The sequence below is a fragment of the Ursus maritimus genome (genome assembly GCF_017311325.1).
Source record: "Ursus maritimus isolate PB19 chromosome X unlocalized genomic scaffold, ASM1731132v1 scaffold_X1, whole genome shotgun sequence".
Classification (NCBI taxonomy): Eukaryota; Metazoa; Chordata; class Mammalia; order Carnivora; family Ursidae; genus Ursus; species Ursus maritimus.
This window is the reverse complement of record NW_024423319.1, coordinates 46,220,169-46,283,399: the sequence shown is the minus strand read 5'-3', so window position 1 is coordinate 46,283,399 and position 63,231 is coordinate 46,220,169. Positions and strand designations below refer to the sequence as shown.

At 40.7% G+C, this 63,231-nt stretch overlaps 1 protein-coding gene and 1 non-coding gene across 4 annotated transcripts; one reads left to right on the top strand and one right to left on the bottom strand.

Annotated features, from left to right (window-relative positions):
- Positions 1-5,027: 5,027 nt before the first annotated feature.
- TRMT2B (tRNA methyltransferase 2 homolog B) lies at positions 5,028-43,361 on the bottom strand. 3 transcript variants are annotated; one of them, XM_040630063.1, is made up of 13 exons: positions 42,971-43,361; positions 42,215-42,269; positions 39,604-39,738; positions 38,664-38,763; positions 37,585-37,655; positions 19,039-19,185; positions 16,540-16,634; positions 15,835-16,049; positions 15,589-15,690; positions 14,899-15,037; positions 14,671-14,790; positions 14,140-14,239; positions 5,028-5,522 (listed from the first exon to the last, which is right to left on the bottom strand). In XM_040630063.1, exons 1-10 carry the CDS (start codon positions 43,300-43,302, stop codon positions 14,979-14,981), a joined length of 1,311 nt encoding a protein of 436 aa, XP_040485997.1. In that variant the 5' UTR covers positions 43,303-43,361; the 3' UTR covers positions 5,028-5,522; positions 14,140-14,239; positions 14,671-14,790; positions 14,899-14,978. The 3 variants fall into 3 exon arrangements, with proteins under 3 accessions (XP_040485997.1, XP_008699940.2, XP_040486002.1); XM_008701718.2 differs by lacking the exon at positions 14,899-15,037 and having other exon boundaries at positions 42,971-43,270; XM_040630068.1 differs by lacking the exons at positions 14,899-15,037; positions 19,039-19,185 and having other exon boundaries at positions 42,971-43,271.
- LOC121103822 lies at positions 24,377-24,480 on the top strand. The gene has a single exon (XR_005836113.1). It is a non-coding gene; the product is annotated as a U6 spliceosomal RNA (small nuclear RNA).
- Positions 43,362-63,231: the final 19,870 nt, after the last annotated feature.

The window sequence follows — 63,231 nt, the reverse complement described above, 5'->3', positions numbered from 1 at the left end:
TATATATATATATATATATATATACACACACACAATGGAATATTATTCAGCCATAAAAGGAATGAAATCCTGCCATCTGCAAAGACATGGATGGAGCTAGAGAGTATTATGCTAAGCAAAATAGGTCAGTCAGAGAAAGACTTCACTCATATGTGGAATTTAAGAAACAAAACAAATGAGCAGAGGGAAAAAGAGAGAGCAAACCAAGAAACAGGCTTTTAACTACAAAGAACAAACTGATCATTACAGGGGTGGGGGGGGATGGGTTGTATAGGTGATTAAGGAGTGCATTTATTATGATGCGTGCCGGGTGTTGTAAGGAAGTGTTGAATCACTAAATCGTATACCTGAAACTAATATTATACTATATGTTAAGTAACTAGAATTTAAATAAATTAAACTTTTAAAATGTACAAAAAAAGGACATGGAAGCCAGCCTGAAGAGACTGTCACTGTCCAAATGTGAAAATTTGAGCTAATATTACAAAGAAAATGTCTGAACTGAGTGTAAAATACTGAATTTAAATAAAAACAGAGTCAAGTGATATAAAAATAAATCAATGAAACTGCTACTATTGAAAGTAACTATTATATCAACTTCTTGCTCTGAAAATTGATGTTCAAGGGGAAAGAAAGCAGCTTTTACTTCACCTTTCTGATTCATAGTCCACAGATGAGGAAAAGCTCATCAAAACACAAGCATGCCGGCTAAGAAATATAGACTGGATGACAGAGTCAGGAAATTAACATTCGCCAACTCCAATTAAATCACCAAGTCAGGGAATACAGTTTAAAAATCAGAAAACCAAATCACTGAGTCAGGAAACAATCATCAAAGGATGCTAAAATCTTTAGGTGAGATGTTACTGGGGAACAGGACAATCACATGGTACCAAAGTAACACCCCACAGATTCCTTGTTAATTATAAAGAGAAAATCACACGGAGAGTTCTAAGGGCCACCACCTAAGTCATCACCCTTACTAAGAGTGGACAGCTGACGTTACATGCCTCCTGATAAGATGTGACATAAAGCACACGGCATTGCTTATGAAGCATTCTTGTCAAAAAAATGGTTTAATCAAATCAAATCAAGCCTCTAATCCCAAGCACTTCTCATTTACAGGAAATTCAGGGGCTGGAAGAAAGAGCTAAACACCACCATAAGGAAACAAAGCATCCTATCCTGGGATACAGGATCAGTGCTTAAAGGACAGTTACAGCAAACCAGGATGGCTGGTGACACTACAATCTGACAGATTCCTAATGTGGGGCAGAGCCGGTGTCTAAAAGTCAGTGCCATCTAAAAAAAAAAAGTGGAGAGACTGTTCTAAATTAAAAGAAACACCACATCCAAATGCAACGTATGAACTGGCTATACAAGACATTTAGGAGGGCACCTGGGTGGTTCAGTTGGTTAAGCATCTGCCTTCGGTTCAGGTCACGATCCCAGGCTCCTGGGATGGAGCCCTGCATCAGGCTCCCTCTCTGTGGGGAGACTGCTTCTCCCTCTTTCTCTGCCTGCTGCTCCCCCTGCTGTGAGTGCGCTCTCTGTGTCAAATAAATAAATAAAATCTTAAAAAAAAAAAGACATTTAGGGGGGGCCTGGGTGGCTCAGTCAGTTAAACATCTGCCTTCAGCTCAGGTCACAGTCTCAGGGTCCTAGGATCAAGCCCCGTGTCCGGCTCCCTGCTCAGTGGGGAGTCTGCTCCTCCCTCTCCCTCTACTGCTCCCTCTGCTTGTGCTCTCTCTCTCTCAAATAAATAATCTTTTTTTAAAAAAAGGCATTTAGGAGACAGCTGGGGAAATGTGAATACAGAGCTGTCTACTCATCCAGCCCATAGATGTAAATGAACTATGTCACGAAGTACACTGTTTTATTCAGCTGATTTTTTTGTGACAAAACTTTCTCAGTGAAGTATGTAGTGCACTGATAGACTACGGTACAAGCTCCTTATCTCCCTGTGAACCATCGAGCAGCCTGCAAATCACATTTCAAGAAGCAGTGGGTTAGATAGTAGACAATATTTGTGAAGATCTGTGAGGTACTGTTAATTCTTGCTGTGCTTATGGTATGATGTACCACAGAGTTACACGGAAAAAGGTCCTGCTCAGAAGATGTATGCGGAGGAATTAAAGGTGAAATGTCATATCTACAACTTACTTTCCAATAGTTTGCCAAAGAACAGATACACAGATAAAGCAAATATGGCAAAATGTTAACATTTGTTGAATCTTGGTGAATATATTGGTATTCATTGCACTATTCAACTTTCTTGATATTTGGAAGTTTTCATAATAAAGATGACAGAAGCATGATTCTAAATTCATCTTATAATAACACTCACAAAATTAGCAGGAAGCTGATTATCCACAGCCAATTCTACATTCCTTGGGGAATATCTAAATTAAAAACAGAAAGATAAGTAAAATTAGCCAGAAGAGGTAATGGAAAGTGCACTCCAAGCTGAGGAACAGAGTATGAAAAGGACCAGAATGGAAGAAATTTATCTTTTCCAGGGAAAGGCATTTAATGCATAGAGAAAAATTAGGCTGTCCAGATTATGAAGGGGCGTTGAGGGTACATCGAGAATTTTGGACTTTTTAGGGCACCTGAGTGGTTCAGTTGGTTGGGTGTCTGCATTTGGCTCAAGTCGTGGTCTTGGGGTCCTGGGATCAAGCCCTGTGTCAGGCTCCCTGCTCAGCAGGGAGTCTGCTTCTCCCTCCCCCTCTGCCCTTACCCCTCACTCATGCTCTCTCTCACTCTCTCTCAAATAAATAAATTAAACCTTTTTTAAAAAGAATTTTGGACTTTTTAAAAGCAGTAAGAAGCCAATGACAGATTTTAAGCACTGGAGAAACACAATGACATTGACATTTTAGAAAACTCACTATGGCTATAGAGAATGGAATGGATGGGGGCGAGAGTGGATACAGCAGCATCAGTTAAGAAGACGGCCTTTTGAGAGGCACCTGGGTGGCTCAATGGGTTAAGCATCTGCCTTCAGCTCAGGTCATGATGCCGGAGCCCAGGGATTGAGTCCTGCATCAGACTCCCTGCTCAGCGGGGAGTCTACTTCTCCCTCTGCCATTCACCTTGATTGTGCTCTCTCTCAAACAAATAAATAAAATCCTAAAAAAAAAAAAGAAGAAGAAGAAGAAGATAGCCTTTTGAGGGGCGCCTGGGTGGCTCAGTTGGTTAAGCGTTTGCCTTTGGCTCAGGTCATATTCCAGAGTCCTGGGATGGAGCCCCATGTCGGGCTCCCTGCTCATCGGGGAGTCTGCTTCTCCCTCTCCCTCTGCCTGCCACACCCCCTGCTTGTGCTCTCTCTCTCTCTCTCTCTCTCTCTCTCGCAAATAAATAATAAATAAAATCTTAAAAAAAAAGATGGCCTTTTGAGCAATGATGTGGTAAGAAACGATGGTAACCTATAGGGATGGAGACTTGGCGATGTGTTGGATGGGGGAAGGACAGAGAGGAGAGAAGGACTCAGATATAATTCCCAAGCTTTTGGCTTGAGTGACCGAGTAGATTAGTATATTCATCAAGACTGGGAATACAGGAGCAAGAACAAGTTTGGGGGGCAGATGTGAAGCATGCAACATTAGATATGTTGAGTTTGGAGCACCTAGAAGATATCTAGATGGAACCCCTTTTGTAGGCAGTTGGGTATGAGACTGAGAGAGCTAACTCTGGTTTCTGGCTTAGGTAACTAATAGATAGTTTTGCCATTTACAGATATGGGGAACAAAAGAGGAGAAGATAAAAAGTCGCTTCCCTATTACATAAAACAAAAAATAGGGAAATGAAAACTGCCATAAGTCAACACTTTTTTTTATCACTTTACATTATTTCCTTCTAGCATTTTTTTAAATGGATATGTATATGGTAGCTTTAACAGCCACATTTTTCTGAGAAGGAGGCTTCTCCAGAAGTATTTAGGATTGAGAAAAATACTAGTTGACCCAATATCATTTTGTAAATCAGATTTTTGTTCATGTCCTTAGGCTGTTAAAAGATTCAAAACACAATCTAAATTGTTGCACAAGTAACCAAGGACAACTCCAGAGTTGAAGAAATCATGGACTAGAGGGTGTCAGTTTCCATATCCAGTTTATTATAGTATATACTGGATCATTAGGGGATTCTGGAGCTTTCTGCGTCCATACTACATAGCACAATTATAGGTATTCAGTCTCTTCTTTGAAGATCTTCTTTGCCACAGTGTTTCTACTATAGCCAATTCTCCTCCCTTAGGTGAGAACTGATTGGTGCTATTGTTCCTACCATTTTTTTTTAAAGATTTTATTTATTTATTTGACAGAGATAGAGACAGCCAGCAAGAGAGGGAACACAAGCAGGGGGAGTGTGAGAGGAAGAAGCAGGCTCATAGCGGAGGAGCCTGATGTGGGGCTCGATCCCACAACGCCGGGATCACGCCCTGAGCCGAAGGCAGACGCCCAACCGCTGCGCCACCCAGGTGCCCCCTGTTCCTACCATTTTTAAAGGGTATTCTAGAACTTCAAAGCCTAGAAAACTCAAAGGAATAAAGCTCTGAGATCACTCAGTCACCCTGCAATCACATTATAGCTTACTCTGCTTTTTAAAAAAAACTAGATTTGCTTCTATTTCTAATCCTTGGCCACTTAATGAATGCAGAACATAGCTACCCAAATCAGCAAATACAGAGACCCAAGTCAATGTGTTGTTATGACCAGCTGCAGAGAAAAGCTCAGTTATGTTCTCTCCACACCACAGAGTCAGAGAGAGGAGATAAGACTGAACTAGGACCAAGGGAGGCATGACAGGCTGACAGCAAAAGGAAAGAACAGTCTAGATCCAGCGCCAAGGAGTGGCCACAACCAGGCCAACATTCGTGAAAGCAAAGGAACCTAAAAACTAAGGTTATAAATATGCATCAGATAGAAGGCCTGCTGTAGCTGACCCTTTAACAACACACATTTGAACTATGCAGATGGACTTAATAATGGATTTTTTTTTTCAATAAATACCATACAGTAAGTGTATTTTCTCAATAACATTTTATTTCCTCTAGCTTACTTTATTGTAAGAATACAACATATAATACATAGAACGTACAAAATATGTGTTAATTCACTGGTTCTGTTATCAGTAAGGCTTCCAATCAACAGCAGGCTAAGAGTAGTTAACTTTTTGAGGAGTCAAAAGGTATAGGTAGATTGTCGACTGTGTAGGGGGTCAGCAGCCCTAACCCACGTTGTTCAAGGGTCACCTATATATTCTTCCTGCTCGTGATCCAAATACTGGTTTCTCCAATAACGCTCTCAGGATCTGCAATGGAGCAAGATGCCAAACCTGGAAGGTACTAAAACTCCAGCCTTAATAAACAGCCTGCAGTCCCGTAGGAGGCTGCTTATCGGGTGAGGAGGAGCACCAGCTCACAGTGCAGGGTATGGGGGAACAGATCCACAGGCACGGCTTTTCTCAGGACAAAAGGCTCACCAAGAAGCTTCTTAGCAGAGTCTGGAGGACAGCACAGCCTGTAGACACAGATCATAGTATCAGTTCCTCGAAACCAAGGAGAACCTATAGGATCACCCCGTCTTAAAAATTAAGCCCTTCCCTGTGTTCCGACAGCCCCATATGTCACTCTCTGTAACAACATTAGTTAATTTAACTACCTGGGTTTTTTTTTTAACCATCTTTCACAGTGAAGTATAATCTTTTCAAGGGTGGAAATGAAGCTAAAACTACTTATTATTCATCTCTGTGTTCCCAGTTTGTGATACAGAGTTCAATAGTGCATAGAGCAAGCGGCCTAAGTCATATATTTTCTGTATGATTTGCACATGAAAATTAATAAATATTACTGAATTATTCTATTGAAATTTTTCAAAGTAGATTACTCTTTTTCCTTATTTCAAAGGCAGTCAAGCAAAAGTAAGCACAAAAATTCCCCTATAAACTCACCAAGGAGAACCACTGCTGACTTTCCAGGATATACCTTTCTAAATATGTATATTTAAATTGGTTTCTTAAAATGGAGTCCCACTGTACATATCGTACATACTGCTTTACAACCAGTTTCTTCAGTTCATCACAGAGCACATCCATCTCTCCACTACATGCCAGGCTACCTCACATTTATTGACTATATGGTATTTCATTAAATGTGCATACCATATTTATCTAATCCCTTACTATTGGAAATTTAAGCTGTTCCTAACACTTTGCTATTTGAAAAAGTCCTCCACGAATATCCTTAATAGTTATATCTTTGCACACATTTTTAGTTGTTTAGTAGAACTGCTGAGTTGAAGGGCCTATATGTTTGTAAGGCCCTAAGATATATACCACTAAACTGTTCTGAAAAAGATTGTGCCAATTTACTCTCAAACCAACAAAGCAAAAGAGTTGTTTCCCTGGCTGACTCTCAACAGTTTAAATAGCACTGTCCCACTGAAATCAGAACAAGACAAGATATTCACTAGTGCTTCTACAATGGAACATTTTCTAAAAATTTTTTGAAGATTTTATTTATTTCTTTGAGAGAGAGAGAGACAGAGAGACAGAGACAGAGGAAGAAAGAGAGAGTATACACAGAGGGAGAGGGAGAGGGAGAAGCAGACTCCCTGCTGAGTAGAAGAACCTGATGTGGGGCTTGATCCCAGGACCCTGAGATCATAATCTGAGCCAAAGGCAGATGCTTAACTGACTGGCTTTAGAGAATTATATAAGACTAGAGTAACTAAAGAGACATACCACATACTTGGACAGAAAAAATATTGTAAAGATTTCAATTCTCCCTAAATTAGTAAGTTCAATGTACTTCTAATCACAATCCCAAAAGGATATTTTTGATAAGTTAATTCTAGAGCTTTGTTAGAAAATAGCTGAAAATGTTAAAAGTATATATCCTTTAACTCAGCAACTCCACAACAGGAATTTATCTACTATATATACTATCACATACACTTATTCATCACATATACCTATACACTGCACATATGTACAAAGGTATATGTGCAAGGATATTCATTGCAACACTGTCATCCCAACAGAGTAGAAACAACCTTAAAATTCATGAGCAAGGGACTAGTTAAATGACATATTTATGTAAGTTAAAACTACATAGCCTATTTAAAAAATTAAGTAGACCTGTAAGTACTGATGCAGATTCTACATCATCGTAGAACAATCTCCAAAATCTAATGTTAAGTGAAAAGCATGGGGCAGAACAGTGTTTTAGTTCTATTTGTTAAAAAAAAAGAGAGAGAGAGAGAGGGATGGTATGTATACATACATGCATGTGTACACACATGCACACACACGAACTTGTATAGTCACAGAATATCTCTGATAGGCTACACAAGAAGCTGGTAAGAGTGGTGACATCTGAAGGATTAGGGGCCAGGAGTAAGAAATAGACTCATTTTATTCACTGCATACTCTTTTGTATTGTTTGAGTTTTTCTACCATATGCACGTACCGTCTTTTCAAAATAAATTTTCCTTACCTTTTTAAGGCCCTATTTATTGTTTTACTCACTGTGTTAGCAGAATCCTAGGTTTACTCTTAATCATTGTATTTTTAAATTTATTGACTTGCATAATAAATATTTTCATTATATTCAAAAGTGAGATAATATAAAAAGCTATTTGGTGAAGTCTCCTTCCCGGCTAGGACACCCACCTCCACAGTTCTTCCCGACCATAGATAGCTACTATTATCAGTTTCTTATATAAATTACCAGTTTCTCGATGCCTGCACAAATATAAATCCATATTCTCCTAATCTTTTGTCCTTTTTTACAAAGACAGTTTACTATTATATAAACAATTCTGCACACCTTACTATTTCCACTTAGTAACAGACCTTAGAACCAAAATCACAAGCCACAAAAGGAAATAGTCTGGACAGGGGCGCCTGGATGACTCAGTCATTAAGTGTCTGCCTTCAGCTTGGGTCAGGGTCCCAGGGTCCTGGGATCAAGCCCCACATCGGGCTCCCTGCTTGGTGGGGAGCCTGCTTCTCCCTCTCCTGCTTCCCCTGCTTGTGTTCCCTCTCTCACTGTTTCTCTCTCTGTCAAATAAATAAATAAAATCTTAAAAAAAAAAAAAAGAAAGAAGGAAAGAAAACAGTCTGGACAAATTGAAAACTAATACTCCTGGGGCGCCTGGGTGGATTAGTCAGTAAAGCATCTGCCTTCAGCTCAGGTCATGGTCTCAGGGTCCTGGGATCTCCCTGCTCAGCTGGGACTCTGCATCTCCCTCTTCCTCTCCCTCTGTGCGTACTCTCCCTCTCTCTCTCAAATAAATAAAATCTTTAAAAAAAAAGAAAATTAATACTCTTATGCTTCAAAGGACACCATCGAGAAAGTGAACAGAGAACCCACAGGAGACAATTTTGGCAAATCATGTATCCGATAAGGGACTTGTATCTAGAATATATTAAGAAATCTTAAAACAATAATAAAAAGACAATCCAATTAAAAAATGGGCAAAGGATCTGAATAGACATTTCTCCAAAGAAGATATACAAATGGACAATAAGCACATGAAAAAATGCCATCATCATTAGCCACTGAGGAAATAGAAATCAAAACCACAAGAACATACCACTTTTCACCCATTCGAATGAATATAATAAAACAGACAGTAACAAGAGTTGGTGAGGATGTCGGCAAATTGGAACCCTCACAGGCTGCTGGTGGAAATGTAAAATGGAACAGCTCTTTGGAAAACAGGCTGGCAGTTCCTCAAAAGGTTAACACAGAGTTACTACATGACCCGGCAATTCCACTCCTAGGTATCTACCCAAGAGAAATGAAAGCCTGTGTCCACACAAAAATTTGCACATGTTCATAGCAGCATTATTCACAAGAGGCAAAAAGTGGAAACAACCCAAATGTCTATCAGCTGACAGATGAATATATAAAATGTGATATATTGGGGCACCTGGGTGGCTCAGTTGGTTAAGTGGCTGCCTTCGGCTCGGGTCATGATCCCAGGGTCTTGGGATCGAGTCCCGCATCGGGCTTCCTGCTCAGTGAGGAGCCTGCTTCTCCCTCTCCTCTGCCCCCCCCCCCCGCTCGTGCTCTCTCGCTTTCTCTCTCTCAAATAAATTAAAAAATCTTTAAAAAAATAAAAAGAAAATGTGATATATCCATGAAGTGAAGTATTATTCAGCCGTAAAGGAATGAAACACTGATACATGCTACCACCATGCAAGGATGAACCTTGCATAAGTGAAAGAAGCCAGATGCAAAGAACTACATATTGTATGACTTCATTTGTATGAAGAGTGCAGAATAAGCAAATCCATAAAGACAGGAAAGTATATCAGTGGTTGCCTAAAGCCAGGGGATTAGGGAAAAATGGGGAGTAACAGGTAAGAGGTGCAGGGTTTCTTTTTGAAGTGATGAAAATGTTCTGGAAATAGTGGTGATGGCCACACAAGTCTGAGAACATACTAAAAAACACAGAATTATGCACTTTTAAAGAGACGAATTTTATATATGAATTATATCTCAATAACGCTGCTGTTCAAAAATAACACACCTTAGAGATCTTTCTAGATCTGTACAGAGACCATCTGCATTCCTCTTTATAGCAGCACAGTATTCCATTGTATGGACAGAGCATTGATGGTTTAACCAGTTCCCCACTGATGGACTTTTAAGATATTTCATTGCTTGCTGTTATAATATTATAATAAAGAACTTTGTATCTAGGTCATTTTACGTGTGTCACGTAAGATAAAGCCTCAGGAATGGAATTACTGATTTAAGGGGTATATATACATTTATAATCTATATTGCTAAATTTCCCTCCATAGGAATGGAACCAATTTACACTCTGACTAGTAATTTTTAGAATTCATGTTTCCTCTTAGTATTGCCAACAGTGTATTATCAAACTTTTGAACTTCTTTCTGCCCATCTGAGATGTAAAAAGTGGTATCTCGGTGTACATTTAATTTGCATTTCCATTATAATGGAAGAGACTGAGCATCCTTTCATGGTTCATAAACACACTTATATTTTCTTTCTTCTGTTCCTTTTTCCTTTTTCTTTTATTTCAAGCTTTTATTTAAATTCCAGTTAGCTAACTTACAGTGTAATATTAATTTTAGGAGTACAATTTAGTGATGCATCACTTACATTCAACACTCAGTGCTCATCACAAGTGCCCTCCTTAATCCCCATCATTCATTTAACCCATCTCCCTGCCCACCTCCCCTCCAGCAACGCTCCGTTTGTTCTCCATAGTTAAGAGTCTCTTTTATGGTTTGCCTCTCTCTTTTTCCCCCATGCTCATCTGTTTCATTTCTTAAATTCCACATATGAGTGAAATCATATGGTATTTGTCTTTTTCTAACTGACTTATTTCACTTAGCATAATACACTCTAGCTCCATCCATGTCATTGCAAATGGCAAGATTTCATTCTTTTGATGGCTGAATAATATTCCCGTGTGTGTATGTCTGCATGTGTGTGTATATACATCTATGCATGTATATATATATACATATGTATATATATACACACACACACACACACACACACACACATATACACATATACATATACGCTTCACAACTTCTTTATCCATTCATCAGTCAATGGACATTTGGGCTCTTTCCATAATTTGGCTATTAGTGATAATGCTGAAATAAACATCAGGGTGCATGTGTCCCTTCAAATCGCTACTTTTGTATCCTTTGGGTAAATACCTAGTAGTGCAATTCCTGGATCACAGGATAGTTCTATTTTTAACTTTCTGAGAAACCTCCATACTGTTTTCCACAGTGGCTTCACCTCTGTTTGTATTCCCACCAACAGTGTAAGAGGGTTCCCCTTTCTCCATATCTTTACCAACACCTGCCCTTTCCTGTGTTGTTAATTTTAGCCATTCTGACAGGACTGAGGTAATATCTCATTGCAGTTTTGATTTGCATTTCCCTGCTGAGGAGTGATGTTAAGCATCTTTCCATGTGTCTGTTGGCCATCTGCATGTCTTCTTTGGAAAAATGTCTATTCATGTCTTCTGCTCATTTCTTAACTGGATTATTTGTTTTTTGGGAGTTTGATAAGTTCTTTTTTTTAAAAGATTTTATTTATCCATTTCTCAGAGAGAGACAGACAGACAGAGAGAGAGACAGAGCAGAGGCAGGCGGGGAGCAGCAGACAAAATGGGAGAAGCAGGCTCCCCACTGAGCAAGGAGCCCGACATCGGACTCTATCCCAGGACCCCAGGATCATGACCTGAGCCGAAGGCAGCCGCCCAACTGACTGAGCCACCCAGGCATCCCAGATAAGTTCTTTATACATTTCAGATACTAACCCTTTGTCAGATGTCACTTTTTTTTTAAATCAATCTCTAGGAGTTTGTTATAAATTAAGGAAAAAAATCTTTATGATTTAAACTACAAATATTTTTCCAGTTTGTATATTGTCTCCCATCTTTGATTTTGGTGCTTTTTATCATGTAAGTTACTGATTTTTTAATGGTTTCATTGAGATATAATTCACATACCATACAGCTCACTCATTTATACTGTTCAGTGGTTTTCAGTATACTCAAAGAGTTGTGTGTCTATCAGAGCAATCAATTTTGGAATATTTTCATTAGCCCAAGAAGGTATCACACACTCCTTAGCCCTCACTCCCCATTTCTCTGCAACCCTCCAACCCTCAGCCTTAGGCAACCATAAAACTACTTTCTGTCTCTTGAGATCTGCCTAGTCTGGACATTTCCTACAAATGGAATCATAGAAGATGTGGCCCTTTGTGTCTGGCTTTTGGATACCTGTCCCTTATTAGATAAATGATTTGCAAATATTTTTTCCCATTCTATGAGTTGTCTTTTCACTTTCTTGATAAAGTTTTTTTAACAAAAAAAGAACATTTTTTAAACAAAAAAACAAAGTTTAAAAAAAAAACGAAAGTTTTTTTTAACTTTGATGATGTCCAATTATACACACACACATATTTGATACCTGTATTTTTTGTTGTTATTGTTGTTGCTTGGGTTTTTGATGTCATATCTAAGAAAGCTTTGCCTAACTCAGGGTTACAAAAATTTATTCCTATGTTTCAAATCTTACATTTAGTTCTATAATCATTTTGAATTCATGTCTGTGTATGGTGTAACAAAGGGAGAAGTTATTTTTTATGTCAGCAAACTTAACTACCTTTTAGTATATGGCTATTGAATTGTCATAGTTAGAAAGGGCTTCTGCACTCAAGGATTATAAAGAAATTGAGTGATTTTGTGGGGTACATTTATGGTTTCCCCTTTTTACATTTCAATCTGACTCCTTTGTAATTTATCCTGGTATATACAGTGTGAGATACAGATCCAACGTTTTTTTTCACCGTGGCTACCCAGTTGTCCATCACCATTTATTGAATAGTCCATCTTCTTCCTATTGGTGTGAGGTGCCACCTTTATCATATACTCAAAAACATTTTTAAACAGTATAACAAAACTTAAAGGACAACTGGAAAAGGTAAATGTGCAAGCATAGACAAGGAAATAAGACTGTGAAAACACATGGGCTTCATGCTTTTATTTTGGGTAGAAGCTCTTTGACAACTTTCTCAATTGTTTTCCATGGTTACTGGTCTGTGTAGGTTTACCTACCTCCTCTGCAATTAATATTATCCATTTTCATTTCCCCACAAAATTGCCCATCTAGGTTTTCAAATGTATTGTGAGGGAGTTGTACGAAGTACTTTCTTATAATTTTTAAAAATTTCCTCATAGTTGTAGTTATGCTTTTTCTTATTTAGGACTTTATATTTTTATGTTTTATTCCTTTATATTCTTTTTTTTTTAAAGATTTTATTTATTGATTTGACAGAGATAGAGACAGCCAGCGAGAGAGGGAACACGAGCAGGGGTAGTGGGAGAGGAAGAAGCAGGCTCATAGCAGAGGAGCCTGATGTGGGGCTCGATCCCATAATGCCGGGATCACGCCCTGAGCCGAAGGCAGACGCTTAACCGCTGTGCCACCCAGGCGCCCCTCCTTTATATTCTTGATTAGATTTATCTATTTTATTTTCTCCTAATAACATCTTCTAGCTTATTTGTCAAGTCTACAGGGGTTTTTTGTTGGCAGTTCATTCATTTCTGGATTTTGTCTAACACTACTAATTTTTCCCTTCAGTTTCCTTTAGGCTTAGTATTTTTTTCTAGATCACTGACTTGAGAGCTCAATTCATTTACTTTTAATTCTCACTTATTTCATCCAGGTATATCACCTGTACTTCATACCCACTTATGTTGTTCAAATATTACAAATTGTATTGCTTATATAAAAGGGAGAGGGAGGGAGGAAGAGAGAGACAGAGAGAAGGAAGAAAACTTTTCAAAATTCAGAAGAATTGATCAGGACCAGAACTGGAGTGAAGAAAGAGGCATTCACCTTGGGTACAAAATTTAAGAGGTTGACAAAAAAAACTCAGTAATCAAGACAAATAATATTTTAATGTAATATTTTGGAAAATCAAATTGGAAATAACCTGCAGACTGGTTCCCTGCTTTTTGAAATAAAGTTTTATTGGAATCAGGACCAGAATTATAGTAAGGTGAGTGAGACAGGGTTTAGCAAGCACAGGAGTGGATCTTGCTTTTTTAAAAAAGATCTTAAAGTGTTTTTCATCATGGATTTCTTGGGACTAATTTTGATTTTTGAAAATGATGCAGAATAATGTATCTTAATTACTGAGATTTTCTGCACTCTCTTACTAAATTTTGCACCCAAATTGAGTTGTTTTACTTGCCTTACTCGAGACCTGGCCCTATAACTAACTGTTGATGTAGTATAATGACTTTTTTCTGTCTCTTTGTATTACTCTGTTTTCTAAATTTATACAGTAAGGATTCCTTTGATAATGAAGAAAAATAATTTTAAAAAGAAGTCAGTCGGGGCACCTGGGTGGCTCAGTTGGTTAAGCGGCTGCCTTTGGCTCAGGTTGTGATCCCAGGGTCCTGGGATTGAGCCCCATGTAAGAGTCCCTGCTCAGTGGGGTGTCTGCTTCTCCCTCTTCTCTGTCTGTCCCCCCTTCTCATGCTTTCTCTCTCTCTCTCTCAATAAACAAAATCTTTAAAAACAATAAAAAATACATAAAAAAAAGAAGTCAAGACTCACTCAATGATGTTCCTTGTGGTTTCACCATGGGGCTTGCAGGAAACAAAAATCAGTGTGCGGATAGCCCTGCAGTTTCGAATGGCTTGAACCACCTGATAGTCTGTAGGAAGAAACACATTGCTATTAATAATATTATTTTTGTTTTTTTGCTTTAAAGATTTTATTTATTTGAGAAAGAGAGAGCACATGAGTGGGGGGGAGGGGCAGAGGGAGAAGCAGGTTCCCTGCTGAACAGGGAGCCCTATGTGGGGCTCCATCCCAGGACCCTGGGATCATGACCTGAGCTGAAGGCAGACGCTTAACTGCTTGAGTCACCCAGGCACCCCGCTATTAATATAATTAAATTGTCATGGTCTGGGTTATCAGACACTACCAACTGGCTAGCACGCAGGATTGGTTAGGAATAAAGAAGTAGGTTCAGAACCAGCCCACTGGGAGCCCCCTTAGCACTGTATGGGAGTAAGGAACTAAAGATGGTGGACATCAGAACATCCAACTAGCTCTGTTAACAGAAAAGCTGTCCATTCTTACGCAATCCCGCCCGGGCTGGGTTCACCACAGCAACAATGAACTATCCATCTTCCTTTGACTTTAGCAGCTGTGATAATATCTTCTCTGCTCGACCACTGTGGAATTCACAGTTGGTGATGCCTGCAGAAGAGAGGCCCACAGGACAGAATTCAAAACTCAAGCCCAGTAGTGAGGGAAGGGTGGGGGTGCTGGGGGGTGGCGGAGACCTTCAACTTTACAGAAACGTACAGGAGCCGGGGCTCTGCCATCCTTCCTGTGGATCTGGCATACCTCTGAGTAACAAGGAAAGGAATGCTTTTGGAGCAGCCTCATTGGTGCCAACACACTTTCCTTTGCAATATCTCAGTAGGCCTTTCAGCTTGAGATACTAGAACATATTATTTTAAAACTTAGTGACACATAGCACATAAAGTACCTATACCAGGAAGAAAACCTTGACTTTTACTCGAGTGCTCTTTCTGCTATATTAGAGATTTTCAGAGCCTCAAGAGTCTTCTAGAGGTAGGGTAGAGGGAACAAGGAGATCTGTTCTGTACCATCGTTTGGTGAACAATTTTGTTCAAAGAAAAGGTTCTGTTGTTAACAATTGTTTGAAATCTACTGTATTATGTTAGAATGCCTCATGAGTCCAATGTCTATATTATCCAAAGTTTTGCCAAGTTCTCTTCCTATCATCTAGGCCTGTTCATTGCCTCAGGCTCTTCTCCCGGATTAAAAAAAAAAAAAAAGGCGAGGGGGAGATTAGCTATTGGGACCCCTTTCAGAAAACCATCAGGACCCAACTCTAGTCACTCCGAGACACCCTCCCCCCCTCTCCATGGATCATGGATATGGTCGATGGCCCTTCCCACACAACCCTTTTCACAGCACAGAAACAACTGCAGCTCTGCATTCTGTCTCCAGAATGTGAGCAGTTACCATTGAAGGCTGCAGTCCACCTGGCGTCCTGCACTGCCTGCTCCACCAACTCAATCCCAAGGACCTGGGAGGCATACTGAGCCAGAGACAGACCAATCACACCTGAGGAAGTAACAGGACAAGAGGAGGATTTTCAACCAATGATGGTATGCCCGCACCACCACCATCGCCTCCCCACCCGGGCCCTGGCTGCTGGGTAGATGGAAGCCAAGCAGCATGCAGAGTCTGCCCTGGGCTGCCACTTGCCAGTTCCACAGCAGATATCAAGGAGGATGGTGTTAGAGTTCACTCCGCTCAGCTCCCCCACTGTCCGGTACAGCACCTCTGCACCAGCAGTGTTAATCTGGAAAAAGGCATCTGGAGAGATGCGGATCTTCAAGCCCAGGAGATCTTCATAGAGGTGGGGTTCCCCAAATAGGAGCTGATAGGGGGACTGCTGGTGGCTGCAACGCACCATAGTGCTGGAAAAGAACTTTTTTAAAGATGTTATTTATTCATTTGAGAGAGACAGCACAAGCAGGGGGCAGAGGGAGAGGGACAAGAAGACTCCCCACTGAGCAGAGAACTGGATGTGTGGCTGGATCCCAGGACCCTGGGATCATGAGCCGAAGGCAGACGCTTAACCGACTGAGCCACCCAGGCGCCCCTGGAAAAGAATTTTTAAAAAAGCATTTTGTAATAGCAGACCACTCTATCTCTAGTGGTTTGGGGGTGGGCAGCATCTCAGCTAGGAGACACAGCCTCCATGGCATGGCCCTCCGTCTCAGGGGATGGAGGTATATGCAGACACCCTCTAAATCCGGCCTGGGTTCCCAGACCTGGCTGGTGTACAAGGGCTGGTATCACTTAGCCCAGTTCCTCCGTAGCCAGCGGCCCGGCCTCAGCAAGCCACAACTCAGAATATGGCAAGCCATCAGCCTCCTCCTCGCTGTCCGGCTACCCCAGGTTTACCTCTCCTGGAAGTAAAGTGATGTCAAGTCACAGACTGCTCCTGGCCCACTGGTGAAAAACTTCTTTACAGCCTCCTTCTGAACACTGAGCTCCTCCTGCCCAGATCACAAAATCAGAAGTCAAGCGAAGACTCATCTCTGACAAATTTTCTCTCCAAGCTCTACAATAATCAGCCCTGCGGTAGTCAGACAAGAAGGCACATTTCTCAAATCCTATTATAAATAATACTGAACATAAAGCAATATTCTATATGACAAAAAATACACTATTTTCACATCTCAGTAGAAGTACTGCTTTGCTTATCAGCTTTTGGCAAATCCTATACAATAGACATGGTGCTTTCTCTAGTTTGAGCCTCCATAATAGTTTTCTAAAGAAAGTGTGAAAGTTATTCCTATTGTAAACAAGGAGCTAAACTAAGCTTTTGCCTCATTATGAAGAAGCAATAACTTTTCAATTCCCTTTATACTTCTCCACTTCAAATATCCCAACCACCCACCCAAACACCACCTCAACGACGTGTCCTCAAAGAAAAGAAAGAGGGCATGGAAGGGAATGATCAGAACATTTTAAAATTCTCACATCACTGCAGAGAGCCTAAACATTAGCTTGACACAGGTTATATCAGAATAAACTATGCTGGAGCTCTAGAGTTAAAAGGCCAAGAATTGTATTTTGGGGATAAATACCCAGTAGTGCGATTACTGGATCATAGGGCAGTTCTATTTTTAACTTTTTGAGGAACCGCCATACTGTTTTCCACACTGGCCATACCAGTTTGCATTCCTACCAACAGTGCAGAAGCGTTACCTTTTCTCCACATTCTTGCCAACACTTGTTGTTTCTTATATTTTTGATTTTAGCCATTCTGGAAGGTATGAGGTGATATCTCCTAGTGGTTTTCACTTGCATTTCCCTGATGATGAGTAATGTTGAGCATTTTTTCATGTGTTTGCTAGCCATCTGTATGTCTTCTTTGGAGATATATCTGTTCATGTCTTCCGCCCATTTTTTAATTCAAGAACACTAATTCAAAGGGATATGTGCACCCTGATGTTTACAGCAGCATTATTTACAATAGCCAAATTATGGAAGCAGCCCAAGTGTCCATCAATAGATGAATGGATAAAGAAGAAGTTGTGTATATATATACAATGGCATACTATTCAGCCATAAGAAAAGAATGAAATCTTGCCATGCAACAACATGGATGGAGCTAGACAGTATAAATGCTAAGTGAAATAAATCAGTCGGAGAAAGACAAATACCATACGATTTGACTCATATGTGGCATTTAAGAAAAAAAAACAAATAAGCAAAGGGAAAAAAGAGGGAGAGAGAGACACAAACCAAGAAAACACTCTTAACTATAGAGAACAATCCGATGGTTACCAGACAGGAGGTGGGTGGGGGGATGGGTGAAATAGGTGATGGGGATTAAGGAGTGCACTTGTCGTGATGAGCACTGGGTGATGTATGGAATTGCTGAATCACTATATTGTACACCTGAGCTTAATATAACACTGTATGTTAACTACACTGGAATTAAAATGAATGAATGAATAAATGAATGAATGAATAAAAGGTTTTTTTGCCATATGTAGATTAAACTTACTAATGTATGTTATCATTGTCTAGGCTCACCATTATTTATTGCATCTCCCACTAAAGTAGCATTGTGTATTTTCCTGTAGTTCTATCAGTTATTAGGTGTATGTAGTTTTAACTTGTTGTATTTTCCTTTTAAAGTGAACCTTCTACCTTTATTAAGTCTTCTTTTTTTATCTCTAGTAATACCTGCTGCCTTAGAATCTGCTTTGGTATTAATAGTTTTATCTCTTTAAATACATACATACATACATAAAAATAAAAGGCCACAGGAATTGTGTGTCAACTATACTCAATTTTTTTAATTACCAAAAAAAGGTCAGGAATCAATGACATGGGTTCAAGACCTAGCTTGGCTATTTACTGGCTCTTCAACCTGGGGTACTTCTATGTCTCCATTTGCTCATCTGAAATGAGGATGACAATTCTTTCCTTTCTCTCACCTACTTTACAGGTGGGTTGAGACAATCACATTAAGTATAGGAATATTTTAACATGTTTCAAAGCCCTAAGTGAATTATAAATGTAAAGTATTATTTGAGTTATGAAATTCTGACTACATTCTCCTCTCTACTGAATTGGCTTTTAGAGTCAGTAGAGTTACCTACCAACTTCCATGGGCAAAGTTCTTGTGAAAATACTTGGGAGTCCTCACATGATAATTAACTTGGTAAGCTCACCTCAGTCTCTGTGGTTGGATTATGCCAGCAGCGTGGTTAGAGTATCCTCACTATCGCCTCCTCCTCACCCCTGGCCCCTCTTCCCCACCCACACAAATATTCCGTGGATGCGTAGTTTCTGCTATCTCCCTGAAACTTCCAAAATCAACTGCAGGATACTGAAAATAAGGGCTGCTACAGAAGCTGCCCCTTATCATTCTGTGAGTCTCACCTGTCTTAATTCCTGGGGATGGAAAGTGATGATGGCCATTGTGTGCCCTCGGCTATTGGTGCGGACTATGAGCTCACGCCAGTACCCACCTTCATGAAACAGAAGGCAGGGCTCCATTGGGGACTGTCGAAGGAATACTTCATAGTACTAGGAAGAAAGCAATATTGTTATGCAAATAAATCTAACAAGTTCCGCAGCTGATTATTCATGCCGAGTGATTATTATGGGCTAAACTGCATCCAGCCCCATGCATATGTTGAAGCCCTACCCTCAAGTACCTCAGAATGTGACCATATTTGGAGATAAAGTCTTTAAAGAGGTGATTAAACTAAAACGAGGCCCTTGTAAAACTGACTGCTGTTCTTATAAGAAAGAGAAAATTGGGACACACACAGAGACATCGGGGATGCCCATACAGAGGAAAGATCACGTGAAGACACAGAGGATGGCCACCTACAAGCCAAGGAGGCAGGTCTCGGAAGAAAGCAAACTTGCCAACATCTATCTAGGACTTCTAGCCTTCAGAACTGTAAGAAAATACATTTCTGTCATTTAAGCCACACAGTCTGTGGTACTTTCTTATGTACCTAGCAGACTGAAACAGATTTTGGTACCAAAAAGTGGCATGCTGCTATAACAAATACCTAAAAATACGGAAGTGGCTTTAAAACTGGGAATGGGCAAAGACTGGAAGCGTTTTGAGGTGCATGCTAGAAAAAGCCTAGATTGCCTTGAAGAGACAAGGTAGGAATATGGGTATTAGAGATGATTCTGGTGAGATCTCAGAAAGAAATGAGGAGCATGCTATTGGAAATCGGTCAAAAGTTGATTTTTATAAAGTAAAACAGAACTAGGATGAATGGTATCCTAGTGTTCAGTGGAAGGTAAAAATTCTAAGTGCTGAACCTGGATATTTAGCTAAGGAGATTTCTGAGCAGTGTTGAAGGTGTGGCCTGGTTTCTGCTTGCTGCTCATTGTAAAAATGTATGGAGAGGAGAAAGATCCATTGAAGAAGGAATTGTTAAGCAACAAGGAGCCAGAACTTGAAGATTTAGAAAAATCTCAGCTTATCCATGTAATATGAAAGCATGTTCAGGAGGCAAACCAAGGTTATGGCTGGACAATCCTTTGATAAAGAGGTGACAGGTGTGTCTCACCGATCAATCAGGCATCTCAGCAGAAGCCAGGAATAGAGATGAAGTTTTATCAACAGAAACACTGCCAGCTTTGACTAAAGGGAACAGAGACAAGATATAATGAACGCAGGCTATCAGACTTCTGGGATTCCACAGGACAGGACAATAGACTTATCTGACTGCCAACAGATTAACAAAAAGAGAAGAATGACCCCAAGGCAATCAGGGCTGCAGCTGCCACTATAGGCCCAGAGGAGACAGGCCCCAGGAAGGCAAGGCTGTAGCCTCAGTTTCAGTGGGCCAAACTGCCCATGTCCAGGGTCTGAAGCATGAGCCTGCCACACCAGTGGGCCAAAGGACAGAGCATCAAGCCAAAGACGGTAATTCCTGAGCCTTAAAATCGAATGGAATTTGCCCTGCTAGGTTTCAAACTTGCTCTCTTCTTTCCAATTTCTCCCTTTTGGAAGGGAATGTCCACACTATTTTCTGTCCCACATACTTTGGAAGCAGGTAACTTGTATGGTTTCACAGGTTCACAGCTGAAGATTTTTTAAAGATTTTATTTCAGAGAGAGAAAGAGCATGAGCAGGGGTGGAGGGGGCAGAGGGAGGAGGAGAAGCCGGCTCCCCACTGAGCAGGCAGCCCAACGAGGGGCTCGATCCCAGGACCCTGAGATCATGACCTGAGCCAAAGGCAGACACTTAACTGACTGAGCCACCCAGGCACCCCTGAAGATTTTTGCCTTAAGATGAATTATACCTTGAGTCTCATCCACACTTGATTTAGATGATATTCAGATAAGGCCTGGGATTTAGGGTTGATGTTGGAATGGGTTAAAAATTTGGGGCTGCTAGGGGAGCCTGGCTCGCATATGACTCTTGATCTTGGGGTCATGAGTTCAAGCCCCATGATGGGTATAGAGTTTAAAAAATTGGGGGCTGCTAGGAAGGGGTGAATGTATTTTGCATGAAAGAAGAACATGAATTTTGGGGGTCCAAAGAGTAGAGGGTTATGGCTGAAATGTGTCCCCCCTAAAATTCACATGTTGAAGTCCTAACCTCGAACACCTCACGATGCGACTATATTTGGAAACAGGGCCTTTAAAGAGGTGATTAAGGGGCGCCTGGGTGGCTCAGTCGTTGAAGCGTCTGCTTTTGGCTCAAGTCATGATCCCAGGGTCCTGGGATGGAACCCCACATCAGGCTTTCTGCTCAGCGGGGAGTCTGCTTCTCCTTCTCCCCTTGCCTGCTGCTCCCCCTGCATGTGCTCTCTCACTCTCTCTCAAGTAAACAAATAAATAAAATCTTTTAAAAAAATAAAGAGGTGATTAAGTTAAAATGAGGTAGTTAGAATGGACCCTAATCTAATCTGTTGTCCTTACATGAAGAGGAAATTTGGACACACAGAAAGACACCAGGGATGCAGGTGTGTACAGAGAAAAGGCTATGTAAAGACATAGTAAGAAAGTGGCCATCTGCAAGGCAAGGTGAGAAGCCCAGAAGAAACCAAACCTGCTGACACCCTAATCTTAGACTTCTAGCCTCCAGACTTTGAGGAAATAAATTTCTGTTGTTTAAGCTGCCCAGTCTCTGGCATTTTGTTATGGCAGCTCTTGCAAACTAACGCAGTGATAAAAGAAACATGAAGCCTGACCTGCAACCTCACAGAGGAATATTATCCATTGTATTTCAAACACTGAGCTCCATGAAGGCTTACAGTTGTATCCTTAGTCTGGCACATAATAGGTGCTCAATAATTATTATTGAAAGAAAGTATGAATGACTGAACAGGAAAGGTGTTTCTATGTAGAGTCTCAATTTATTCTATACACAGTATGAAGTACAATACACAGTATGAAATTCAATAATCGTCTATTTCTGTGAATTCCTCCTGGAAGCAATTCCTAACATAGCACTAGGTTGCTATGATTCCACTCTTATTTATAACTTCCTGATATAAACCCATCATTTCTATATTTCTTCATATAGCCAGGTACCAACTACACCATGGCTTAGCTGAATGCTTCATTTCCTCCCTGTAAGTACAAGTCAGATGCAATCCTGATTTAGTTGTTGGGATAGCAAAAATCCTTAAAGCTAAACTTTTCAAACATAAGCCAGTGGCTACCACAACAGGACACACTGTTGATTTACTAGGTCTTTTCATTTTTATAATACATGTGTTCTAGTTCCACTGTATTTTCAAACAAACCCCGAATTATGCATGGAAGGGGAAGTTATACCAAAAAACAGTGCTGCCTGAGAGGGTAAAATCAACTAAGGCTGCACTTAATCACTTTTGCTATACTGTCACATACATGCAATATAAGATATGCTTAACTACACTGGACATATTTTTCAAATTTTGAGGTTGGTGATTTTTAAAAAGACCGGTTCAATTGTTGGCTACTGGCTGGTTGGAAAGCAATGTTTTCTGGAAGCAAGATTCAAAGGTCACTGGGGTCCTGCAAGGATGGGAAATTGAAAAACTGATTCTGACCTGAAAGATAATGGTAAATAGATATGAAATACAGCTCCTCCACTGTATGAACTGAGACTTGGTTTCTTCAATTATAAAATGGAGGCTGAAACACCTATTCCCATATGGCAATGCCTAAGTATGAAGAGTGAAAGGACCTTCTGGTTAAAATAACAGAATATTCATCATAAAAATCCTACTAAAATGGGGGTGCCTGCATGGCCCAGTCAGTTAAGCATCCAACTTTTGATTTTGGCTCAGGTCATGATCTCAGGGTCGTGTGATTGAGACACTCATTGGGCTCTGCGTTGGGCATGGAGCCTGCTTAAGATTCTCTCTCTCCCTCTCCCTCGGCCCCTCCCTGCCCCTGCATGCACACATGTGCTCTCGCGTTCTCTCTCTCTCTGAAAGAAATCCTCCTAAAATGAAATAAAGGGAAAAAAAGACACAAACTTATTTAAGCTCATTACTCCACCAATTCTCCCTTCTCTTTCTCCTGCACCAACATTTTCCTGCCTTGCTAATGGAACATTCCCATAAACATATAAGCATGCTCTTACTCTCCCACCTTTAAGAAAGAAAGGGAACTTCCTGACCCCACTTTCTCTACCAGCCACTGTTACATTTCGTCGTTCCTCTTTGTAGAAAAACTCAAAAGAACTGTATATATTCACTGCCTCCCACTCCTCTCCTTCTATTCGCCCGCTAGAATCAGGTCCCCACCACTCCACCAAAATGGTTCACGTTAAGGTCACCGATGACCTCCTTGTTATGCTATTCAACATATATCCATCTCCACCGCTACTATCACTGCTCTATATCATCTCTCGCTTGGATTACTGCAACAGCCTCCCCACTGGTCTCTCCTTGCTTCTATCCTTCCCTCCAACAATCCATACACAATACAACAGCCGGAGTGATTCTGTGAAACCCAAATCATATCATGACACTCCCCCCATCAAAACCTCCAGTGGCTCAGAATAAAAGCCAAAGTCCCTACAATGACCTCCAAGGCACTACATAACCTTGCCCCCATTCACCATCTTACCCCATGTCCTACACTTCTGGGCCTACTTTCAGTTCCTCTAAAAAGCCTACCACATTCCCATCTTCGGATGGGTTTTCTCTTTTCCTAGAAAGCTCCTCCCTCAGACCTCTACATAGCCGACACCCTCACTGCCTCTAAGTTTTAAATGCAAGGTTTCTCAGGGGCACCTGGGTGGCACAGCGGTTAAGCGTCTGCCTTCGGCTCCGGGCACGATCCCGGTGTTATGAGATCGAGCCCCACATCGGGCTCCTCCGCTATGAGCCTGCTTCTTCCTCTCCCACTCCCCCTGCTTGTGTTCCCTCTCTCGCTGGCTGTCTCTATCTCTGTCGAATAAATAAATAAAATCTTAAAATAAATAAATAAATAAATAAATAAATAAATAAATAAATGCAAGGTTTCTCAACCGCAGCACTACTGATGTTTTGGGCTATCTAATTCGTTGTTGTGGGGACCTGCCCCATGTGCTGGAGGATGTTTAACAGCATCTCTGGCCTCTATCCACTAGACCCCACTAGCACTGCCCAATGATCCCCCACTGATAACAACCAAAAATGTCTCCAGACGTTGCCAAATGTCCGATGCAAGGCAAAACTTCCCCCCAGCTGAGAGTCAGTGCTTTATTCAAATACTATCTTCTTCATTAACCTTACCTTAACCCCATTTAAAATTACAACCCATGCTCACTTCGGGAGCACACATACCAAGATTGGAATGATACTGAGATTAGCGTGGCCCCTGGGCAAGAAGGACATACAAATTCATGAAACATTCCATATTTTTATCACCTCAAAGGATAAACACTGACAAAATTTGTTACTTGTAGAATCATGATTTAACTCCCTACCTCTTCTCTAAATAAACTTAATATTTTTAAGTTCTAGAACAACAACAACAAAATTACAACCCATGCTTCCCCCAATCCTAGAATTTCTTATCCTCCTGATTCTGCTGTACTTTTCCCATGGCATTTGTCTTAATCTGGTTGGGCCCCTATAACAAAAATACTGCAAACTGGGTGGCTTATAAACAGAAATTTATGTCTCACAGTTCTGGAGGCTGGGAAGTCCAAGATCAAGACACTGGCATATTCAGTGACTTACAAGAATTTGTTTCCTCTCATTCCCTGCATATTTCCAAACCACAATGCTTTGAAACCGGAACTCAATCACAAGAGTAAATTTGGAAAGAACTCAAATGCATGGAGGTTAAAGAGCATCCTGCTAAAGAATGAATGGATCAACCAGGAAATTAAAGAACTTTAAAAATTCATGGAAACAAATGAAAATGAAAGCACAACTGTTCAAAACTTTAAGGAGTCAGCAAAGGCAGTCCTAAGAGGGATGTACATAGCAATACAAGTCTTTTTCAAGAAACAAGAAAGGTCTCAAACACACAACCTAACCTTAAACCTAAAGAAGCTAGAAAAAGAACAGCAAATAAAGCCTAAACCCAGGAAAAGAGAATTAATAAAGATTAGAGCAGAAATCAATGAAATAGAAACCAAAAGAACAGTAGAACAGATCAACAAAACTAGAAGCTAGTTCTTTGAAAGAATTAATAAGATCGATAAACCCCTGACCAGACTTATCAAAAAGAAAAGAGAAAGGACCCAAATCAATAAAATCATGAATGAGAGAAGAGAGATCACAAGCAACACTGAAGAAATATAAACAATCTTAAGAACATATATCATGAGCAACTATATGCCAACAAATTAAGCAATCTGGAAGAAATGGATGCATTCCTAGAAATGTATAAACTATCAAAACTGAAACAGGAAGAAACAGAAAACCTGAAAAGCCCCATAACCAGCAAGGAAATTGAAGCAGTAATCAAACATCTCCCAACAAACAAGAGCCCAGGGCCAGATGGCTTCCAAGGGGAATTCTACCAAACATTCAAAGAAGAATTAATACCTATTCTTCTGAAGCTGTTTCAGAAAATAGAAATGGAAGGAAAACTTCCAAACCCGTTCTGTGAGGCCAGTATTACCCTGATCCCAAAACTAGAAAAAGACCCCATCAAAAAGGAGAACTACAGACCAACATCCCTGATGAACATCGATGCTAAAATACTCAACAAGACACTAGTCAACAGGATCCAACAGTACATTAAAAACATTATTCAACACGACCAAGTGGGATTTATTCCTGGGCTACAAGGTGGTTCAACATCTGCAAATCAATCAACGTGATACATCACATTAATAAAAGAAAGGACAAGAACCGTATGATCTTCTCAATTGTTGCAGAAAAGGCATTTGACAAAATACAGCATCCTTTCTTGATTAAAACTCTCCACAATAAAGAGATAGAGGGATGACAAAATACAGCAACCTTTCTTGATTAAAACTCTCCACAATGTAGAGATAGAGGGACATACCTCAATATCATAAAAGCCATATACAAAAAGCCTACAGCAAATATCATCCTTAATGGGGAAAAACTGAGAGCTTTTCCCCTAAGGTCAGAAAAATGACAGGGATGTCCACTCTTACCACTGTTGTTCAACATAGTACTAGAAGTCCTAGCCTCAGACAACAAAAGAAATAAAAGGCATCCAAATCATCAAAGAAGAAGTCAAACTCTCACCCTTGGCAGATGACATGATACTTTATGTGGAAAACCCAAAAGACTCCACCCCAAAATTGCTAGAACTCATACAGGAATTCACAAATGTGGCAGGATATTAATAATAATAATAATAATAATGCACAGAAATCAGTTGCATTTCTATACACTAACAATGAGACAGAAGAAAGAGAAATTAAGGAATGAATCCCATTTACAATTGCACCAAAAACCATGATACCTAGGAATAAACCTAACCAAAGAGGTAAAGGATCTGTACTCAGAAAACTATAGAACACTCATGAAAGAAACTGAGGAAGACACAAAGAAACGGAAAAACATTCCATGTTCATAGATTGGAAGAACAAATATTTTTAAATGTCTATGCTACCTAGAGCAATCTATACATTCAATGCAATCCCTATCAAAATATCATCAACTTTTTTCACAGAGCTGGAATAAATAACCCCAAAATTTGTATGGAACCAGAAAAGACCCTGAATAGCCAAAGGAATGTTGAAAAAGAAAACCAAAGCTGGAGGCATCACAATTCTGGACTTCAAGCTGCATTAGAAAGCTGTAATCATCAAGACAGTATGGTACTGGCACAAAAACAGACACATAGATCAATGGAACAGAATAGAGAACCCAGAAATGGACCCTCAACTCTATGGTCAACTAATCTTCCACAAAGAAGGAAAAAATATCCAATGGAAAAAAGACAGTCTCTTCAACAAATGGTGCTGGGAAAACTGGAAAGACACATGCAGATGAAACTGGACCATTTCTTTACACCATACACAAAAATAGACTCAAAATGAATAAAAGATCTAAATGTGAGACAGGAATCCATCAAAATCCTAGAGGAGAACACAGGCAGCAACAACCTCTTTGACCTCGGCCACAGCAACTTCTTGCTAGACATGTCTTCAAAGGCAAGGGAAACAAAGGCAAAAATGAACTACTGGGAATCACCAAGATAAAAAGCTTTTGCCTAGCAAGGGAAACAGTCAACAAAACCAGAAGACAACTGACAGAACGGGAGAAGATATTTGCAAATGTCTTATCAGATAAAGGGCTAGTATCCAAAATCTATAAAGAACTTATTAAACTCAACACCCAAAGAACAAAGAATCCAATCAAGAAATGGACAGAAAACGTGAAAAGACATCTCTCCAGAGAAGACATACAAATGGCCAACAGACACATGAAAAACTACTCCACATCACTTGGCATCAGGGAAATACAAATCAAAACCACAATGAGATACCACCTCACACCAGTCAGAATGGCTACAATTAACAAGTCAGGAAACAACAGATGTTGGCGAGGATCCAGAGAAAGGGGACCCTCTTACACCGTTGGTGGGAACGTAAGCTGGTGCAGCTACTCTGGAAAACAGAATGGAGGGTCCTCAGAAAGTTGAAAATAGAGCTACTCTGTGACCCAGCAATTGCAGTACTGGGTATTTACCTCAAAGATACAAATGTAGTGATCTGAAGGGGCACCTGCGCCTCAATGTTTATAGCAGCAGTGTTCCACAATAGTGAAACTATGGAAAGAGCGCCGATGTCCATTGACAGATGAATGGATAAAGATGTGGTGTATATATACAATGGAATACTATTCAGCCATCAGAAACTGAAATCTTGCCATCTGAAACAACATGGATGGAACTAGAGGGTATTATGCTAAGCGAAATAAGTCAGAGAAAGACAATTACCATATGATCTCACTCATATGTGGAATTTAAGAAACAAAACAGATGAACATAGGGGAAGGGAGGGAAAATAAAACAGGATGAAATCAGAAAGGAAGGCAAATCATAAGAGACTCTTAATCACAGGAATCAAACTGAGGGTTGTTGGAGGGGAGGTGGGTGGGGGATGGGGTAACTGGGTGATGGGCATTAAGGAGAGCACATGATGTAATGAGCACTGGGTGTTATGTAAGACTCTTGCATCACTGAACTCTACCTGAAACTAATATTACACTGTAAGTTAATTGAATTTAAATTAAAAAAATAAAAAAAAATCTGTTTCCTCCCTGGCAACCATCTTTTCACTGTAACCTCACATGGAAGAAAGGACGAGCTAGCCTTCTGGGGTCTCTTTCATAAGAGCACTAATCCTAATCATAAGGGCTCTGCCCTCATGAACTAATCACCCCCTAAAGGCTCCACCTCCTAATACTATCACCTTGGGTGTTAGGATTTCAACATATGAAATGTGGGGTGACACATTCAGACCATAGCCACACTTATCACCTTCAAACATACCACACAATTTACTTTGTTATGTATTTTAAAAATTTATCTCCCTGACTAAAATGTAAGTTTTACAAGGGAAGGGACATTTTCTTCATTATTATATCCTAAGCACCAAGAACAGTAGTGCCCGGTACTTGTAGGTACTCAATAGTACTTGTTGAATTAATAAATGAAAGGAAGAACAAAAATAATGATAGAGTAGACAAGAGCAAATTAAAGTCTTAGAAGATGGAAAGCAGACTGAAGTGACAACTGAAGCAAGATGAAGGAAACTATATCCGGATTGCCTACAAAGGGGGACCTGATGAGAAATGAGGCTTATCTGCTCCATACATCCATAGGAAGGCTCAAACCTGAAGGTGCAAGTAAGGCACGAGGCTTAAAAGAGGGTATGAGGGGCGCCTGGGTGGCTCAGTGGGTCGAGCCTCAGGCTCTTGATTTCGGCTCAGGTTATGATCTCAGGGTCCTGAGATGGAGCCCTATATGGGACTTCGTGTTCAGCATGGAGTCTGCTTGTCCCTCTCCCTCTGCTCCTCCCTCTGCTTGTGCTCTGTCTCTCAAATAAATAAATAAAATCTAAAAAAAAAAAAAACCAGGGTGTGACTGAAAGTCTAGACACCAAACTGGTAAACATCCTCATCCTACCAAGAACATCCATCTTCCTGTAGCAAGAGACTGCAGACCTTTTTCTCAGGAGGAAATGAACCCGTAAAGGCTCTGAATTTGGAGATACCAGGCGCTGTTATAGCGACAGAGGGGTGGAAACAGGAAGATTCCACGTAAATCTGCATTTTAAATGGTGGGAATCCCACCCCTTTTCCACGCCTCAATTCTAAAGGGCGAGCAGCCAGGCAAGAAACTTGGAGATAATTCTCTCAAGAAACTGAATAACTCCAAAGTCAAGATCTCCTGAGACAAACATATGGGGGACACCCTGAGGTAATCACCAGCGGTAAAGCCAAGAATCAACAAACCCACTCAAGCTGAACTGCCTCACTCTTAAATATGAATAGTCAAGTATCACCAGCTATTTAGTTAAAGTTTCCATTGTGAAAGACAATGACAGAACAGGAAAAAAACTCCTGAAGGAAGAGACAATTCAAAGAACAGAGAAAATGCATACACACACACACACACACACACACACACACTACATTACTTTATTACTAAAAAAAGAACAAGATATTATACAAAAGGATCAGAGAACAAGAAAAATCTTTTGAAAATTAAAGGTAGGATAGTAGAAAAAGGGGCGCCTGGGTGGTGCAGTCATTAAGTGTTTGCCTTCGGCTCAGGGCGTGATCCCGGAGTTCTGGGATCGAGCCCCACATCAGGCTCCTCCAATAGGAGCCTGCTTCTTCCTCTCCCACTCCCCCTGCTTATGTTCCCTCTCTCACTGGCTGTCTCTCTCTCTGTCAAATAAATAAATAAAATCTTTAAAAAAAAGGATAGTAGAAAAAATTTCAATAAAGATGTTAGCTTTTATATCAAGAGAATTTCACAGAAAGGAAAACAAAAAGGCAGAGATGGAAAATAGGAAAGGAATGAGTAGCAGATTATAGATTCAATCCATGAGGTCCTAAATTCAAATAACCGGAGATATAAAGAAAATATAGAAAATGAGGGAAAGGAGGTAAGAAATAATACAGGAAAGTTTCCCACATCTGCAAGTATTCGCTTCCAGATTGACAAGTCCTGATTTGTATCCACCACAATGAATGAAAAAAAAAAAGGCCCACTGGATCATGAAGTTTCAGAGATAAAGAAATTCCCTAAAAGCGTCTAGAGAAAAAGAGGAGCGAAATTACCTACAAAGGATCAGGACTTAAAGTAGCATTTAGACTCACACAACACTGGCAGTCAGATGACAATAAAACAGTATCTTCAAATTTATAAAGGCAAATTATTCAAACCCAAATCTAGAAATCTAGAAAAAGTTTCAGTCATATGTCAGGGAAGAAAAGACATTTATAGACATGAAAAGACTGTAAAACTTTACCTCCTAAGGCACCCTGCCTCAGGAAGCTAATGGAGGCTGTACTCCAGCCAAGTGGGGGTGTAAAACAGAAAAAGGAAGACAGGAGAGCAGCAAAAGGAGTCCTGGGATAATAGCCATGCAGAAGGTCTTGGGAGTCTAGGATGGAAGATTCCAAGAAAAAGGTCTTCAGGGAAAAAACTGAACTCAAGTTGTTGAGCATATGGAGAATGCAGATGAATGTTTGACGGAGCTCTAAGAGTACTTGGGGAAAAAATTAGCAATAGGTTCATAGGAAACTAAACCAATGGAAAAATGAGGTAGTTATCCATGCCAATAAAAAGTTATAAAAATCCATCACACCAAATAGGACTATGCAGCTATAAAAAAAAATGAAGTGCAGGGGCACCTGGTTAAGCTCAGGTTAAGCATCTGCCTTTGGTTCAGGTAATGATCCCAGAGTCCCTGGATTGAGCCCCACATTGGGCTCCCTGCTGAGCAACAGAGAGTCTGCTTCTCCTCTCCCTCTGCCCCTCCCCCCTCTTGGGCATGCTCTCTCTCTCTCAAACAAAAAAAATAAAATCTTTAAAAAGAATGAAGTGCAATATTATGTGAAAAAAAAAAGGTGCAGGGGCGTCTGGCTGGCTCAGTCAATAGACTGCACGACTCTTGATCTCATGATTGTGGGTTCGAGCCCCACATGGGGTGTAGAGATTACTTAACAATAAAATCTTTAAAAAATCATTAGGAGAAAAACCAGGTGCAAAATAGGGTACATATTAAGCTACCTTTTAGCTAAGAAAAGCTTACTTTAAAAAAAAATAAGCAAAACCAAAACTGGTTACCTATAGAAAGAGGGAGGGAATTGGGTAGAAGGGAAAGAGATGAAAGCTAGAACACTCTAAAGGTACCTTTATTTTGTAGATTTGACCTTGGACCCATGTAAATATTTAACAAATTTGTAAAACAAAATGTAATCAAAATGAAAAAAAATCCCAAAAATTTGAAAGTGAGCAAAATGAAAAAAGTAAAAAAGAACTTGTATATCAAGTATCAAGTCTGTGGCTTTTTTAAAACAATTTTATTCATTTAGAGAGAGAAAGAGAGAGAGTACAAGTATGGGGGGGGGAACAGAGGGAGAGGGAGAGAATCTCAAGAAGACTCTGCACTGAGGGCAGAGCCCAACACGGGGCTTGATCCCAGGACTGTGAGATCATGACCTGAGCCGAAATCAAGAGCTGGATATTTAACCCAGGCACCCCAAATTAGTGGCTTAACTACAAAGAGAGGCAGTATTTCAAGAGGCACAATAATGTGACAAAAAGAACTGGATATAAATCTTGAGCTAAGTTATCACTTGTTGGTAGTAATATTGGTACTCATGTTCTGAAATTACTATATATATATATAGTAGCATATATATATAAGGATATATAGAATAGAATAAATAATTATGTTAATGTCAGGACTCAAATTTTCATCGTAAGACAAAAGATAAAATATAAAAATCAATGGATTTCAAAGTTCTGTCATTCCAAATTTTACTTTAATATATCGCTATGAACTAATATTTTCTCTTTAAAAAAATGTTCCTTGGCTCTGTCTACTAGAAAGGCCTTGAGGGGTGCCTGGGTGGCTCACTCATTAAGCGTCTGCCTTGGGCTCAGGTCGTGATCCCAGAGTCTAGGATCAAGCCCCACATCAGGCTCCTCCGCTGGGAGCCTGCTTCTTCCTCTCCCACTCCCCCTGCCTGTGTTCCCTCTCTCGTTGGCTGTCTCTATCTCTGTCAAATGAATAAATAAAATCTTTAAAAAAAATTAAAAAAAAGAAAGGCCTTGAAGTATTACCAACCCAGTATAAGTAAGCACCTCTAGCACCCATACTGTGCCTCCAAATACCATTTCCCACTAAGAGACAAGGATTCCTTGAAGAAATGGCTGGTTCCCAGTCTCAGGAAGAAAAGACTAGATGTACTAGAAATACCTTATCATTCCAGAACTACTAGGGCCATCCTAGGGCTGAGACAACTTAAAGCAGTTCCCACTGGCTAAAAACGGAACAATTTGAGTACCAAAAAATAATAGTAAATTCAGTGGACTAAAACATATCAAGTATGTTAAAAATCCATGATTTTGGGGCATGTAGGTGGCTCAGTCAGTTAAGTGTCTGCTTTTGGATCAGGTCATGATCCCAGGGTCCTGGGATCGAGCCCCATGTCAGGCTCCCTGCTCAATGGGGAGTCTGCTTCTCCCTCTCTTTCTGCTCCTCCCCCCAGCTTGTACTCTCTCTCTCAAATAAAATCTTTCTTAAAAATCCATGATTTCATAATGATACTGAAACAAACAAATTTAACTGATCATCTTTTCAAGAAGGTGAACCAACAATTTACCCTGTCTTGACTGTATCAGTACATGGGGTAACCAAATAGCTATAAGGAAAAGTAATTTTTAGAAGAATCCTAACTAATAAACGAAGACATGATAGACTAGGCAATGATCACCAATGACTACGAAAACCATTAGGTGAAAACCTGACGGGAAGTTTTTTAATGAGTGGATCAGGCTGATGACACTGAATCCACAGTTCAATCTTAACATCATTGAAAGAGAGCCCATCAGACATATACACGTTAAAAATATTCACACCTCAAGTTAAATCTGAATCTAATCATCTTGATCTACCAGTTTATAGGAAATACAGGGGACAGAGGAAGAACATTAAATAACATCATGAGAATTCAATCAGCAAAATCCAGAACAAGAATTTCCACAGGAAAACCAACTTCAAAAAATAAATTGCAAGGACAAAAACATTAAGAGGGAAGGGTACTTACAAACTAAAAGAGAATGAAGAGACATGTCAATCAAATGCAATGTGTATACCTTGTTTGAATCCTGATTTGAACAAACCACCCATAAAACTCGAACCATTTGTGTGATACATAGGTGTCAAACCTGAACATTTACTGGATATTTGATGATATTATGGGACAAATGTTTATTTCTGGATGTAATAACGGCATGAAGCTATGTTTAAAAAATTAAGTTCTTTTAGAACTCACACTGAAATATTCACATTTTATATGATATAATGTCTGGAATTTGCCTCAAACTAATCCAAATGGGTTGGCGAAATGTGGGATGGGTGAGAGTATAGATAAAGTAAGATTGGACAAATACTGATAGTTTTTGAACCTGGGGAATGGGTATATGGGGTTCGTTACACCATTCTCTAGTTTTATATGTTTGCAATTTTTCACAATATAAAATGAAAGGAAAATTTGTACAATAAAGGAAAACAAAATCTTAGTATATGTACTTGGCTCAGGAATGAATATCTACATAGTCATAACAATAGAAACACTAAATATTAATTTAACCAAGAATTGTGCAATAAAAATAGAAGAAGAAGGGTAGTTTGGGAAGAGAAACAAAGTAAAGGAGAGAAATTTTTTTTAAATATTTTTTAAAGATTTTATTTATTTATTTATTTATTTATTTATTTATTTATTTATTTGACAGAGAGAGCAAGAGCGCACAAGCAGGGGGGACAATAGAGGGAGAGAGAGAAAGAAGCAGACTCCCTGCTCAGCAGGGAGCCCGATGTGGGGCTCAATCCCAGGACCCTGGGATCATGACCCTAGCCAAAGGCAGATGCTTAACCATCTGAGCCACCCAGGTGCCCAGGGAGAGAAATTCTTATATGCCATAACTGGAAGTCAACAAATAATATCTAACTTGGATAAAGCAAAATACATCAGAATAATGTACTATTTAGAAATACAGAACACCAAAAGAAATAGCTAAAATAAATGCTGTGGTTTCTGGAAAGCAGGACTCAAGAGCAAAGAAGGGCGGGACAGAGGAGCATCATTTTTCCTTACTAACCTATTACTACTATTTGACTTTTAAAACTGTGTACCTGTATTTCTTTGATAGTATTTTATTTATAGACTGATTCTTAGGTCTTGGTGCTCTAGCTGTCAGCTCCTATAAAATTCATATTTTGACTCAAGAATCAAGAGTAGATATTAAAAAACCTCAAATCAGGGCAAACTAGGGTATCTTATCATCGTAATGGAATGGAATGTCACGACCAGGAACAGGGAAAGAGAGATGAAGGTATTAAAAAAGTGAGAGCAACCTAGGGCTACACAGAAGGTATTATTTTTATTTGCATCTGGCCTGTATTTGAGTACCTATTGGATTGGATTTTAGGTCCCAGGACAAATTTTGCAGGGAGAAAGAATTCCTCTGGATAGATGTGGAGGGTAAACAATTTGCCCAACAGAAGCTGGAAGGGCTAGAAACCTGGGTTCACCAAACATTTGATGAGCACCCGCCATATGTATGAATCTATGCTAAGTGCTGGGCTACAAGATTAAATAATCCACAGCTGCTACCTCCGCAGTCTCCTGTGGGAAACACCAATGCACAACAATGCAATACGGTGTAACGAGCGCAACAATAGGAGGTAAGCAATGGGAGATTAGAGTACAGAAAAGGGGAATCCCTAATCAGACTGAGGAGTCAGATAAGGTTTTCTACTGGATCTAATGCCTGAAATGAATCTTCGAGCGTAAGTAGAAGCTAAGGGGAGAAGACTGAGGGCACTGTGGAGAAAGGACAGCCTCAGGCAGGAGTGAGATAGCTTGACAGGATAACTTGAGTTCCTTACGAATGGAAAGAGCAAAGCAGGTGAGGATGTGGCAGAAGATGAGGCTAGGGACCTTCTGGTAAAGATCTGGCAGTGCAAAGATAACAAATTGAAGCTTTATTCTAAAAACTATTGGGTAATGCTGAAGAATTTTAAGCAAGAGTGTGGTATGATCTTATTTGCATTTTAAGGACGCCTTTGGCTGCAGTATAGAGAATAAACCAAAGTAAGGGGCTGGAACTAGTGAGACCAGTTTGGAAGTTATCGTAGTTTAGGCAAGGGAAGATGGTAGCTTGGAATTGAGTGTTGGTGATGGTGGTGGTAATGGTGGTGGAAATAGAAGAGGGTGGAGTCAAGGTATTTTTAGAAAGGAAAACTGACAGGACTTGGAGACTGATTAGATATGGCTGAGGAGGAAAGTGGGGATCAAGACAGAGGAGTCTAGGATGACATGTTTCTAGTACACTGTGCTACCATTTACTAAGGTGAGAAAAAAGAAGCATATTCTGAAAGGGAAGAGGATAAATTTGGTTTAGGGCAGTTTTCTCAACTGGAGGCAACTGTGCCCCCCAAGAGACATCTGGAGACATTTTTGGTTGTCACGACTAATCGACTAATGGCATCTAGTGAGTAGAGACCAGGGATGCTGCTAACGTCCTATAATGCACCTAACAGGTCCACACAACAAAAAGTGATCCAACCCAAAACGTCAGTAGTGCAGAAGCTGAGAAATCTTGATCTAGGGCAACGCTGATCTGAAGACCTCTGCAGGCCAGCTAAGTGAGGAAGTTCAGTAGCCTTTTAGAAATGCACCTCCTAAAGCTCAAGAGGGAACCAGAATGCAAATATGAGTTTAGGAGTTATCAATCTGTAGGTGGTCATTTCACCTACAACTCTACCTGGGTGCGATCTCCCATAATGAACTTGAAAAGAAGGCCAAGGACAGAGTCCTGGGGGATACCAATACTTACAGTAAGAAAGGAGAGGAGAAAAAGATCCCATGGGAAAGACTAGGAAGTAGACAGCAAGACAGGAGGATAAACCATCACAGAAAGGAATCACATAAATCAAACAAAGAAAATGTTTCAAGAAGGGAAATAAGAAAAATAAGTGGTGTCAAAGGCAGAGAAAAGTTGAGTAAGTTAGGGAAAGTTTCCATTGGATTTGGCAAAATAGAGGTCACTGATGACTTTGACAAGACCAATTTCTATGGAGTGTTAAGGGCAGAAGAACCATGAGATTTTTTTTAAAATGGGAGATATTTAATATGTTTATGAACCAAAAGAAAAGAGTCAACAGAAGTCATAGGGAAGGAGGTACAGAAATAGGAAAAAGAGGGTATGTAATAAAGGAGCGAGGATCTAGAAGAGGGAAGAGATGAGTCCAACATGGTGTTTCAAGGAAGGATAGCCTTAGACAGGGGGAAGACCAACCACCTCTTTCACTGAAATAGGAGGAAAGGAGGGATAAGATTTCAGTGAAATTGGTAGATGTTAGGAGAAGAAGCTAAGAGAGTTCTCATGTGATGCCCTTAATTTTTTAGGGAAGAATGAGGCACAATCATCTACTAAGGGCAAGGGTAAAAGTGATGGGGCAGGGAACTGAAGAGACGTAAGGGTTTAGAGAAGGTGCTGAAGAGAATGGGAGAAGAAACTGATAAGGCCCATATAGGAAGATTTCTGGAGAACAATTCTACAAACAAAGCTGCATCCTAGCAGCGAAATCTTGGAGGTCAAGATGTGTCCTATTAGAAGGCACCACGCAAGTGTCAGGAACTTAAGTCGTTAGGAGGGTGGGTGCTGGTAAGAACCAACAGGGAATAAGAGTGTCAGTTGGGAGTCCTGTTCAGTCCTCATGAGGAAGGCTTTTGACTTGTTTTTTTAAGTTCCACGAGGGCAGGTACCATGCCTATTTGAGTCATCACTGGATCCCCAGCACCTGGCACAGTGCCCAACGCATAGTAGGCACTCAATAAACAGCAGGTGCATAAAAAGAGAAGGATATAAAAATGTCTTAGAGGCCAACCTCACGATGTAGATACCTTACCACTTACATTTCCCATGGTATTTCTCAGTTCTGTTCTGCCGAAAACACTAGCCTTCCAAATATTTCAGACACTTGTCACCTGTGAGACTGCCCTCACTGGTACCTCTTTTTCCTAATACTTCCTTCCTATTAAATTCTTCGGATGCCTGACATGTGCAATAATGGATAAAGTTCTCTCTCCTGCTCTCCACCCTCCCTGAAATGAAACACTAGCTCTGTTCTCTCCGTGTTACAAGGTATGCTCTCAGAACAGAGCACCTCCTTCCCTGTCGCACCAGAGGCCGCTCTATTATTAAAATGTCAGGGACACTACAGTCACAGACTGCAATGCCTAGGGTTATCTTCAACCAGCCCTTGTTTCTCATTACCTGTGCCACTTGATTGTGTTTCTCAGGGATGTTTTTCAGATGGTTAGACCGTACACAGACGATGCTTCTGTCTAAAGAAAGAAAACGAATTTGATTTACATGGTTTCCTTGATGAAAGATTATTTAGAAATGTCTGGCCATTCAAATCCCCTCCCTCAGAGAGGCATACGCAGATCTGAAGAAGTACCTAATTCAAGCTCAAGGCCATTTTACAGAGATAACCTGTTTCCTGGTCTAGCCATTATGAAGTTGATGCTTAATAGAGCTAGTCTGCAATATTTTCTCTCATGCCACAAATGCACCAATATGACAAGGTCTGTTTTCTGTTCAGATTTCAAGAGGGAAATAAAATGTAATGGGTTTTGTTTTTGTTACCGAATAATAGAACACTGATGTCATATAGTCATTTTATTCAGCACACAAGCGGGGGGAAAGCCAAGTGCCTGCCCTAATGAACTCTAGTTTAAGGCATATGGGTATTAAACAGTGTGACTAATATAAAATGATGGTGTTTCAAGTGGATTTATTGAAAATGGGCAAATGGAAAGTTCAGGAATGGAATCCGGGAATGGGTACTGGAATTAAGTCTCAGAAATATGCCACTGTGATCTCCCCCACCACTACTCACCCCCTCTACCAGTTACTTTAAGGCAGATTTATCACAGAAGGCTCCAGCTTTCAGGGATATGGAGATATGAAATAGAAAAGGTGACTCTCTAATAAAGAGGAGACTGCTCCCAGTTTGGAAAAGGAGCATAAAATGATGATGATGACAATGGTGAGTGGGCAGTGGCAACAACATTAACATTTACTAAGTGATAACTGGGGCTCAGGCATATGACTTTTAGAGGAAGAAAGGGTAAAGGTGGTGATTCCTAGTACTAAGTGACAATGACTACCCACCAAAAAGCATCCAAAAATAACTTTGTGATCATGTTCTGCATCAAAGACTTCATCCTTCTCCTTCAAGGCTGCCATATTTTCCACTCCTCTCCACCCCCACTGACACCGTTCCTGCACCTTCCCTCTCCTCTCAGCCCTTGGTTTGCTATTTGTACTAGTTATGGCCTTCAACTGACCTCTCCAAGTTCCCAGGTAGTAACCCACAGTCTTTGGATTGCCATCTGGACCTCGGTTCACAGAGAAGGTAGACTTATTTCGGTAGCCATTGATGACAGGCTGGAGAAGGCAGGGCACGAGAAGAACAATAGGACAAATGAAATCAAAGAGAACAACAATAAAAGGAATGTAAGAATGTTCTCTGGATGAGGACAAATAAATGGTGCTTGCTTGGAAGGTATGGCGTATGTGAAAGTCCATAGCTGAGGTCAGGACACTCCACAGACACTCCATAGCGGAAAGCAGTTTCAATCTTGCCGTGAAGCAGGGGTCAGCAAACTTTCTCAGTGCAGGGCCAGATAACAAGTTATTTTAGGCTTTGCAAGTCATATGGTCCTTGTCACAACTACTTAACTCTGCCATGCAGTGCAAGAGCAGCCAGGAACAATCCATAAACAAGCAAGCTCCGCTGTGTTCCAATAAAGCTTTACAAAATAAAGCAAGGGTGGGGGACAGATATGGCCTAAGGGCCATAGTTTGCCAACCTCTGCCTTAAATTAAGTTCTGTCTCTCTGAGGCCTCATTAAGTTTTCAAAGTCTGAAATCTTTCTACAGAGGTAATACTGTAGTGGTTGGAGAAAGTGAGCTTTGCATCAAATAGACCTGAGTGTAAACCTCAGCTCTGACACTTTCTAGATGTGTGTCCTTGGGCAAATTACTTAATCTCTCTGAACCTCAACATCTTCATCTATAAAACGATACTGCCTACCCCTCAGGGTGACTATAACAGTCACTGATGATGCATGCTAATCACGTAGTACAGACAATGTGCTAGACAATGATGCAGCCTAATCACTTAGCACAGGGCCTGGTTCCCAGAAAGTGCCCAGTAGGTACTGGCTGATATTATTAGCTATTAAGGGGACTTAGTAGATAAAGGATAGGGAAGTGGTGGCTTACAGAGGGTATAATAGGATGGAGAAGACAAGCGAGCCCCTCAGCTCTGGGTGCAGATGTTGTCACATTGACTCCATTGAGCTTTTGGAGGTAAGACTCCAGTCTCCATAAAATTTTTTTCTGAGCTTCAAATTTCACCTGCAAAAGAATGTATGAAGTGAAACAAAAAGACTTATGCAGTATAACCTCAAAGAATGGAAAACAAAGAAGAAAAGAGAAAGCTATCCCACAGATTCCTGGGTCATGGTCTTAGCAGATAAGGAACCCACAATGATGGGACAGCAAACAGACCAAGGACGGTACTGGGAGAAAGGTCAAGAGTGAGCTTTTGTGTAAGCTCTTCATTTTAACCAACCTTTCAGAATGAACACTCAAGCTATAGGTCAGTGCTGTGATAATGGAAATGTTTTATGTTGGTATTATGTGCTATATAATATGGTAACCACTAGCCACATGTGGCTAATGAGCACCTGAAATGAGGCTCATGTGACTGAGGAACTGAGTTTTTAATCTCATTTAATTTTAGTTAAGGTATACAGTCAGTCACCTCTGCTATAACAGGACATAAGCATTTCTACACTATGCTATGCAAAATCACACACAAAAAATCACAGGGCATTAAGAGTACACTTATCTTGATGAGCATGAATGTATAGAATTGCTGAATCACTATACTGTACACTGAAAACTAATACTGTATGTATTAGTATTAATTAAAATTAAAAAAAAAAGAAATCACAGGGCTCATGGGAAAAATGGGGTTAGGCACACACATTCCAAAACTTTATCAGTAACGTACATAAAAAGGATAGCAACCTAACAAAAAGGGTAATACAGTTTTCCACGTTAAATGGTTAAGAAATGGGGCACCTGGATGGTTTAGTTGGTTAAGCGTCTGCCTTTGGCTCAGGTCATGATCTCAGGGTCCTGGGATCGGGCCCTGTATCAGGCTCCCTGACCAGTGGGGAGTCTGCTTCTCCCTCCGCCCCTCCCCTGCTTGTACACTCTCTCTCGAATAAATAAATAAAATCTTAAAAATAATAAAAATTAAAAAATAGGGACGCCTGAGCAGCTCAGTTGTGGTTAAGCGGCTGCCTTTGGCTCAGGTCATGATCCCATGGTCCTGGGATCAAGTCCCACATGAGGCTCCTGGCTCAGCGGGGAGCCTGCTTCTCCCTCTGCCTGCTGTTCCCCCTGCTTGTGTGCGTTCTCTCTCTCTCTGACAAATAAATACATAAAATCTTAAAAAAAATAAATCATTAAGAAACGGATACATACCACAATAAGGAAGGCACTTTTCCCTGACAAAGTGGCTGTCCACTTGTGAATTTTCATGAAGTGGTGAAAGGAGGGTTATGTGTCACACAAAGATCTAGCAGCAGACGTGGATGAGTGTGGCTCATACCACATTAAGTAAACTGCGGGAATCCGTACATGTTTGAGGCATGTGTGCGTGTTCATTTTATGTATTCTTATGCAGCTCAGTTCTGCTGGGTACAGTTTGCTTCTTTCATCTGGTGTTTCTCGAGGACAAAAAAAACCATCACTCCTAAACCAATGCGAAATTTGCATTATGTTCAAGTTGTGCCTTAATCTATCAATCTCTTGGAATAAATTTATGTTTTTAAAACAAGCATTACTGCAGAATTGACTGTGTTTAAAATCAAACAGCCACATGTAGCTAGTGGCTACTGGGTTGGAAAGTGCAGCTATGTATAAAGCAGCAAAAGTACTTGCTACTCACACATACAGAGAATAACAAAAAAGCAAGGGAGAAAGGACACAGGGGCGCCTGGGTGGCGCAGTCGTTAAGCATCTGCCTTTGGCTCAGGGCGTGATCCCAGCGTTCTGGGATCGAGCCCCACATCAGGCTCCTCTGCTATAAGCCTGCTTCTTCCTCTCCCACTCCCCCTGCTTGTGTTCCCTCTCTCGCTGGCTGTCTCTGTCAAATAAATAAAATAAAATCTTTAAAAAAAAAAAAAGGACACAGGCATTTCCCAATATGGCTCCCGAGTTTGGAAGACGTAATAGGTGCAAAGTTAAAATTTCAGATTCATATTACTTAGCCACCAAAAAGAACGAAATTTTGCCATTTGCAATGATGTGGATGGAACTAGAGGGTATTATGCTAAGCAAAATAAGTCAGTCAGAGAAAGACAAATACCATATGACTTCACTCACATGTGGAATTTAAGAAACAAAACAGATGAACAGAGGGGAAGGGAAGGAAAAATAAAATAAGATGAAAACAGAGGGAGGCAAACCATAAGAGACTCTTAACTATCAGAAATAAACTGAAGATTGCTGGAGGGGAGGTGGGTGGGGGGATGGGGTAACTGGGTGATGGGCATTAAGGAGGGCACTTGAAGTAATGAGCACTGGGTGTTGTTCGCAACAGATGAATCGCTAAATTCTACCATTAAAACTACTAATACAGTGTATGCTAATATAAAGAAAGAAATACATTTGAAAAAAACTTTTCAGATTCATTAGAATATTGATTTTAAGCACCTGTTGGGTCATCCGGATAAAGCTGTCCACTCAAACTTCCTACAAGTCTGGCACCATTCACTCTGATGGAACTGGGGAGTGAAAACATAAGCTAGGTACCAACCTTGAGCTGGTCCTCATAGCTTAGCCTCCAGAGTGGTGTCACAACATCAGCCAGCCTGAAAAAAAATAATTCAGGCACTTCATTCATTCTATAAATATGTACTAAGCACCTACTATGCATAAGTACTTCCTGCCACCATTTTCTCTGGCGTTTTACTTGTTCAGAAAACCTAACTCTCATGCCCCTGGGGAGATACAGTCTGGGAGAAGAGCCCATTTTGGTGCTGTCTACTTAACAACACAGAACAGATGGGCAAACTTAATATAAGAAAAATCCAGATTTATCAGGAGGTAATTAATCATATTACAAAAGGCTTCACTGTTGGGTTCCTTTAAATAGCTCACCTCCCTAATGCTTTTAAAATATAATTTGATTTAGAAAATACATTTGTTGCATAAAATGAGGTATATTTGTGTTTGCATGGCTGCAACGGGACTATTCATTTGTAAGCCATCTGATCCCTCTCTGGATTCCTAATCTTCGGTGTACCCGTCCTGGACGTTTATACAGACAAGGTACCAGTTTAATATCTCATTTCTGTGAAAAACATACTTAAAGGCAAGGAGAATATTTTCTGCCATCACAAAGCATTTCCACCAACATTCTTCAGGTGTCTTCAAATTAGCCCTGGGTATCCTACCTTAGGCGCCCCCTTGAACCCTTGCAATGCCATGTTAGTTACATCAGGAATACAGATTTTAGTAGGCCCAGAGATTCAGACTTGCTAATGGGAAAGGATATCCGCCTGGGCCTTACCTTTCCTGCCAGGAACCATCAAGTGGTCCAACATGGCTTGGTTTCTTCTGACTTTTCTGTCCTCTTTGACGCTTCTTGGCTATCATGCCAGTGAAGTTTCCCTCACATGCTGAGCCCAAAAAGAGCTGTGACCAACCTGGAGGTTTTGTGGCACACCAGGGGAGCAATCCTGGTTTGGAGGTGAGCCCCACCCTAGAGAGGAAACACCTCGGGCTATGCATTGGGACTCTTCTCTTAATCCTTGCCAACCACAGAAACACTGAAGTTCCCCTGAATGGAAGGTGAACAAACAGAAGTTGGGAAGCAGAAACACAACTCCCAACCCCCTTCATGCATTTATAAACCCTTATGGAAGGTCAGCACCCAGCACCGTGCCGGGCACAGAGTCAACACTTGGTAAAAGCAGGCCTGCTGAATGGAACTGAATTACTGCGTGTCAGGTACTGCTTAGGTTTCCAAAATAAAAAGATGAGGAAAATATACTCTTTGTCCTCTAGGGAAGAGTTCAACTCTGAACACACTTCCATGGCTAGTCCCTCTCCATAAATAAATAAAATAAAATAAAATAAGAAAGACAGTTCTCTTCAGCAAGTGATGTTGGGAAAATTGCACAGCCACATGCAAAAGAATGAAACTGGACCACTCTCTTACACCATACACAAAAACAGACTTAAAGTGGGTGAAAGACCTAAATGCGAGACAAGAATCCATCAAAATCCTAGAGAACACAGGCAGCAACCTCTTTGACTTTGGCCACAGCGACTTCTTGCTAGACATGTCTCCAAAGGCAAGAGAAACAAAATTGAAAATGAACTATTGGGACTTGACCAAGATAAAAAGCTTTCGCACAGCTAAGGAAACAGTAAACAAAACTAAAAGGCAACCTTCAGAATGGGAAAAGATATTCGCAAATTTCTTATCAGATAAAGGGCTAGTATCCATAATCTATAAAGCACTTATCAAACTCAACACCCAAACAACCCAAAAAATACAGTCAAGAAATGGGCAGAGGACACTAACAGACATTTCTCCAAAGAAGACATACAAATGGCCAATGGACACATGAAAAAATGCTCCACATCACTCCACATAAGGAAAATACAAATCAAAACCACAGTAAGATAAAACCTCACACCAGCCAGAATGGTTACAATTAACAAGTCAGGAAACAACAGATGTTGGCAAGGATGCAGAGAAAGGGGACCCTCTTACACTGTTGGTGGGAAGGCAAGCTGGTGCAGCCACTTTGGAAAACAGTATGCAGTTTTCTCAAAAAGTTTAAAATAGAGCTACCCTATGACCCAGCAATTGTATTACTAGGTATTTACCCAAAGAATACAAACATAGTGATCCGAAGGGGTACACACACCCCAGTGTTTATAGCAGCAATGTTCCACAATAGCCAAACTATGGAAAGAGCCCAGATGTCCATCAAGAGATGAATGGATAAAGAAGATGTGGTATACATACACACACACACACACACACACACACACACACACACACACACAACGGAGTATTACTCAGCCATCAAAAAGAATGAAATCTTAACATTTGCAATGACATAGATGGAACTAGAGGGTATTATGCTAAGCAAAATAACTCAATCAGAGAAAGACAAATTCCATATGATTTCACTCGTATGTGGAATTTAAGAAACAAAACAGATGAACACAGGGGAAGGGAAGGAAAAATAAAATAAGATGAAAATAGAGAGTGAGGCAAACCTTAATAGATGCTTAATTCTAGGAAACAAATAGAGAGTTGCTGGAGGGAAGGTGGGTGGTGGGAACAGGTAATTGGGTGATGGGCATTAAGGAGGGCACTTGAAGTAATGAGCACTGGGTGTGATATGCAACTGATGAATCACTAAATTCTACCCCTAAAACTAATAATACAGTATATGTTAATTAAATTGAACATATAAAGAATTTAAATCAAGAATTTAATAAAATTCTATTATTCTAATCTAATTCTAAACCAATTCTAAATCAAGAATTTAATTAAAAAATAAAAATAAAAAAGAGGAAAAAAAGCAAGTTCAGGGGTGCCTGGGTGGCTCACTGTGTTGGGCATCTGACTCTTGGTTTTGGCTCAGGTCATGATCTCATGGGTCATGGGATCAGGCCCTGCGTTGGGCTCTGCACTCTGTGGGGAAACTGCTTGAAGATTTTGTCCCTCTGCTTCTCCCCCTGCTCATACATGCTCTCGCTCACTATCTCTCTCTCTCAAATAAATAAATAAATCATTTTAAAAAAGCAAATTCATGTTTGAGGCATGTGTTTGCAATGGTAAGGAAAATAACCAAATGGAAACATTCAACAAGTAGAGAAGCAGTACTACGAGTCATGAGAGAAGTCAGGGTTAGAGATTTGGTGGAGTGTCTATAAGTACAAGCTATAAGATTAAAAAAAAAAGAGCTTTCAGTAAAGAGAAGAGCAAAAGACCAATGACTACACCTGGGGGAAAGGAAATTTCTAGAGAACAAGAAAAGATGCTCTAGGAGAACATGGAGCTTAGAGGCCAAGGAAGATGCCCCTAGGTAAGGCACTGACATATCCAGTAAGTCTGAGGCCAAAGAAAGAAGGGAAATAAGGTAGTAGTAAGTGGCAGACAGGAGGGACAAATGAAGGTTTGAGATCTTAGGCATATAGACCCTAGAGTCAGGTAGACCTGAGTGGTCCCCTGACTCCACAACTTACTAGTTAAATGGCCTTTGGCAAGTCAATCATTCCCCATGACTTTCCTTTTTTTTCATCTGTAAAATGGAGATAATAATAGTACCTACCTCATATAGTGGTTATAAGAGTTAAATAAAAAGATAATTAATAAAAAGTACTAAGAAGATAAAATAGAGATGATGTTTGTAAAGCTCTGAGCACAGCACCCAGTACCTGGCAAAACCTCAGTTAACTGTCATGATACTCAAAGACAGTACAGGACTGGGTGGGGGTGGCAATACTGACAAAGGGGAGCAGGGGGAAGGACAAGCAGAAGTAACTATAAAGCAAAAGCTGCAAGAGTTAGAACAGGTGAGGGCCTCACTTTGGAAGGAGGAAGGAATCCCTTTGCCTCCAGCACAGGACTCAGTGTTGTGGCCTATTTACTTTATGGTGCCTGATCATTGCTGTGTAACTTGTTTGAGTCAAGGACATGTGAATGAACTTGGATGGAGACCTTAATGATGGGCTGTGAAATTACCTTTTTGCCCTTATCCTCTACCTTGGATTACATCCCAATGTTAAATCATACCTTAATTCAGAACGAACACACACACAGAGACACACACACACACGTATCTTCAATGTATGTAACAGATTTATTAACAAAGATTCCTCCGTGGCTTCCTCTTATGACCACGAAATTAGTATGATATGAGCAGTAGGTAACTTAAAGGATGCCGACATGGGTGCTATGATATTTAGCCCATATACCATTTTGTGTGTTTAGAAAATACTAAAGAAAGTAACTGTCACAACATGGAAGAATTTGGGGTTGAACGTCACAAATTTCTAACAAAACAGATTTAAGCTGTCTCCAAGCTGAGGTGTTAATAGATAGCACCCTCTACACAACTTCCAGGAAAAGGCAAGTTATTAAGAACACGGGCTTTGGAGCCGTATTCTAATCTCAGCTCTGCTCCTCACTAGCTACGTGACTTTGGGCAAGTTACTCAAGCACTATGAATGTCAGTGTCATCATCTATAAAAATAGGACTAGTACCACCTGCCTTTCAGGGTTGTGCTAAGAATTAAACAAGCTTGGATGCCTGAGTGGCTCAGTTGGTTAAGTGTCTGCCTTCGGCTTAGGTCATGATCCCAGGGTCCTGGGATCGAGTCCCACATTGGGCTCCTTGCTCAGAGGGGAGGCTTCTCCCTCTGCCTGCTGCTCCCCCTGCTTGTGCTTGTGTGCTCTCTCTGATAAATAAATAAAAATCTTTAAAAAAAAGAAATAAAGGAGCTCATATATACAAAGTGCTCAGGACTGCACCTAAAACAGCAGGCATTCGACATGTGTCACTGTCCCCCCTCCTTAGGCTCTGATTCTTCAAAGTGCATCACTTAACTTTTTTATGCCTCAGCGTGGCTGACCTGAAAAACTGGCAAGATGTAATAAAACATGTGAGTGTCATTAGGATAAGTAAAATTATGTAGGAAACTTATAAAACAAAACACAAACAAAAGAATTTTCATAACATTCTGCATTAGTGCCTGCTGGAGTGTGGTGAGCTTAGGGCCGGCTCTATTAATACTATCTATTAATACTATCAAAAGTGTGTGATCTGTGATAAACATTTTTCTAAAGTGAGACAAAAGTATGTATTTGATATGAAGAAAAGCAAAAGCCAGAGACAGGAAATGAGTGAAGAGGTAAGAGACAAAAAGTAAGGAATGGGCAGAGTGGGGGCAGACTGCAGAGGGAGGGTGTGCTGCAGGCCCATTTAGGGGTTGGCAGAGGAGGAACAGGGGAGCTGAGGACTGAAGACAGCTATCTGTACCCCACAACATTCAGACTTGGAGTGCGTGGGTCCTCTCACTGGTGAATGCCTGGACCACTGAGCTCCACTTGCCCTGTATCTTGTGCATCTAGGTTTCTTCCTCCAAATCACCAGATATGGTCTAAAATAGGCCCCGACTACTGCCAACCATTCACCTCTCCTGGTAAAGACCCTTTCGTCACTTTTTTTTTTAGCGAATTTTAGTATTTTCTGTAGTGAAATATATTTTTCAAGGCAGCATAATAATACCAAAGTGAATTATGTTTGTTTCTTGATGTCGGAGGGGCATCTGCCCACAGAAAAGACTAGTTTCTTTTCAGAGTTTTTTCGGTTTTAAATAAATGCTTGGGTTTAAAAAAAAAGTGTGTGACATCTGCTCAGTTTCTCCTACAAGAATTAATTGGAAAGAGACTCAAGGTCCAGAGCTGCCAGATAGGAAGGTAGACTAAAGTCTCCAGGGCTGAAATGCTCAGAGAGGTTCCAATCTGAGACTATGTGGTATGTCTGATCCGTGTGGGGCCAAGGAGCTTCTTGGAGCAAAATGTTTACCCACAGACAAGGGTCTGGCTGACACTCTCTGTTTATCCTTCCTTCAGCTGGCCTGACCCCCGACACGGTTCTCGGCTGAAAGAGATGGATGTCAGGGTGTGTTGCTGAGTCCTCACTGCAGTGCACGCTCGAATAGGTCCTTCCCCCACCAGACCCCTTCACCAGCCCCTCCATTCCCCTCTTCTTCGGGCAAGTTCTACCCACCGTGTGTGTAGGAAAGACCATCACTGAATTTGGGCCAAGGGAGGGCTGAGGTCACAGCACAGGCGGCCGCGGGGCTGGCCGCAACCTGGGACCGCCGGCATAGGTCCAGTCCGCGTCCCCACCTCCGCGGCCTCCTCAATTCCCCGCCCCACGGGCAGATTGGCCCGCTGAGCAGTTCTCTCCACAGTAAGGGTTCAATCGGGCTGTCCGAGCTCTCCACGTACCCCCCATACCTTTGCAACCAATAAATCCTCTTACAAACCTGAGGCGGCAAACGAAAAAGCCAGAGGACCGCCCGGATCGCTGCGGCTGGGGAGAGTCACTTCCTGGTGCGCACGGCGGCTCGACTCCCGACGCACACGCAGCCAGCCAGAGGCAGGCGCGACGGGACGCGGGGCTCCTCCCAGGCGCAGGTCAGCCGGCCCTGCCCCGGGAAGCCCGTTTCGGGGAGCCGGCCGACCTACCTTAACGGGGCGCTTCTCTAGAGACCTTCCTCAAAATCACTCAACGCCCTATTGCCCCCCTTCCCCCCACCACGGTTTCTCCCCAAGGTCCCCTCTCCTCCCCTCCTGGCGACCCCGCCCACCGCCTGCTCTCCCCGTCCCATTGGTGGATCTGGAAAAGCCTCAAAAATCAGAGACAAATTTGAACTACAGTGTGAATAGTGCTGCCCTTTGCAGGGGTGCTTGCGATTTAACTCAACGAAAATTATAGGCTCAGATCCATGATGGGTTGGTTGGAAGATTGGGAGATGAAGGGTAGGGTGGTTTCTTCAAATGGCAACTTTTTGTAAAAGTCGGCCTTATCTGGGACCCTAGGGTTTTTCAGGCATTCGTTCTCCCTTTATGTTATATTGCTTCAGAAAAGTGTTACATTCTTATGACAAGGTAAACCTGGTTTCTTAAGTGGATCCCACGCAGGGCTACTAAATCCTCAGGGCAAGAATTATTTTCAACTTCAAAAGACAGAAGGAGGCTAGATACTGATGTGGGAAACAAAGACAGAAGGAAATGTAGATAAAATTAAATGTCCTATAACCTGCAGTCCGTTGACAAATACTTGAGGCAGGCGGAGTATAACCCTTCTCCAGGAAGCTCCCAAGTGTCTTAATGTTAATGCCTCGCTAGAGGGAAGAACGGCCTTAGTTTGGCAATAGCGAGGCCTCCAGTAGTCTTCTTTAGCAAATGAAAATCCTTGTGGAACTTCCCTTATCTTTACTTCCCCCAACCCCAAAGTATGTAATCAGTTTCTCCTCACAGTCCTGAGACATCAGCAGCTCTTTCTGCCCACGGGTCCTGTCCCTGTGCTCTGCTAAAACCACCTTTTGCACTGAAGATGTCTCAAGAATCTTGGCCATCAACTTGGGAACCCACAACACCAACACTACTCCAAAAATACATCAGATACCACTAACTCACTTACCAGCTCTTGGACTACGATTCAGTGATTCCTCAAATTTTTAGAGAGGTCAGGAGTCCAGCCAAATGAGTAAGAGAACGTTGAAGTATGCATACATGTGTGTGTTGTTAAAAAAAAAAAGTTTTTAATAAAATTAAAATGTACAGCAAAGTAAATCTACATTTAATGACACTTGATTTTTAAATTTAATAGTAATTGGGCTTTAGTGGAAAGCACTTTATAGCCAACATTTCAGTTATTTATTTATTCAAAGCATAACATGCCTGTTACGCGCAAGGCAATGCATTAGTCCTAGTGAGTACAGCAGTAAGTTAAACATGGCCAAGTACCTCAAATAACAGCAAAAATAAAGTCAGCTAGACCAAAGTTCAAAGCCCAGACCTATCAGTTATAAGCTGTGTGAACTTGGGCAAGTTACTTAATTGCTTAGTGCCTCACTTTCCTCATCTGAAAAAATGTCCATAATAATTGCACCTACCTCACAGGGTTGTGATAAGGAGTAAATAAGTTACTATATGTAAAGTACTTAGAACAGAGTAAGTACACACTCGTTAAGTGTTAGCTATTATCATCCAAAAATAATTTAAGTACCGTATATGTATACATACATGCACACACATGCATATATACCCGTTAAAAAAAGAGAGAGATCTTTTACTCCCCGTTCCAAAGGCTTGAGCCGATAAAGGCTTGACTCAATCTATGGCCTTCCCTAACCACTGTAATAGTTTTTTTAAAAAAGATTTTATTTATTTATTAGAGAGAGGGCGCGCACAAGCAGGGTGAGGAGCAGAGGGAGAAGCAGACTCCCCGCTGAGCAGGGAGCCTGACATGGGGCTCCATCCAGGACCCCGGGATCATGACCTGAGCCGAAGGCAGACGCTTAATGACTGGGCCCCCAGGCGCCCCTCTAATGGTACTTAAGCACTATTTGAACTCAAACCATTGCTCCAGGTTTCTAGACTTACACACTGCTATCAATTGAGACCAGGCTGGAGAATGTGCCTTTGGTTCTCTTCTCCCTTTCTCTTCTTTCAGTCCCCTTTTATGCAGATAGCCAGCTCTATTCCTTTCTTCACCTCTTCTTCCTTTTCTTCTCCGTCCAGTGCCCTTCTGCTCCATTATCATTTCTCATCTTGGCATTCATTGTTGTGCCTAGCACAGAGCAGGGTGTCCTAATAGGAGCTCAATGAATATTTGATGAATTGAATTGAATCCTCCCCTTGTCTGCTTGAAAGGAAAAGGGCATATTTTCACTCACCCTCACCCCCACCCCCACCTGTTCTGAGCATCCAAGTGAACTCCTTTAAAGCAAGTCTGTCATTTGAGAAGGCAGAACCCTGAGGGGTAAAGAGAAAAAAGAAATTAAGGAAGCTATAATGTAATTGTTTAGCCATTAACCCTTTAATATCTATTTAATCTGATAAAGCATGTTCTTCCATAAAAGAGAAATCATCACATTTGTAAGAGGGGAAAGAAATAGCCCACATTATAGAAAAGGTTAGACTCTTCAACTGGAAAAGTCAATAAATGGATATGTCGTAGGTGACAAGCAATATTGTTAAATTAAATAAGAGCTGAAGCCAAGATAACCTTTGCTTAACTCGGTTATCAGCAAACCAAATCACAACAACGTGAAGTTTCTAGAAATTTGTCATTCTCACTTTGGTCCCAAGGAGACTTCTGAGAGGCTACCGCATTAGCTTTCAGAAGTAACATGTATTAGAGTCACTTCCATTAACCACATTCTTCAGGTGTGACTGTGTTAGAGGCTGAGAGGAATAGACGCACAGACCACGCCCTCTAAATTGCGCTACCGGCTGGGGAGACTCACAGGGAAAGAATACACAACAATGGGCTTTGGTAATTTTAGCAAAGCAGTGGATCATCCGGATAGTGAGGGAAGGAAAACAATGCGAGAATTGAGTTGAATGCTAGGATTTGAATAACCTGAGAAGAGGTTAAAGCTGCAGCAGGAAAACGAGAATGAGCAATTTGTGTCTAAGGCCCAGGAGGAGGCAGGCCAGGCTAGATGCGAGGGTTGTGCTGAAGTCATTAGCCTTCCGCTAGGTCACTAGGTCAGGAAAGATAACGAAGGTTCTGGAGTGCTGGATGAGGGGTTTGATCTAGTTTCCCTAATAGTAGGCAGCTAATGAAGAGTTTTTCATCAGTTGTTTCTGGAACAGAACTCTAGATGCTGTGTGTAAGATAGATTTCAGGGTATAGTGGCCTGGAAGCTGAGGGAGACTACTGCAGTCAACCAGATGGGAGGCACTAAGTCTCTGTACTAAGGCAGGTTACATTGCATTCTGTAAGAATTTCTCAAAATGTGCGGGTTGCATGGGTGGCTCAGTCGGTTAAGCATCTGTCTTCTGCTCAGGTCATGATCCCCGGGTCCTGGGACCAAGCCCTGCTTTGGGCTCCCTGCTTAGCGGGGAGTCTGCTTCTCCCTTTCCTTCTGCCCCTCCCTCCCACTCCTGCTTGCACGTACACTCTCTCTCAAACAAATAAATAAAATATTTTTTAAAAGATTTTATTCATTTATTTATTTGAGAGAGACAGCACAAGCACAGAGAGCGGCAGAGGGAGAGGGAGAAGGAGAAGCAGGCTCCCCACCGAGCAGGGAGCCCCACTCGGGGCTCCATCCCAGGACCCAGGATCACAACCCGAGCCTAAGGCAGACACCCAACCAACTGAGCCAACCAGGCACCCCTAAATAAAGTCTTAAAAAAAAAAAAGAGTTTCTCAAAATGTGAACCAGGGTCCACCTGCAATGTAATCAGCTGGGGTGATTGTAACAAATGCGGGTTTGTGAGCCCCACCCCATACCTACAGAATCAAAATCTCAGAGGAATAGAGCTCAGAAATATTTGGGTTTTTAACAAGCACTGATAGTGACGCCCATTAAAATTTGAGACATACCACCATGCATCAACTGAAATACTAGATGATTAGCTGAAAATTCAAAAAAATCAAATAAAAAAAGCCCTAAAATAGAATATGATAATTACGCATCTGAAATGTAGACGTAAAAGGACTTTCTAAACTGAATACCAGTAGGAAAAAAAACACCAAATAGGTGAGTTTACTACATAAACCTTAAGAATTTCTATATGACAAAGATATAATTAACAAATTAAATAATACACAACAGAGAAAGATATACAAGTATGGCAAAGGGTCATTATCTTTATTGTATAGAGAACTTATATAAACAGATAAGAAAAACACAGTGACCCTAATAGAGACCTTGGCAAAGGTTTGAAAAGATAATTTACAGGAAAAGAAATATAATTGGTCAAATAGTGCTTTGTTCTACCTCACTAGTAATGACAGAACATGCAAAATATTTAGATCGGCAAAGATTTAAAAAGATCTGTTATTCCTCAAAGTAGACCATGGACAGTGAATCAGATGCTCTTGCACGTTGCCAGTGGGATTGTAAATTGATATAAAGTTCCTGGAAAGCAATTAGAATCAAGAATATTTTAAAATATCACACCATTTGCCCCCGAAATTCCACCTCTGGGAATCTATTCTGAGAAGATAGACATGTGAATGAAGATATATGCCCAAAGGGTCTTACAGTTAAAAATAAAAAAGCATCAGGCACCTGGGTGGCTCAGTTGGTTAAGCATCTGCCTTTGGCTCAGGTCATGATCCTAGGGTCCTGAGATCAAGCCCCATGTGGGGCTTCCAGCCTGCTCTCCCTCTCCTCTCCGCTTGTGTTCTCTCTTGCTATCTCTGTCTCTGTCTCTCTCTCTCTCTCTCAAATAAAATAAAATAAGATAAAATAAAATAAAATAAAATAAAATATAAATAAATAAGCATCTTTAAGGTCCAATATTAGAAAAATGGTATGGTGTTAGAAGTCAGAATAGCATTACGCTACCTTTAGGGTGTGGGGAGGGGCTGGCAGGGGGAATGAGGGGGCTTCTGAGGTGCTGATAATATTCTATTTCTTTATCTGGGTGCTGGTTATAGAGGTGTGTTCACTTTGCAAAAATAGATCAATCTGTAGTCTTGATATGGGCACTTTTCTGTATTATGTTATACTTTAGGAAAATTTTAACTTAAAATTGTGTCTTTGAAAAGTTTGTAATGACATGGAAATGCGTGTAGAATGCAACTTTAAATGAAAAAGGCAGGATAAAGAATTACGCATTCAGTATGATCCGGTATGTATAAAGCAAAAAATGAATTGAAGGCAATACACCAACTCTTTACAGTTGTTGCCTCTAGATAGCAGGCTTAGAAATGAATCATGTCAGCTTCTTTTTGATTTCGGTATTTTCAAACTTTTTTTTTTACAATGGACAGGCATTACATTGATAATAAGGAAAAATAGTAAAATATCAGAGAAAAAAAAGTGAATTGACACATCTTCGTAAAGCCCCCATAGTCCAGACTGTGAACCTGAGAGCCAGATTTTATCAGTTCCTGTGAAAATGATTTAGACTCTGAGGGACTAACTTACATGAAGCAGATTTATAGGATACTGGCTTACAAGCCAGTTTCTAGTGCCTGAAATATTCTTATCTTCTATCTAGGGTTATACCTACCAGCTATCTATGTACTGGAGAAACCAAACTAGCAATCAGAAGGTCACTTGCAATTTAAACAGGCAGAGATGAATGGTTTTGAGAGAGGTCTTTGGGTTAATTGTAACATGATTTCCAGACCAGCGTTCCTGTTACTTGAAGAGTGTTGGATAAACACCGACTCTCCAACTGTTCTTTTTTCCATCACCTCTAACTACTTACCAGAATTTTCTGTCATTACAATATTACCTGCCTCCTATCCTCATGTCACAGTTGCCAAGGTAACAGCTCATTTTACATGAATTACATTCGGGGTTGGTTGCTCCCAGGTGAGATATTGGAAGCATCTTAATCTCATCTGCAGTATATCTACAAATTATATTTACAAGAAGTTGCTTCAGGGAAGAGTCACAGATGGCTAGTTTCATTCACTGTGAGCTTTTTTAAAAATTTTTTTTTCAATTGAAGAGTCTATCATTTCTTGATTTATGTTTCTAATTTTTTTTCTAAACTGTATCTCTTAGGTTTGGAGATACATATTACTTTTGGGGCCCTTCAGTTCCCTGATAAACATCAAGGGTTTTTGAAGAGAGTACTTAGGAGAATGGCATTGGCACTTACAAAAATAGGGAAGTCAGAAAGGGAGTTTTTTGAGAGAGAGAGACAGATGATAGTGGAACATTGAGTGAGGGTCCAGTGGCCTTGTAGAGAAAGAGTTAACATAATAGGAAAGCTCTCATGTTGTATGCGGGAGGAATTATCCTGGAAACTGTCACCAAACTACCTACCTACCTTTATGTTCTGGTTTCTAAGGTAACACAGGTATTTACTACCTTGCATTTACATGGCTGGTGTTGATGTTCATTTCTCACTTAATAAGGTCCCAACCCTTTGCTTTTTATAGTGTTGCAATTTGTAATTCAGTATTAATAGCATTCCAATACTGGCATCTCTTCCCTCAGAGCTAGATGTAGAGAAATAACATGGAGCTTCTTCTCCCATGTTCTGCTCCACATAGGAATGCCATCAGTACATGAACCTTGGCTTCATGCCTGGGACTCAGCCCAAGCGCACAAATTCTACAACAACTTAGAGGCTGCAATTTCCATCCTCTCCAAATCACCATCCCCAGCAAATCTTCAATAATAATGACACTCATTTCTACTTTCTTTTCCTGATGCTATACACTTGGATTTCTTTTAAGAGTCATTATCAAGTTGAATGGAATGGTAGGACTAGATTGTTTTTAAGATGCCCCCTTATGCTTTTATGTTCCATGATTCTGTGAAGAAACTTAAATGAAACACTTTCTGCCCCATCCCCACTGAGTTGTTTAAGATACTTTGTTTGGTTTCTGATCTTGTAATTAAGATCTTTTCCAAAGGAATCCAGTTATGTTGGAAATAAAAATTATTATCCAGAACAGCCCTAATAATAACAGGAAGAATAAGAATAAGAAGTATTCAACATGTGTCTTATTAATACTTATTAATAAGTATTCAACATGAATCTTTATCCTGTGCCTCACTCTGTGCTTGGTGTTCTTTGTGCATTATCCCATGTAGGTACCTATTTTACAGATAAGACAATTAGCTGTATTTTACAGATGAGGTAACTGACATTTAGTGAGGGATCAAGAACTTGCCGAAGGTCACACAATAAGTGGTGGAACCAGAACTTGAATTCAGCCGTCTGATGCCTGCATCTCCACTTTTAATCTTTTAGCTTTTCATCGGTGGTTCTCAAATTTTAATGTGCATCAGAATTCCCTGGAGGACTTGATAGAACAGATTGCTGGGGCCCCTTTCCAGAGTTTCTGATTCAGTGGGAATAGGGTAGGGCCAGAAAATTTGCATTTCTAACAAGTTCCCCAGTGATGCTGTTGTTGCTGGAGCGGAGGACCAGTACTCTGTACTCTATTGCCTTCCATCAAGGGCAGGAGAGCCTCTGGCTGTAAGGACATGCAGAAAGCTTGCCCTCTCCTCATACCTCAATGTGCAGGGACCCTGGGAATGTTCTGAACTACAGGTTCCAGTCACTGCCTCTGCCTCTCCAGCAAGACCAGACAAGAGATTCCACCCTTGGGGAGAGCACAGCGCAGGGGCAGTGCTCACAGAACACACATATTGCTGGAAATGGACACATCCTGGGTTAGGCTCAGTTTCTAACTTGGTCCTGACAGCTGGTTCTCTTGTGGAAGTAACTCAAAGAGTTAAAATCGAAGAGCAGTATTTGCCGAGTATAGCCACCTGTCAGTTGGGGTTTTGATATAACTGACACATTCAGTCCAATGCTGTAGAGGGTCTCGATTAGCACTACTTGTGAAGCTGAGGAAAGATCCATTACTGTGCAAACTGTCCTCAGAGCTTGTTGTTCACACCTACCTTATAAAGAACATATGTTGCCTACAGTAGGCAGAGACACTCACCCCACCATAACCTTGTTTCTCTTCTCACTTTTCACCCTTTTCCCACCATGTGCCTTGTGTTTCCCTGAGATACTGCTGAGGTCGCTGAGTTTCGAGGCAACAGATTCCAGTGTTCATTAGTGTGGTCGCACATTAGAATCAGTTGGAAAGCTTTTTAAAAATACCAGTGCTGGGGACCCCACCCCGGACCAATTAAATCGGAATCTCTGCAGATGGGCCCTGCTTATGTGCCTTAAAAAGAAATTTCCAGGTGATTCTAAGGCCAGTCAAGGTTAAAAACCAGTAATGGTCCAAAAAATAGGCTCTGCTGTTAGGCATACTCTATTTCTAGCTCTGCCACCCATGAGAAGATGATCTTGGGCAAATGGCGTAACCTCTTTGAGCCTCAGTTTCCCCATCTGTACAAATTGGCCTGAGAATAGAACTCATTGGATTTGTTTCACAGGGCTGTCTTGAGGATTGAATGACTGATATACGTAATGCACTGTAATTATACAATGCCTAGCACAGAGTGATTGCTCCATATGTGATAGCTAGTGATAAAATTAAGGTATCTTACCGAAACCTACAGAGCAACTCCTGAGGTTGAGACCCTATGGAAGATGTGGGTGGTTGTACCCACTCTATTGAGGATCTCACAGTCTTTTATTTGGGACCACTATGACAAGGCAAATGATACGTCTGCAGAACATCTACCCTGTACATGTCACAGCAAACCTCTCCCATAACACATGAGGGAAATGATGCTTCTTTGGATAAGATACCAAGTAAAAGCAAGCCAGAAACAAGGTAACATTGATACTCTAAGAGACAAGCCCACAGAGTACTTCCAGGAAATAATAGACCACTTGAGGATATCAGACCACACTGAAAATCACCAAAAGAATGCAGGATGATCTGTAGTGTACATAACTAATGGCCTCATTTGCAGTTACCCCAGAATTTTCAGAGCATTCAGGGATCACCATATAAAAAAACTGAGTATCTGTTGCCTAATGTCTCATGGGATTTACATATCTACATGAACTCTTCACCCTCCATAAGCATGTGAGTTCATGACCCCTGGTGTAGTCACTGCCCAGAGACCTCTACAGGTGGAGCAAAACCCTACAAATATGCAAATGATAAGATGTAAGGACTGGTACGGATCAAGAATAGAATTTCTCGGGGCACCTGGGTGGCTCAGTCAGTTGAACATCTGACTCTTGGTTTCAGCTCAGGTCATGATCTCAGGACCCTGGGGTCGAGACCCACATTGGGCTCCATGCTCAGCAGGGAGTCTGCTGGAGATTCACTCTCTCCCTCTCCCTCTGCCCCTCCTCTCTCTCTCTAAAAATAAATAAATAAATCTTTAAAAAAGAATAGGATTTCTCATGCCCTAATAGACAGCAAGGAGGGCCACCTCTTTGTAGGAACCAGGCACTGGATCTCAGTTCAATTTCAAGTTCAAGTTTAAAAATCCAGTATTCTATTTTGCTTCTAGAGCCAAGTAAAGATAAAGAATCATCTCAAACCAACAGCTAACATTATGACAAATGATTAAATAGAACTCAGCATAATGTAGCCATTAATAAAATGGACTTTTTTCAGTCATACCTAGGTTTCAAATCCCAGCTCAGTAAACATACAGACATGTGACTTTGAGTAAGTTACTTAGCCAAACAAAGCCCAGTAATGATAGTTCCTATTTTGGGGCGTTGTCGTAAGGAATGAATGAGATAATGTATGTAAAGCACTTATGATGGCATTTGACACATAGTAACCCCTCAGTAAATGATAACTCCCTATTTCTAAAAGCATTCTTACTAAGATTGAAGACAAAGCTAGGCTGCTGCCATTTAAAATTACTTAGAAATGTTCTGAGTAACCAGTACTATTCTTAGACCTGGGCAAGAGGGGCTTCCGCTCTGACACCCACAGTTTAGAGGATCCCTCGTATTACAAATACATAAAAATAAATTTATTAAAGAAGACAGAGGCATCTGTGTCACTCAGGATCCAGTGCTCAGTGTGGCATAACACATAACCCTAACCCTCTGCTCTCATAACTAACATCATTCAAATGCAAGGGGAATGCTTCATATTGCTTGCCCTGTGTACTTGAAACAAAAGGCAAACACATTCGAATGCCATGAAGGTTTGGGAGTTATGCTGCTGCTGATATCAGACACTGCTTTAGTGTTCAGGGAGAACTTGAGCAGCAGAAGTGCTTAGTAAGAGAAAAGATAAATCAACTTGTCAAGTCCTTCCTCTCTCAATAGCAATAGATTCTTCCATAACAATGATTGTTTCCCAGTAGTAACAAGCATTGGCTTTCTGGCTTCTCTTTGTGTTCCAATTCATGGTTCCTTGACATGTGGTAAGTGGGTCTCCATTTGTACTCTTGCCCCAGGCCAGGCAAATGTTAGAAGCTGGCCTGTAGCTAACACAGTAAGATGTGAAAAAGGAATGAGGTATAACTATTGGAAAGGAAACAAAAATCATCATTATTTGTAGCTGATTCGATTGTCGCTCCAGAGAACACCCAAGGGAATCAATTGAAACACTCAGATTTAACTCAGAAAAGAGAGTTCAGGAAAGAGTTTGACAAAGTGGCTGAATAACAATCAATAGTTTTCCTGTAGGGGCGCCTGGGTGGCACAGCGGTTAAGCGTCTGCCTTTGGCTCAGGGCGTGATCCCGGCTTATGGGATCAAGCCCCACATCAGGCTCCTCCGCTGGAAGCCTGCTTCTTCCTCTCCCACTCCCCCTGCTTGTGTTCCCTCTCTTGCTGGCTGTCTCTATCTCTGTTGAATAAATAAATAAAATCTTTAAAAAAAATAGTTTTCCTGTAAACCAGCAATAACCAGTTAGAAGATATAATGGAGATATAATGGAGAAAAAAAAATCCATTTGTGATGACGACAAAAAATAGCACAGAATCCCCAGAAATAACTTTTTTAAAGATTTTATTTATTTGTTTGGCAGAGAGAGAGTACAAGCAGGGGGAGCAGCAGGGAGAGGGAGAAGCAGGCTCCTGCTGAGCAGAGAGCCCAACATGGGGCTCGATTCCAGGACACTGGGATCATGACCTGAGTTGAAGGCAGATGCCCAGCCCTGAGCTACCCAGGCACCCCTAGAAATCATTTTTTTAAAAGGCATATGCTGGACGCAAAGTAAGCAAGGATATTTGTATATCTCTCAGCAACTAGGATTTGAATAAATGGAAATTGATGCCATATTTCTGAATGGGAAAGCTAAATTTTGTAAGATGATAGCTTTTAAAAATTAATTATATGTTTAATTCAATCCAGTCAAGATTCAAAGTTATTTACAATGATAAAATGATTCTAAGTTCACCTAAAGAAATAGGGAGAATAGCAAAGAAATTTTCAAAAAAAGAATAATAATGATGGGTATTTGGCTTATAAGATATTAAAATGTATATGTAAGTTATAATATTTAAAACATTATAGTATTGTCACAAGAATCAACAAACAAATCAATGGGCTAGAAGCCTTGAGACTGACCTAATAAAAAGGTAAGAACCCAATATACATTAAAGGAAGCATCACAAACCAACAAGGACAGAATTCATCAACATATGAAATCTAAAAAAAAAAAAAAAAGAAGAAAGCATAAAACAGCTTTAAAAAGTATAAGCAAATGTTAAATTTTGAGATTGGGAAGAATTTTCTAAGCAAAAAAGCAATGGCAAAGTCATAAAAGTATTGCTAGACTTGACTCCGCTAAATTTACTGGCAAACACAAACTGGGGAAGTTATGTATTTATTTATTTATGTATTTATTTATTTGACACAGAGAGACAGTGAGAGAGGGAACACAAGGAGGGGGAGTGGGAAAGGGAGAAGCAGGCTCCCTGCAGGAAGCCTGAAGGGGCTGAATCCCAGGACTCTGGGATCATGACCTGAGCCTAAGGCAGATGCTTAACAACTGAACCACCCAGGAACTCCTGGGAAAGATATTTAAAACATAATTGATGTAAGTATGGTATAAAGAGCTCTTATGAATCGATCAAAAAACACCAACACTCAAAATAAAAATGGAAAAGGACATAAACAGAAGGTGTACATATGACCACCAAATATATGAGAAAATGTTCTAACACTAATAATCCACAAAATACAAATTTTTATAAATGAAATTGGTGAAGATGAAAAACACTGAAATCCTCAATGCAGATCAGATGAGGTGATGCATACAGACTTCTGTACTGCTGATGGGAAGGTAAATTTCCTTTTTGGAAAGCCCATTAGTAATATGTATAAAGAGTCTTTTAAACATTCATATCTTTAAATGATTTAAAGGAGCAGCAACAGCAAATGGAGGAATTTAAGTTGAATACCCCAATAGGTGGCGGCCCTGCTCTGGACTTGGGGAGCTGCTTCACTCCTTGCTCTGTTTTCTCATTCATAAAATGAAGGGAAGGGGTGCCTGAGTGGCTCAGTCGTCAGGGGTCTGCCGTCGGCTCAGGTCATGATCCCAGGGTCCTGGGATCGAGCCCGGGATCGAGCCCCGCATCGAGCCCCGCGTCCAGCCCCCTCCCCCCAGTCCAGCCCCGCATGGGGCTCCCTGCTCGGCCGGGAAGCCTGCTTCTCCCTCTCCCACTCCCCCTGCTGTGTTCCCTCTCTCACTGTCTCTCTGTCAAATAAATAAATGAAACCTTTAAAAAAATTAAAAATAAATAAAATAAAGTAAAATGAAGGGAATTAATAGTACTAATCTCTCTCAATACAGGAAAATCACTTAGCATAGTGTCTGGCATCCTCTAGGTGATAAGTAAATGTTAGCTATTATTAAATATATACATATAAAAATGAAAAGTTCATAATTTTGACCCATCCAGCTTCTAGAAATTTACCCTAAGGGAAAGTTCAGGAATTTAGAGAAAGATTGATATACAAGGGTGTTCATTGCACCCTGATTTGCAAAAGCAAAAACCATGAAAACAACAATACCTAGCAATAGGAGAATAGTGAAACGACTTACATATAGTACATTCAAATGATGTTGAAGCATTATACAATCATTTTGGAAAGCTTGCTTTCTTTAAAGATTTTATTTATTTATTTTTGAGAGAGAGAGAGAGAGAGAGAAGGAGTGGGAGCCAGAGCTGAGCAAGTGGAGGGGCAGGGCAGAGGGAGAAGCAGACTCCCCCACTGAGTAGGGAGGGAGCCTGATCTGGGACTGGATCCCAGGACCCTGGGATCATGACCTGAGCTGAAGACAGACACTTAACCCACTGAGCCACCTAGGCACCCAGAAAGATTGTGTTTTTGATGACAGTTTAATGATACGGAAAAATGCTAACAAGTGAAAAAAAAGCAGGGTATAAAACTGACTCTATAGTAGGATCAAATTTTGAAAAACTAATTTATATATATTTCGTCCATAGAAAAATATTTAAGAAAAAGGTTAATTAGAATATTGACCAATCAGAATAACAATGTTCATCTCTGCATGTTGGGATCATGAGTTATTTTTTCCTTATATTCCTTATTAGTATTATTATTATTCAGTATTGTGTACGTTTTATAATGAACATTATTATTCCCATTATCATGTAATTTGAAAGCAAAATGGTATATAATTCCTATAGTGCCTAATTCACTTGTATGCGCATTGTAGAACTCAGTGATTGTAATCATGAAAGACTGAAATTCTTCCACAATAAGATGTAAATGATTGCTAAACCTTAAAGTGTTACCTCTCCCAGGGATAATATGTGCATTTAAATTCATCAGGTCCCCCCCCTCCCCCACACACCCATCAAGGAAAATTTATTGGGATCTGGTGCACAAAAGGCTAAAGTTTTAGGTACTATGGGGGATATATAGAAGTTGTTCCTACCTTTGAAATGCTTATAAGCTAAACTAACTGTGGAGTAGATTAGGAAGGCAAAAGAAGCAAAAAGGGAACTACATCATTGTATGTTAGACACTGTGCTAGGCAATTTACTTATATCGAATTCTTACAAGAAACGTTTGAGGCAGAATTTTCATAGACATTTTATAAATGTGGAAACAGAGGCACTGAGAGGTTAAGTGACAAGTTCATAGAGTTAGTGGCAGAGCTGGCATTTAAACCCTGGACTGTCTGGACCTGACTCCAGACTATTATCTCTCTTAATGAACACTGCCTCATCAAAAAGGTGTTTGTGTGTGTGTGTGTGTGTGTGTGTGTGTGTGTGTGTGTAATTACAGTGCAAAGCAGAATCAGGTCACTGCCATACTTACTATGCAAAGTATGAAGTATATGGAGAGGCAATAGAGCAATGATTAAGAACCTGGGCTTTTAACCCAGGTTAAGGCTGCCTAGGTTTGAATTCTGGCTCTCCACTTACTAGCATATACTCTTGGGCAAGTTACTTATTTTCCTGTGCCTCAATGGTCCATCCATAAAGTGGGAGCTCATACCTAGCTCACAGTGTTGCTGTAAAGATTGAATGAGTTAATACAAGTAAAGGGTGGTTGTCTAGCACTTAGTAAACTTAGTAAACAGATACTGGTTATTATTTCAGGGAATCAGAGGAGGGAGAAACCATATCCAGCTGGGAATGGATAAGGAAAGGCTTTATGGAGGGGATGACATTGAAGAAAAGGTTGAATGTTAAGGAAAAGTGA

Bases quoted from the DNA above. Each gene is read 5' to 3' on its own strand.
- TRMT2B (XM_040630063.1), bottom strand. From the start codon at position 43,302: ATGAAGGGGGTTGGGAGTTGTGTTTCTGCTTCCCAACTTCTGTTTGTT. The intron at 16,050-16,539 runs GTAAACCTGGGG...GTTCTTTTCCAG, and splicing joins TCACTTTACTTCCAGGAGAG to CACTATGGTGCGTTGCAGCC. The intron at 15,691-15,834 runs GCAAGTGGCAGC...TTACTTCCTCAG, and splicing joins TGATATCTGCTGTGGAACTG to GTGTGATTGGTCTGTCTCTG.